Genomic DNA, 72089 nt, shown 5'->3' with positions numbered 1-72089 from the left:
CCGAAGCCTGGCAAGCAACCTGGAAACCCAGCGTCGTATCGTCCTATCTGCCTGTTGGATACAATGGAGAAGATGATGGAGAGAGTCATCTACAACAGACTCCTGCCCATCGTCGAAGCCAGCAATGGTTTGTCGGAACGCCAGTTTGGTTTCCGACGCGCCCACTCTACGGTGGACGCAATTGGCATGGTGGTAAACCTGGCAAAAGGTGCACTGATTTCTGGTGGCTGCTGTGCCGTGGTGGCGTTGGATGTCAAAAACGCATTCAAGTCGGCCAACTGGAATAGAATTAAACGGGGGTTGGCTGACATAGGTGTCCCCGGATACTTAGCGAATTTGGTGGAAAACTACCTCTCAGAGAGGACTCTCTGGTACGGGACGGATGAGGGCCCCAAAGAGTACATTGTCACAGCCGGCGTACCACAGGGATCGGTACTTCGTCCCCTGTTGTGGAATATCATGTATAATGGGGTGCTTGCTCTTCCCGTCCCAGAGGGGACTACGATTGTCGGCTTTGCTGTTGACCTAGCTGTGGTTGTTGCAGCAAAACACCCAGAAGATGTGGAGGTTTACGCAACGGAAACAGTGAGAGCTGTAAAGTCCTGACTAGAAAAGGCCGGGCTGACCTTGGCGGACGCGAAAACGGAAGCGGTCTTGATAACGAAACGCAGGAAAAATAATACTGTAAAAGTGGAGGTCTGTGGACATACGGTCGTATCAAAGCCGGCTATCAAATACCTGGGGGTAATAATTGACACCAAATTGAGTTTTAGGGAGCACCTAGAGTATGCATGCCAAAAGGCAGCCAGTGCCACCACGGCACTTGCAAAAATGTTGCCAAATATTGGTGGGCCGAAACATTGCCGGAGGTTGGTGCTAGCCGGAGTGGTGCGCTCCATCCTGCTCTACCTGCTCTACTACCCTTTGACTACCGATCCTGACAATATGATTAATAATATCCGTCACTATTCTATGGCCATTAGTTCGGGCATTCCGGGAGAGTAAGTTGCCTTGCATGACATAACCCGCAAAGGAGTTGTTATCCTTCCTCAGTGTGTTAGCTATCCAATACGCGTCCATTACATCTGCATGCACTACCGAAGCTCTTCTTTTAATATAGTCGTAACCCAGAGAATTTTGATTGAACCAGGCAGACTGAGTTGATGAAAGTTTGAACCCTCCGAATATTTATGGCGATCGAAATAGTCTCAACTTGCTGTTGGTGTTGAGATAGTTGCATTTTCAGATTTAAGCGAACCAGCGAAGACGGATTTAGGTAGTTTAGTTCATACGCGGGACAGCATAGAGAACTTCACCGATGAAAACTTATCGGTGACAAAATATTACAATTTCAACTCCAACTTCACCGAAGATGTAGAACGCAACATTTCCCTTAGGAGAGCTAGCGTGGACATACACTTCGCGTAGGTTCGAAATTTATAACGAGCAGGTGGTGTGGTTATCTAAACTCCGTGAACTGCTCGCAGCTAACAACAGTTCGTTCAGCTTTTTGTATTCGATACGCTCTCATATTTCCGCAGTCAGGTCTTATGAAAAATAGTTCGTTACAAAACCAGGCCTTATTTGTTCGAGCAAAGTGTTGCCAGGGCACACCTGGGCAACCAGATCACCCAGCCACCCCCATAATAATGTCACCTTTAGGCAACGCCACCTAAAAGTACTGTGCATAGTGAGTCGAATGAGTAATATAGCTAGAGAAAATTCAAGTCGAAAAAATCCAAAATAACTATGGTTTCAGCAGAGACCGTTATATTGACAAGCGAAATACATAGAAAGAAACAAGTAACAAGCAGCCTAAGGCCTACGGTAGCTATGCAAACATTGAATTCATGAATCTGGTATTGGCGATTAGTAATCGATTGCGAAAGGGTTTTTCGTTTAGTTCTGCGCAACCTAGCACCCTTAGTTATTTTTCTAGAATGGAAGACAAGTATGCCTGTAAGCAATTTTGTATTTTATTGATATGGGGTCGATTCTGTTGTATTTAACTGGAAGATTTTCACTGGAAAACCATAAGATAATTTAGCAAAATAGACGAAGGAAAAAATAAGGCTTATACGCACTACTAGCCCGTTGCCTAGGGCGTTAGCGGTCGTGGCTAACAGCAAGACCTGTTCGAAACGACTAGCTGCTATCCAATTGCGGAGATAGAGAGGTTAGACTTCAAGCAGTGCACGTTCAAATTAAAAATGTTTACCAGGAGTTTTTCCATCTTTTTAAGGTTTTGTGTAAAACAAAACCTTATTAAAATCGGATTACTGTCTGTCTGTTCGTCTGTCTGTCCGTCTGTCTGTCTCTCTTTTTTTGAGGAGGTGGAAATCTTCAAAAGACACTGGTCTGGACACACCTGCGTGTGGGATTTTTACCCATTAAGACTACCCCGGACTCCCTCCCTGGCGCGCGGAACCAGCGTAAGGTTTTACATCACGGGGCGGAGTCAGCTCACTCTAGTTTAGTCACCTTTATTTAATACGCGGCGTACGTGACCGCGCTTTTCTCCTCTTCTCTGCTTTTCGCAGTTTGTTTCGGATAGATGCGATCTTCCCAATTCTCCTGATGTGCACCAGATTTCCTGGTACCAGCTCCTCTCCTAGAGTCTCCTCTAGACAGTGGAAGAATACATGCTGCGGGTCATCTGGGACTCCATCGCAATTTGGACAGTCGGGTGAGGTCTCCAATTTAAACCTGTGCAAGTATTGGCGATATCCTCCGTACACCGTGAGAAACTGGGTAGATTGTAATAAATCTTACCGTATCGTCTCTCCGACCCTTTCCCGAGCGTTCCCACCGCTCTTGCCATCTATTTATGGATCTTACCCTCTTAATATTCTTCATCTGCGATAAGGGAGAAATTGACTTCGCATTGTATATTTTCACCATCTCATCTGCCAAGATGTCATTATTAGATATTATTAGTTGTTTCACTATGCTAAATCCTACCTGACCTCTCTTGATGATAGGTCCCGCTGCAGGCCGACCAAGAAAATGCATCCAATGTCGTTAAAACCAACATGATCGGATTAAGTAACAAGCCTTGGAAAAATGCTAGGGCGTCCACCTCAGTTGACGTGGCAAGCCGAGCCCCGGTCCTGTCGAGATATGGGCAAGGGTTCTCGATGCATGGATGGAGTCAGTACGTAAATAAGTTAGCCCGAGCAAAACAAGTACTTGTCTGCACGCTAAATATTGCCACCCTAACTTGACAAACCGAGAAACTCGCAAGAGGACTTCGGAAAAGGCGCTTTGATATCTACGTTCTGCAGGAAACCCGGTGGTCTGGTACCAAAAGCTGCGACTTAGAACGCAAACGTGGAAGAAATGGCTATAAACTTCGCTACTTTGATAGCCCACACACTCAATATGGTGTTGGCATTGACATCTCAGAGTATTTCCGTGATGCTATTGAAGAAGTCGAACGATTTGATAACCGGTTGATGAAACTTACCATTATATCAATTGATCGAACTATTCACTTCTTCACCGCATACGCACTACAGACAAGTCAGGGGTCTGGAGCTCGCAATAAGCGTGGCGAGTGTATAATCGATTTTGCGGATAGACAAGAAAGTCTCCGATTGTTCCCGTAATGACATGATGTCCACTGGAAGATTCCCGATTCATGTATCAAGAAGACTAACGTCGGGATTAGTAATAGAGCTTTGTATATATTAATTAGCACAGGGGCTAAGTGGTATAGAATTAGCACTCAGGCTAATAATCCGGCTTGACGGACCAAATGTTGATACCTAACAGGCGACCGTTACAGTCTGCACTGATTCGGTAGAGACAATGCCTTCAATGGCGGTAGAGGAAGGTTGCCTTTAAGAGGAATAATAAAAACGGGAAGTTTTCACTAATTAGTCCACACACTGCCCTTTCCTAATGCTGACTCATTCTATATATACCTAAGAATCAATTTCCTGATAGTCGATATTCCCACGATTTTAATGAATCGACTAGCCAGTGGCACATTTTAAAGTGCACAAACAGTGACATACTGTAAATTGCACAAAGAGTGACATACTTTAAACTCCACAATTTCAGAATAAGAAACACCTAGCTAATTCATATGTGGCGGGTGGCAGATGGTGTTCTATTTCATGTTTGTTCAGCAAAAGTGTAACATGGTCAGAAACGTATTGGGTTTCGTGGTAGTATCGAGTGACCTTTAGAACAAAAATGACTCATCAATTATGAGCGTGGTTATGAATAAATATAATTACAATGCAACATATGAATGAATGCATCATTAAGAACTAATTAAGTGCTAAGTCGATTGTCTCATCTTTCTACATTTTATAGTGTGAACAGTAAAACGCAAAGCGACTGTATTCTCAAAAGGCGTCGACATTTTATCAGCGTCACTGATTGCAAAGCCGCTTCCTATGAGACCATCGCACCTCAACATCGGCTGTTGATCGCCGTCCTGCAAATAAAGCCACCGATAAAAGAGCGTGAGGAACTCACTGGCTCGCTGCGCTTTAAATGAAGGCAATTTCGCGAGAAGAAAGAAGAAATGATTTCACTTAAGGGGGTCATCCCTTATGAAAGCCGTTTTTTTCGCTCGAGCACACCTTTCAAGCTTTTCATCAATATATTGGATGATGTATTTATTGGACGTGCCTAAAAAATATGAGGACACGAATCGAAGCCAAGGTTGTACAAGTGTTTTTTTTAAGAAATCTAAGGGTAGGTTAGGCATAGCCGTCAGTTAAGATTTTATGGCTAAAAATGACATTCTACTTTTTAAATGTGTTTTTCTCGAACCTGCATATTGAAAATCTGCTCCCACCATAACCGAAAACATGTATAATAAAATTATTTGAAAATTTCACGATTTATTCAGAACATATTTCTACGGTCCGTAAACTAGGATAATTGCGATTCATTCCGTAGTTTTCTTTTAAATCATTAAAGAAGCCTAAAAAAAACCGAAAATTCAAAAAAAAAAGTTTAACAAGGCACTGTAGTTAAGTCCGCACGTTAAAATGCTGTTTACATTTTTTCTTTAAGATGGTCGCAGCGCTCTCTAGCGTGGCAGCAGAAAAACACCTTTTTTGGGAGATGGTTGTATAAATTGCTCTGCATTTCAATAATGAACTATGCTATCGGGCTGGAAAAATTACTACGCACACACAAGATATTAATAAATATATGGTGAAAAATTCGTGTTGGTATCTTTATCCAGTTCTTCATACAAAAATTTCTAAAAGAAATCGAAAAAACCGGCCTTCACACGGGATGACCGCCTTAATTTTTACTACCGGGGAGTAGGTGCCTTTCTCCAAAGTGGAGTTGCTTTCAATATTTTGGGAGTAGATGCCTTGTCCCATACGTTAAGAATCGATTCACAATTTGCCAGAAATTTATCCAGCTTAAATTTTATTTAGTTGTCTGATATTGAATTGATTATTTTATCTACTGGATTCACGTATGGCATACAATGGACCAATTTGGTTTCAATTAACTGGACACAATCATGTAAAATTGGTATGAATAATGATTTCCCTCCGAAATAACTTGCAACATATGCTCCCTATATTAAAAATTTGTCTGCAATATAAATTCCCATAACCGATTTTAATGGAAGTGGATTTGCCAAAAAATCTTTCCAATTATTAATTTTTTTGCTGGATCACAAACGTCTTTCCAATTTTTTCCTGCCGGAAATTAGCCATTTGAATGGGCAAGAAAGGAGTACTGTAGCAGTAACTATTTGGTGCTCTTGTATTCGGAAAACTTGTATTGGATGTTTAGCTTGGAATTATATTTATTTATTTTATTTGCATTTCATTTTCAAAACTGTAAGCAGTAAAATTAGTTGAAATTGAATGTTTTATATGACACTATCATCCTCAAACACAGTCGGGAAGTTTTCAAGGAAGGATTCTAAACAATCTTGAAGTGTGGAAATATTTGCCCTGAAATTTTTCGGGTGTGAGACCCGCACATCAAAAGGGGAATACATAGTATACATCCTCGTGAATTTTATCCTGTAAAATATGTATTCTGGTAGGCAAAAGGAATTGTCGATATTGAATTACTTTCTAGTTTTTGATTCCTTCTAGACTGCGCGGTTTTTTGATGAAAACATTCGGTATAAATGGACACAATGAAATCAATTGGTATGATATCATTATTTTAATCTCATTGTTTATTTTGTAACTCGGTCGGAGTTTATTTTGTATCCATCTTGATAAAAATTCCCTCGTGACACCCAAGTCGATGTTATACATAGACTCGATTGCAATTTTGATATAATATTCGCATCAATTTTTCTGGTGTAGGTGTGGATACTTTGCTTCTACAAAGTCTTGATCCGAAATCAAAACTTTTCTTTTCATACACGGTAACATTACTTACTTTTTTGCCCCACTTGTAAACGTTTGGTACATCCATTGAATAAAGTTTGGCCTACAATTCTAGAAAGGAAGGTTTTGGCCGGAGCATCGCAAATAAACGCTTTTAGTTTAAATTTCACTACTTTATCGATTATTTGCAAACTACATATATTACGAAAGTTTTTTAATTTCTGTTATGCAATCAAGTAAATAATTAGCAATGCGTGCCGCCTTTTTACTGCTCAAGGACGCTTCTATCAGAAATACTTTTATATGAGGAATGTTTATGATTTTGTCTAACATGGGTGCCAGACAAAGTCTTGAATTTTTATATGAAGATAGACCTTCTTCTTTTTCTTCAGTCTTTATCCCGTTCAAAAACGGGGCCGCTTGACGTCATCGGTTGCGCTATTTTATTTTACCAAAAGCATGATCTCGTTGCAAATGTGAAGCGTACAAATCCCGGTCCAGCTTTTCAAACCACTGTTTCGGTCACATCCAGTAAGTAGCATTTTCCTACCTTGAGTTTAAGAGGAGGCCCTCATACATGCAAGAAGGGGTGTACATTTTTTTACCGAATATAATCCTGTGGGATATTAAATAAAAGGCACCGATTAGTGCTTTTTGAAGCCTGTGTTAGTTTTGACATTTGTAGGAAAGGCGGTCCCACTCTGAGAAACTACACAATTCTATACGGAGTCCAGGCTTCGAAATACTCACCATATCGATATCTACTCAAATTAAGTTAACAATAGTATATAACTGTGTTTAGGGAAGTTGACTAGAAACCCCTATTTAGTTTAGCTGTAGTATGAAGCATAATATTTCCAAGTTTAATCAAAATCATACTATTACTGATAAAGTTGCAGCAGCTCAAAGTAGTCTTTTCCGTGTGAATTTGCTGCAACCCAAGTACTGAATACAAATATCACACTAAAGTGAGTAGTTTGGCATGCTTAATAACATATACATTGTGAGTCAGTCCTGCTTTCAAGTTTACTTACATAAAAAAACAAACAAAAGCCTTTCCGGTTTCCAACTTGCTTCCGGTGCATTTCCAGAAGTGTAATTTACACATTTCCTGCTTGGGTTGAATTTTTAGCACCATTATCTCAACTTTTCATAAATCAGAACAGTTTACTTACTACTGAAATCTGCTCACGATTTGCTTCTTTTCCTGGTTTTTTTTCAGTACCCTTCTAAATGATTTTCAGCTCTTAAATACCGACTTATGCAATTATTTTTATGTTTTTTAAGGTCTTGTGTAAAACAAAACCTTATCGATTCAATGTTTGCCTGTCATTCCCGATTTACTCGAAAACGGCTGAAGCAATAATGTAGGACACCATGCTGCAAAAAATTGAATGCAATCTGGCTATTAGTAGCAAAGCTATGGAAGGTCAAAGTTTATTTAACGTTTTAGAGTGCAACAACTGTAAGACTGTATGACGTCATCATCATATAAAATTAACTTATATGAATGGTGGGATCCATGGAGATATAGTCCTTTTACTTTTGCAATTTTTTTAAGGTTTTCTCAGAAACGGCTACACCAATTAAAACGCAATTTGGTGAAAAGGTAGGATCTGTGAACGCCATTACATGTAGTTACATCTTCTACGTAGAGTTTAAGAGGGGGGCATCCTCATATATGCAAAAGAGGGTTGTACATTTTTTTCACCGAATATAGTAATGTTGAATATCAAATGAAAGGTCTTGGTTTGCACTTTCCGAGGCCAGTCTTAGTTTTAACAGTTGTTAGAAAAGCGGAGTGCGTACCATTATTGATAAAGTTACAGTAGCTTAAAGTTCTCTGTGTGAGTTTACTGCAACCCAAAAAAACTGAATACCATTGATTGCACTCGGCGTATATGATGTCATCATCCTATGAACTCATATGAACGACGGAGTTGGATATATCAGGGAATATTTTGAATTTTTAGCTATGAATGAATGGAAAAACGTGCATAGGAACTAACAGTAAAAATATATCAATATTTGTTTATGGAGGTGTTATAAGCGATTTTTCGAATTAATCCTCTTTGGTAAATAGACATCCTAAAAAGTATTTTGAAGATTATTACACAATGGAGACTTCTGATAATAAGCAGCTTTTGAACTTCGGCAGAGTTTATGCGAAAATAATTTTTTTGCAATTTCAGAACGAAACCAAATGTAAAGTCATTCCTGTGGATATTGAATTTCCTTTGATAGACAAAATGTCTTAATTATCAAAAAATTAAGAAACTTCTGCATTTACTTACATTACATACCTATACATGTTAGTAACGCTTAAATTTATGGAAAACCTTTTTTTACTATTATCACTACATACTATTATTCTCTATCAGTTTCCTATGGAAAGCCCTTTGCGAAAAAAATTAGCACGGTATTCTCCCAATTAGTAAACTCTTTCCCAAAAACTTATCTGGAGCGATGCTTCTTTGGTTTTGGTGCTAACGTTGCCACCATTTACTTCGTTACCGCCTTCTCGATCTTGTTGAAGGTAGATTGTAGTACATATTAGGTTATTCTCCCCATAGTGTCAACATCGTCAGTAGAGGCCAAAAGTTGGATGGACTTGAAGAGGATGGTGCCTCTTGCATTAAACATCTGCATCGCGGATCACTTTATCAAAGTCCAGATTAATGTATGATAGGGCATCCGATTTTGTAACACCGTTGTTAATATCGAATAGTGTTGACAGAGATGCTGCAGCTTTTATCTGGCCTCGCACATTGGACAGGTCAGCCTAGTTAGACTTTTCAACTTCGTCGGGATACCGAATTCTCTCACACCCGTTCACAGTTTTACCCTGGCTATCCTATATAGGTACATCGAAATTAAAGAAAGATGGTGCAACCGGCCATAATCCAACTGTTTTTCCATTGCTTACTCCAAAGCGGAAATCTGCTCTGTTTCTGAACTGCTTGGAGTGAAGCCCATTTGGTATGGGCCGATGGTCTTTTGGGCGTATGGGGCTATCCGACCCAGCAAAATAGCGGAGAGTATCTTGTAAATGGTACTCCACAACATGATGCCTCTTGGGATATCGTTTTTGAAGGTTTTTATTCAAATCGACTCAATGTCTGACTCTTCGACTGCTTGTCGGTCTATCACACTTGATTTACTCGGAAACGGTTGAACCGATTATTATAAAATTTGGCGAGCGTGTGTGATTTGTGTGTCCCTTTAGATGCCAGTGGCATCATTTTGCGTTGGGATTAAGTGGAAGCTCCCTATATATGCAAAAAAAAAGAAGTGTAAAGTTTCGTATTTCAAGTAAATTTATTGCTCCTTAAGATGTGTGTGACGTCATAGCCACATAAACTGAACTTATATAAACGGCGAGTTCCATGGAAATATTTTAGTTTTGTTTTCTTAGCTTTTCTTGGTTATTTGGATTGGAAAGTATATATACAATTTGTATGTGCTAATCAAATTTGCGGTAGTGTAAAATAAGATGGACATGTGTGTACGTTAGTACCAGCTCTATTTAATTTAGGTACATATCAATGCTTTATGACCACAAGGTAAAGTGCAGATATGCGGAGATGCATTAGATAAATCTAGATGGCCACATATATATATGCAGTAGTTTACGGTAACATGCAATATTTGTGTATTCTAATATATCTGTACACATTTATATCTTATAGTTTGGCAATATATCAAGGAATATTTTGCATTCTCATCTATGGAGGAGAGTTCCTCACTTAAGATGAACACAGAACATTTATAAGGGAGAGCCGAACTTCCGGTATGCCGACTTGTTTATGTGTGGGGCAGATGATGCCTCGTTGCCAGCCGTCAGGTATTGATTCGCTTCCAGAGACCTTCAGTAACACTTGGTCGCCTTCATATTTTGCCAGTACGGCTGTAATTCCATCATCTCCAGGCGACTTCTGATTTTTAAGCTGATGAATTGCGAGGGCCGTTCTTCCAAGGCTGGTTGTGGCAGAAGCTGTCTGTCGTCTTAGCTGGACATAGATATTTTGGTTGTTGGTAAAACGACCGCGTATGATGTTTGATCCCTGCACTTCTCAATTTAACAGACCTGTTGGCGTCTCTAGGCTTCTTTTTTCTTTGAATTCGGTCCTTCATTTGACGGAATTCTTGATAGGGCTCTGCACATGCTCGCATTCTTTGAGACTGCTGCGTTGCTCGGCATGCAACATTCCTCTGTTCCACTGTTGACTTCTATTCATTGTCAAACCTGCCGTTCTGATTTTTTTTTGCAAGGGTTTCACGTGGCTGTGAATGCCTGTTTTAGCTGCGATTATTGGGGAATCATCTCCCCCTTATAGGTGTTCCGGAGAACTTCGTTATGGTTGCCTTCAGTGGTCATTCTCACCAGGCTTGTAAAGAAAAGTCGGGGTGTTGTTGTTATTCGAGCCGGGAACATCATTTCCACGAGGTAATGATCCGACACTATATTGGACTATCTATATGTGTGATGTTTGTTTGTGGAGTGCTTTCCGTCCACGTTTTCGCCTTGGGACCTTTTTGATAAAATTCACGAAAAACGCTATAACTGTGAAACGGTCAAAGATAAAGTACCCATATCACGAACCGATTGTCTTCAAACAAGTGGTACTATCCACCATTGAAATCACCATCATAAACGGGACACCCTGTATAAACATATCTAACATAAACTCTTCACTGTTATAATTGTTATTTTAGTAGAACCATGGAATCTTTTTTTTTTTAATTTCTATTTTAAACCCCCTTTTGTTTTTCTTTGTTTTAAATCTTATCTCATTTTCTCCAGTTTGCCGCTTGAATATCACCCTAAATAAGGTTTGTAATGCGAAGTCAGCGTGAGAGTTTATTTCCTATATTTTAGGATCGTTAAGACCCCGTTGTTATGATATGAACTCTGATTGACTATTTATTATCACTACGAAGGTAGATTATTAATTGAATGGAAAATTAAATTTATTTAGAGAGTTAGTTGGTGGTGGTCTTATCTAAATCCTATTATTAGGTGCTGTAAACGGCTAATTGGAAATTAATCCTCAGGACTTTATAGTCTTTTCGTATCATCGAATTCTACAGTGTTCAGTATAAAAGCCCACATCCAACGGGTATTCTCGCTTTAGTGGCGCATATATTACCCTACGAATATGTTGAAGTTTGTTTTTGGAGTTGTCCTCTGCTTTGTTGCATGTGCATCAGCGGTTGACAAGGATATTGCTGAAGATGCTAGACTGACAACAGTGAGTGGCTTAAACAGCACTTAAATCAATTAAATCTGGTGATGCCGACGCGATACATACTTTATCCAAAATTTTTACAGCCAGAGTTAATAAAGAAATACGGATATCCGGCAGAAACACATCACGTGGAAACTGATGATGGGTACATCCTCGAAGTGCACCGTATCGCTCGACCTGGTGCTCAGCCCATTTACTTACAGCATGGAAACTTGGATAGTTCAGGAACCTGGGTTCTGATGGGCCCGAATCTTGGGTTAGGTAATTTGATTAGGATTGCATGCTTTTGTAAATAGACGTTTTGTGTATGTGGATATAGTGACAGTGGGGATATTAATTAGAATATCCGAATTTGATGATATAACCAAGACTGCGTGGTGGTTAATTCATGAATTTCGCATTACTTTATTCATCCTGATTTTATTTCAATTATAGGTGACTTGTACACACTGAACATTTAAAATTGTCTTTCAGCTTACTATCTTTGGGAAAGTGGTTACGACATATGGATGGGTAACAATCGAGGTAATCGTTATTCTAGAAAACATAAGACTCTCTCGGACAGTAGCAGCAGTTTCTGGGACTTTTCATGGCATGAAATCGCATTGTACGACTTAACAGCCACCATCGACTACATCTTAAATAACACGGGATTCAAGAAGACGCATTACATCGGACACTCACAGGTATATGCACTTTCAGTTTTAACAAATGTTAGCAGCATATCTTATGAGTTAACCAAATACAGGGAACAACTACTTTCTTCGTAATGGGCTCCGAGCGTCCAAAGTACAACGATAAGATTCTCTCTATGCAGGCTTTAGCTCCAGTTGCTTCTTTCATTGACATTAAAAGTCCCTATATTTTGTACATAGCCTGGAACTTGGAAACAGTTGATGTAAGGTCATTAAGAGATTTTGGTCTTGTCCATGTAGTTGAAATTAACATTTGCTTTTCAGTACTGGACTACCTTGTTTGGCGTCAACGAATTCTCGGCCAATGATGCAGTCAAGACTGAATCAATGCTCCTTCTGTGCAAGGACAACTCACTTTACCAAGCAGCTTGTGCTAATGATTTGTTCTTGATTGGAGGTTTTGACCCAGCTCAATTGAATTATGTAAGCTTATCAAGCGATTATTATAAACAGAATAATCTTACTTAAATTTTGATCAACTTAGACTATGCTTCCGGTAATTAATGGACACTCGCCGGCTGGCGCTTCCGTTAAGCAGATGCTCCATTTTGGTCAAATGGCTCGCTACAAAAACTTCTGCCAGTACAACTACGGGACCTTAAATTTCTGGAAGTATGGAAGCCTGGTTCCACCATGCTACGATCTGAAGAAAGTTACCGCTCCCGTCATCCTTCATCATGCTACTAACGATTGGTTGGCGCAACCTTATGATGTCAACAAGTTATATGACAATTTGGGTAACCCAAAGGGCAAATACCTTGTTCCATATCTGGCCTTCAATCATTTCGACTTTATTTGGGGTATCGATAGTCGCGAGCTCGTTCACAACAAAATTATTAGCGTTCTTCATCAAATGGAAGCGGAAGATAAGGCTTAATGTTAATTTGATTTGAACATCATGTTTGAGATATCAATAAAATCTGATTAATGTACGGCCATTCAATTTTATCAATTTTTTATTCGTAGTGACATATAAGGAGACATTTTATGTTCTTGGAATCAATTAAAAAGCTTCACGTGAATCTGCTAGTGGTCGCAGCTTTCTATAAATGAAGCAGTATTTTCAGATTAGGTTTATCTACATATGTATAAAGGGGAGATAAAGAAACTAAAATTGGAGTGAATATCTGACTAAGTTCCGAAAATAGAATGAACGGTGATTCAATGGGAAGAAAAATCTTATTAAAAACGTACACTCTCCGGATGTCTTTCCTTTGTTAATGGAGTGGGAATCTTCAAAAGACATATACCTGGACACCCTAGTGTGTGGAGTTTTTACCCACAAAACCAATTCAGTAAACAAGTCCGGTCTTGATTTCACCCCAAACTTTGTCATGTAATGATTTCTAATTTAGGTAGTGCGAGACTGGGTGGGGCGAAGCGGCTGTACATGGATACATCACTTATTTTCCCCTACTCATCCAGTCCGGTCTGCCACCTATTCGCGAATGCAATGGTTTCTCTCTGCTCAAGTAAATCCTGAGCGACTCTGCACTGATTGAGCTCCATTTCAGTAAACTTCATTTACCGCACCCAACCCCGACCTAAATTCCTGGAATTTATAATGTTTGATGTTGTTGGTTGGTTGGTTTTCGATGCTGACGTTGCCACCATATACTGTGTCTTGCCTTCGTTGATGTGCAGCCCAAGATCTCGCGCCGCCTGCTCGATCTGGATGAAGGCAGCTTGTACATCTCGGGTGGTTCTTCCCATGATGTCGATATCGTCAGCATGGGCCAGTAGTTGGGTGCACTTAAAGAGGATCGTACCTCTTGCATTTACCTCAGCATCACAGATAACTTTCTCGAGGGCCAGGTTAAAGAGGACGCATGATAAGGCATCCCCTCGTCGTAGACCGTTGTTGATGTCGAATGGTCTTGAAAGTGATCCTGCTGCTTTTATCTGGCCTCGCACCCTGGTCAGTGTCGACCTAGTAAGTTTTATCAATTTCGGTGGGCTACCGAATTCTCTCATGGCCGTGTACAGTTGTACCCTGGTTATGCTAGCATAGGCGGCCTTAAAGTCGATGAACAGATGGTGCAATTGTTGTCCATATTCCAACAGTTTTTCCATCGCTTGCCGCAGAGAGAAAATCTGATCTGTTGCTGATTTGCCTGGAGTGAAGCCTCTTTGGTATGGACCAATGATGTCCTGGGTGTATGGGGCTATCCGGCCTAGCAAGATAGTGGAGAATATCTTATAGATGGTACTCAGCAACGTAATACCTCTATAATTGCTGCACTGTGTGATATCTCCCGTTTTATGTATGAGACAGATAATGCCTCGTTGCCAATCGTCAGGCATTGATTCGCTGTCGCATACCTTGAGCACAAGTTGATAAACCGCTTGGTGTAACTGGTCACCTCCATATTTATTAATTCGGCTGTAATTCCATCGACCCCAGGCGACCTATGATTTTTTAGCTGATGCGAATGCACGGACTGTTTCTCCTAAATTTAATGTAATGTTTATGTATTTAGTTTGTCAGAAAATTCATTTCAGTATGACACTAATATTGAAAGTTTTAGAAAGCAACAAATTTGCACAAAAATGACAATTTCGACTTATTATTACTTTGTTCGTAATTGTCCGATTTCCACCAAGCTTGAAAGTGTCATGCTCTATAGTACAGACTTTATGACTTGAAAGCTTGAAGATTCTAGGACAAGATTAATGTTAGGGGTTTCCAGGCAGTTTCCAAAAAGTGCACTTATTATGAATTTGGTGATATACTATTATAAACTTCATTCGAACAGGTATCGGATGGAGAGTATTTTAAGACCTGGATGCCATATGCTTGGACCACCATATTATTTTTCAGATATTCTGGTTGAGTAATTTCTGGGAACAGGTCCTTGAAGTAACTCAACCTTTTTGGACCTTCACATTCCTCCCCTTACAACTTCCTCCCTTTTACAGCCAATGTCAAAACTAGTATAGGGCTGCGAAAGTTCAAATTGAGACCTTTCATTCCATACCCCACATGACTATACTCAGTGAAAAAAAATTACACCTACATGTATTGGGACCCACCCCTCAAATTCAACGCGGACTATGTTTTACCCTGCATGTAATGAGATTGATAGGTCCCATCTTTCTACCAAATTTTATATCAATAGGAGCAACAGTTTCTGAAATGTGTGTGTGTGATAGACAGATAGAAGGACGGACGGACAGAAACCGATTTTAGAAAGGTTTTGTTTAACACACAACCTTAAAAATGAACAAAAAATTATTGGCGCAAAAAGAACAAGTCGCCAACCGAAATTTCGGCGCTTCAGGTATTGAAACTAGGTTTTCGTTATTTCGTGTGAAAGTATATTTGAGTGCCGAGCTATGCCATTAGTACGTAACTAATGTAAATGTATATTAAGCATGTCAAAGTACTTACTTTAGTGTGATATTGATAGTATTTAAACGGAGAAGACAATTTTGACCTACTGTAATTTTATCAATAATAATATAGTTTTGATAGAACGTGGAGATATGATACTCCATTTCATAGTCTATATTATTGCAAAATTTTTAAAAACCCCCTTTGCATGTATGGGAACCCCCTGAAGCACAACGTGGAGAGATGTAATTTGTTGTATATATGGGGTTTCCCATATCCTCCATCCAAGCTTTGTGTCAATCGGTATAGCCCAGAAAAATGCGTCTGACAGAACCGATTTTGATAAGATTCTATTTTACGCTTTAGCGTATGTCTGAGGTGACGTTTTGTAACAAATTAAGGCGCAGAATATTAAACAATACAACCTTTTTATGTTCTAGTCAGGAAATACCAATTAATTTACGATGGTTTCTTTGGAACGGCAAGTTAACTGATTCCCCAAACCATGTTTGACAACTGCAAATAGGTCGCTAGATTTAAGCTTTGTATTCGCTTACCTGTAGGCACTCTGTTTTGTACTCAACCCAAGTAGTTGTGTTTCCTTTTGAAAGACCAACGAACTGAATATCAAAATTCGAAGATTTTATAGCACGCTCTTTTACAAAGGTAGGTTGCTTTCCTGGTTATTTTGATGAGTGATTTTGTTCCGGTTGGGTGACTATGAAACTTCGCTATCCACAACACTGTGCTCTAAAGTGAAGCTATCCGCCCGTGTATGTCGTGACATCTTTCTCAAATGCGCTTTTGAATGCAGTTTTCTGTGAATTGTGAATGAAGTTGCGTATTTATCGAGCTGTCAGTTTCCACAGGAGGTAGTTCCACTTTATATACAACTTAATGGGGTATTTTGTACCCTCATATTTGTGTCCATTTTACGTTGAGACGGAAGGCAGAGTAATGCTCCCAGCCTAATTTTCGTTCATTTTGTCATTCACGAAACGGTAATATATATTAATTTCATTTCAGTTTATGATGAAAAGTAACTTACTGGTAAAAAGGTTCTGAAAAATCAGAAAAAGTACTGAGGTACTCACGAACTTTCAAAAGTACAAATTGACTACTTTTGGTACTAAAAGGCTAAGTGGTGATTGGGGCAGGGAGGCGAGCGTCTAGTCGATTTTACGAACACTCTCAACTTGGGACTTGGTAATATATGGTTCACCAAAGGAATCATCTTTCTGCATTTTATAGTGGCAACGGCAAAACGCAAATCGACTCTCCCATTTCACCATCTTCACTGACTGCAAAGCCGTTTCCTATGAGGTTGTTGCACCTCAACATCGACCATTGATTGCCGTTTTAGGAGTCAAGTTTCTGCATTACTAACCATTATAAATATAAAAGAAACGTAGAATTTAGTTACGAACGCTCGAAGTCGCATTTCTGTTTTACAATACTTTGCATACAGATCGACAAACCGCGCCAGAGAGATGGTGAGAATATTTCGAGTCGATTTCAGCAGAAGAATTTTTTCTTCCTCCACTTCCTCCTCCGACATTTGAAGCATTTCCACCTGCATTCTTGACAACCGTATTCGCGAAATCCTTGAAATAACCGCGAACCAAGCCAGATTTGTCAAGAACTGCAGAATTACTGACGTAGTACGCCCTGCGCGGTTACTCATGAAGATGCACAGGTGAGCAGCATCGCCCTCTTTTCATTGCGTTTCTGAGCAACGAGAAGGTGTTGACCGTGTGCCATGCAGACTTATCTAGTATACGCCTATTACAAGAGGAGCTTATCTTCTGAATTAAATTGCTCCACTGCGATCTGGAAAGTAAAGTTCGAAGTGTATCGGTTACCGTGTCGTGTCTCCGTCGGTGTTGATCGAGGTAGCGCCCTCTCGCCACTATTGTTTGTCCTTTCGCCACTATTGTTTATCCTCGTTATGGACACTTTCACACGGAACATCTAAAGTCCAAGGCGTTTCATAGCAAAATGGCTTAACACAGCCTGATCACATCCAAAATGAGCATGTCCTCAATCTAAACAGGTTTGCGCCGATCATGGAGAATTGCTGAGCGAAGCATCTTCGATGGGTATGTAATGTAATTGGGGCTAACGAAAACTCACTTGCTAAGATTGTTCTGAACATCAAAGTCGATGGCAAATCGCTAAAAGGCCGACCGAAGCAACGATGGTTTGTTGCGATGTCTGGTGACTTGAGAGCCTCCCGACTCCACCCAGATCAGATATTTGGCCTTTCGTTTGGATGCAGAGCAACGATATTACAGTTAGTTGTCATTTGGCTCCGCTATAAACCTTGTGGTTTCGACTTTTCCGTGGGACTTCTTTGTTCCCCCCCTATTATGAAGTACCCTAATGGCTCTCACCATGTTTTTGATGGCTTAGTGCATGCTGTGTTTAGCCTTGATAAACTCAGACAGGTCAAATATACTACGACTACTCCAAGGTGCATGGGGCATCAGGGTTCCGTCCTCTTTTAGCCTTGGCCGAATTATACCTCTTAAGCATTCCTTCATCCTTATTATTATTCTGTTAAAGGAAAGTCGCACCGCGTCCTTAAAGAACTATTGTGCCCCTTTTACTGGTTATAGGGCACCTATTAATTATAGTATCTCAAGCAAGCGTATAACCTCCAGGAACTTTAGTATCTTCGGGCTGCAACCCCATTTTTTCCTACTATGGACCTACAAGTCATCAGAGCCATCGTGGTTTTCCGATATGTGTCTTCCAGAGTAATTTTTGGTCTAACCTGATTTCCAAATATTTGACCTCTGTTTCTCGTTTCACCTCCATGTCATGTAATCTTATGGCTTTTAGGTGATCAAGCTTATGTTGCCTAGTGAATGGTACTACGGCGATTTTGGCTGGATTGATCCGCAGTCCCACCTTCCTGCACCAGGCAGTAATAACCCTTAGTCCAGTTTGGATTCTATCACATATGATATCTTCACAATTGCCCCTACAAATTAAAACAATGTCGTCCGCGTAACCCTGGACTTGTATTCTAGTATTTGTTAGCACGTCCAGGAGTTCGTCCACTACCATACAACACAGAAGCGGCGATAGTACCCCGCCCTGTGGCCAACCTTGAGTAGTACTCACAACAATAGAATTTGTACTTGCCAGTATTTGTATTTGCCTGGTTTCTAGCATTTTGCCCATCCAGAATGCCAGGGTGTTTCCCACTCCCTTGCGGCTCAGGGCATCTTGTATCTCTGTGTGCGATGTTTTATCGAATGCTCCTTCCATATCCAAAAGCGCACACAGTGCTATTTCTTTTGCTTCTATAGCATCCTGTAGTACATCTGTCACCTGATACAGATAGATTTCAGTTGACCGTCCTGCCCGGTAAGCGTGCTGACCGTGATGAAGGGGATTACGCTTTAGAATGTTAGTTCTAATATAGTTGTCTATGACCTTCTCCACCGTTTTGAGTAGGAACGTGAAAAAGGATCTTTTTTACCCGCTTTCGGAAAAAAGGTCACTTTTGCCCGTCTCCATACCCTTGGTATGTATCCCATTGTTGTGCTCACCCTTAGAATCCTCAGAAGAAACTCTAAGATGATCTCTAAGTCTCTCTGGATTAGTGCTAGGGAAAATGTCATCTACTTCGGATGGTTTCAGTGGTCTAAAAGTTCCAACTGCCCACCTTAGCCCAGGTTCTGAGCATACCTCTTTTGCTAGTTTCCAGTAATCCTTTATTCCCATCTTATTCGTTTTTGGTGTGTCAGGGAGAATGTTGTCGCCTGCCGCCGTGGGGTAGGATCCCGGAAAATGAGTTCTGAGAACCAGGCTTACCCTGTTCTCCTCATTCTCGGTAAATGTCCCATCTTCCTTCTTCAAACAGACAGAGGATATTCCCCCGTCTTTAGCTATAGCCTTGTAAAGCCTGCTTCCGTGATCTGTTCGATCCCGTCACAGAATTCACTAAAGATATTCCGTTTTGCTTCCCTGATCGCGTTGCTATACGCAGTCGGTGCATTTTTGTACCTCTGCCAGTCCCTGGTTTGTTTTGCTCAGTTTTCGTGCCTCTATTCTCATTCTGACCAGGTTCCCGTTCCACTATGGTACATCCCTTGATGACTTAATTGTCTCAGCCGGGCAGCTGGCCTCATAAACGTAAATGATGACTGTGTTGAGGTTTTTCACCACTCTCTCGAGTTCCAGTTTGCCTCTGATGGCCTTCGAGACTTCTTTGGGGGCTGCGTTATGCTTTTCATCCGGTGTCTCCTCCGAGGCGTCTTTCCTCGGCTTTTCCCTGTGCACATGCACGGGTATGTTGTCAAATCTACAGTTGAAATGCAACTCCGACGTTTGATTGCTTCCAAGGATCGGTCATCTACCCCGATCGTGAGAAGTTTATCCTGTCCCTCCACCTTGCCTCTGAAGACTCTCCATAGTCATTCTGAGCGATTAGGAGGCCAATGAGATTTTCTGTTTCTATTGTCGCGACTTTTAGGAGAAAAACAGTCCCCATGTGTGCTCGTGGTATATCATCCCCAGCACATGTTGGCAGTTCCGCTCCTTTCCAGCCGGGCAATTTAGGTCCGAATCCAATCTGCCGTGTCCTCCGTCATGCAGTCCACCAGTATAAGACCTGATCGAAAGCATATCCCGGTGAATACAAGTTTCGAAGTCTATCCCTTGCACATCTGCCTAACGACAAGGTCTTCGATGGTTTTCTGCTCCTCACGAGTGAGTTTTTGCCCGGGAAACGTTTTTGTTTTAAAAAGGGAGATACCACACAGTGCAACAATTAGAGAGGTTGCTGAATACCATCTATAAGATATTCTCCACTATCTTGCTAGGCCGCATAGCCTCATACGCCCAGAACATCATTGGCCCATACCAAAGAGGCTTCACTCCAGGCAAATCAGCAGCAGACCAGATTTTCTGTCTGCGGCAAGCGATGGAAAAACTGTTGGAATATGGACAACAGTCGCACCATTTGTTCATCGACTTTAAAGCCGCCTAGCATAGCCAGGGTAAAACTGTACACGGCCATGAGAGAATTCGGTATCCCGACGAAATTAATAAGACTGACTAGGCTGACCCTGACCAATGTGCGAGGCCAGATAAAAGCAGCAGGATCACTCTCAAGACCATTCGACATCAACAACGGTCTACGACGAGGATATGCCTTATCATGCGTCCTCTTTAACCTGGCTTTCGAGTAAGTTATCTGTGATGCTGAGGTAAATGCAAGAGGTACGATCCTCTTTAAGTCCACCCAACTACTGGCCTACGCTGACGATATCGGCATCATGGGAAGAACCACCCGAGATGTACAAACTGCCTTCATCCAGATCGAGCAGGCGGCGCGAGATCTTAGGCTGCACATCAATGAAGGCAGGACAAAATATATGGTGGCAACGTCAGCACCGAAAACGAACCAGCCAACAACATCAAACTGCACTGGTCAAACACTAAGAATAAGGATAAGAGAATACAACTTTGAGACCGTTGATAATTTTTCCTATCTAGGGTAGGAAATCACAACCGATAACAGCTACGATGATGAAATCCGCGCACGGTTGTTGTCAGCCAACAGAGCCTATTTCACCTTACAAAAACTGTTCCGCTCCAAACGTCTCACCATACGGTCAAAGCTCTTACTGTACAAGACTATGATCTTGCCAGTCCTCATGTATTCCTCGGAAACTTGGATTGTTAACAAGAAAAATTGCGAACTATTGGCCCCGTTCGAGAGAAGAATCCTCCGAAGAGTTTTTGGCCCTCTACACGAGGATGGACGATTCCGTAGCCTACACAATGACGAAATCTATGAGCGACACTATGACCTTCAGGTTGTGGATAAAATCCGGCTCAATAGGTTATGGTGGGCGGGTCACTTAATCCGTATGGATGAGGATGATCCCACCCTGAAAGTCTATAAGGGCAATATCTATGGTAGAAAAAGAAGACGAGGCAGACCCTGCCTAAGATGGAGCGATGGCGGAGGCCAGGACGCCAGACAGCTTTTAGGGATATCAAATTGGTGGACCTCAGCGGAAAACCGGGATATCATGAGTTCCTTATTAAGGCAGGCCTAGACCGGATACCGGTTGTTGCGCCGTTGATGATGATGATGAATGGTGGGCTTCCTGAGTCCTGTCTTAACCCCTTAGCTGCCCGGGTTTTCTCCCCTCTTGGGATCAGGTTTGGATTCTTTGGTAGCTTTTCCTTCATGCGGGCTAGTCTTTGCACTCCACGCTTTCTCGGCTCCGGTAGAGATGGCTTAGGTCTATCCTGAGTCTGCTTAAGAGCCTCTTCTGGTTTCAGACCTTGCGTGAGATGGCGCAGGTGCTAAATGGTACCTGTCTCCTTCCTGACGTCTGATATATTTATTTCAGATGTGCTTTTGCTGGTCCTTGCTTTTTGAATAGTGGCGTTTGTTGGTTGGCTCTCAGTATTTCGGAAATGTGCGGGGTCTCGCTTTATTGATTTTAGTTTTTTTACTTTTTTTTTGTTGGTACTCATTTGATTCCCACGTGTAGGGTTAGGAGCTCCGCCGCGTCGTAACCCCTACACCACGGTAAGGTCTAACTTACTCACTGAGGTCACCAGGTATCAGTGAGGCTCCGTTCGAATACAGTCAGTTATCCGATGGGCACGGTTTGCATGACACCCTGGATCCTTCTCCCTTATATGTATTACTATTACCGCACTTTCCGAAGAAGGTTTCAATTTTGCCATCAATAGCAATGCGCGGGATTGAGGGGATGCTAGAAAAAGGCTAAATAAATTAAATTAGATTATCGTCCTCAGAAACTACCACTAACTAAGCCTCATGATATTTGTTGAAATCAACACAACAATTTATTACCATGTTTTGGAAAAGTGGTCAAAGTGATTTTTTGATATTCGGAGTCGTTCAGAAATTACAGTGTTAAACAGATAAAATGTCACATGCCAGGTTTATGTCGATCGCGGTAATAAAACGCGGATTGATCGGTCCAAATGACGTTTGAATGACTTTGCTAAAATCATAAGAAGTAAAGCCAAGGCTTTACATGTCTTTCTTCAAGAAACCTAAAGTGTATGGACTAGGTATAGTAGATTAACGGTCAGTTAAGATTTTATGGTTGAAAATCGCATTCTACTTTTTAACTGCGTTTTCTCGAAACTACATATTGAAAATCGGCTGTCACCATGGCCTAAAACCTGTCCAACAAAATTCTGGAAAAGTTTTACGACTTATTCAGAACATATTTCTACGGTCCGCAAACTAAGATTATTGCGATTCATTCAGTAGTTTTTTTATTCATTAAAGAAGCCTTGAAAAAACTCCAAAATTTAAGTTAAAAATTTAACAAGGGACCAACAATTTAGCTTTCAATATTTTTTAATAATCGTAGTTTGCAGACAGTGGTTATGTCTGCACATTACAATGCCGTTTACATTTTGTTTAAAGATGATCACAGCACCCTCCAGCGTGGCAGCAGGAAACACCTTTTTTTGGAGATGGGTGTATAAGTTGCTTTGTATTTCAATTACGCACGAAGTCATCGTACTGGAACTACGCATGCTTAAGACATTAATAAATATATGGTGAAAAATTCGTATTTGTACCTTTATCCAGTTCGTCACAAAAAAAATTCTAAAAAAGCGAAAAAAAACGACCTTCAGACGGGATGACCCCCTTAAGGTTATTTTTTGTCGCTGTTTCGCCATGCTTTGCAAGACTCAGCCATAGGCCTGGTTATTATATCCCAGATATGGTGCTGTCATGGTGTGGAACGCAAATGGTGCGGAATTGTTGTTGCAGTTGGAGGTTCGTTTGAGAAAACTCAGTTGGTGCCGCGGGATTTTTGGATTGGACGGCAGTTTGGAGAGCGCAACCAGGTAGAGTGGTATACGAATAGAACAGCAAATTCTACCGGAGGCTCTTTTAAGGTTTTTCGTTAAATCGCTTTGATTTACTCGAAAACAACTATACCTATATAGTCATATAATTTATATTTTAGAAATTTACCGGAAATTCCCCTTAATTATGTCCTAGAAATAAGAAATTTGGCATGGTTATAAACAATAATATAAAACAAATCGTGCTATTATTAACAAACATATTGTTTTTCAAGGATTGCGGGGTTCTAAGTCCGTATCCACTTGATGTTGGACGGGACCATGACTAGACTAGACTTTCGTAGCACAAAGTCGCGTTCAAATCTCACTGATAGCAAAGGGATTTGTACCGTGACTGGTATCCGACACCACTTGAGTCTCGGTGAATGACTAGCTGAGTGAAATCGGGAGCCTATAATCCTGTAGAGTACCGGTCCTGAATGAAGTCCTCCAGCCCCCTTAAACAGGTGTAGCAGGTTTCGTTTCCAGATCAAAAGAGCATCCCCGGTGGTACATCGCACCCTATAAAATATCTAATTCTCATTCAATAATTTCAATAAAGTATGGACAGCCCCATAATTTAAATAAATAAATAAGAGCAAAAACAATCTCAAAACAATAAGTTCTAAACTTAAAAGTATCGACAATAAATGTTTTCGATTAGACACAAATACAAAAACTCCTATCACAAATAAAATTATAGGAATAACTCAATAAATGAATATTAACATTAGTTTTAATAGTTCAATAAAAACGTTGGTCTTGTCAACCAAAAATAAGACTGTGTCTTTTAAAACTTCAGAAAAAAAAATTCTTTATCATTAATCCCCAAAATTAATATTTTATACCAAATAGCCATCATTTCAAGAATAATTTTTATGCAGATAAAGCACCCAATAGCCATAGGGTTAATATTACTCATTCAATCATTTTTTACATGTTTAATTACTGTTCTCATATTCAACTCATTTTGATATTCTTATATTTTGTTCTTAGTTTTTTTAGGAGGTTTATTAATTTTATTTATTATTTTATTTATTTATTTATGTAACATCTTTAGTGTCAAATGAAATATTCACTTTTTCTATAAAGATTTCCCTCTTCGCCGTATCAAGTATCTCATTAATTTTTTTTATTATGTTATTTACTGATAACAATTTAGTTTCCTCTATTTTTCCCATAGATAATTTATACAAATTCAACACCCCTTTAATTTAACGCCCGCCAATAGACTTTCACTAATCAACCTTTATAATTTCCCTACAAGCATCATTACTATTTTATTAATAAATTATTTACTACTTACTCTAATTGCAGTAGTAAAAATTACTAATATTTTTCATGGACCTCTCCGACCTATTTTCTCTAACTAATGAACAAACCTATACGAGTAAAACACCCCCTTTTTAAAATTGCTAATAATGCATTAGTTGATTTTTCTGCTCCTGCCAATATTTCATTTTGATGAAATTTTGGGTCACTTCTAGGGTTACGCCTTATCATTCAAATTGTTACAGGACTTTTTCTTGCTATACACTACACTGCAAACATCGACATAGCATTTAATAGAGTTACTCACATTTGCCGTTACCGCAGTCAATAGAGGACCTGGAGATGAAGCATCAACTAATGATCTTCACAACCACCTGAAGAACGTTGTCATGGATACGGCCACAAATATACTTGGCCCCAGCCGCAAAAGGAGTCGGAACGGCTGGTTTGACGATGAATGTAAGCTAGCAACGGAACGGAAGAATGCCGCATACCGAGTAATGTTGCATTCTCAAAGAACGCGGGCACGCGCAGAGACTTATCATGAACTCCGTCGAGCGGAGAAGCGACTTCACAGACGGAAAAAGGAAGCCTGGGAGAACCAACAAGTCTGCGAACTAGAAAAGTACAGGGAGCAACCGCACCAGGCGCGGAAGTTTTACCAACAAGTCAGCAGGATGAAGCCTTATACACCTCGATGCTCATCCTGCCGAGACAAAGAGGGAAATCTGATTTCCGACAGAATGGGCATATTAGAGCGATGGGTTGAGTACTTTGATGAGCTACTGAACAACCAGAACATCGGCGAGTTGGAGGTCCCGCCAACTGAAGACGACGGACAAATACTGCCACCACCAAGTTTAGGAGAAACAGTCCGTGCAATTCATCGGCTAAAAAATCATAAGTCGCCAGGAGCCGATGGAATTACAGCCGAATTGGTTAAATATGGAGGCGACCAGTTACACCAAGTGGTTCATCAACTTGTGCTCAAGGTATGGGACAGCGAATCAATGCCTGACGATTGGCAGCGAGGCATAATCTGTCTCATACATAAAAAGGGAGATATCACACAGTGCAGCAATTATAGAGGTATCACGTTGCTGAGTACCATCTATAAGATATTCTCCACTATCTTGCTAGGCCGGATAGCCCCATACGCCCAGAACATCATTGGCCCATACCAAAGAGGCTTCACTCCAGGCAAATCAGCAACAGATCAGATTTTCTCTCTGCGGCAGGCGATGGAAAAACTGTTGGAATATGGACAACAGTTGCACCATCTGTTCATCGACTTTAAAGCCGCCTATGATAGCATAGCCAGGGTAAAACTGTACACGACCATGAGAGAATTCGGTATCCCGACGAAATTAATAAGACTGACTAGGCTGACCCTGACCAATGTGCGAGGCCAGATAAAAGCAGCAGGATCACTCTCAAGACCATTCGACATCAACAACGGTCTACGACAAGGGGATGCGCTATCATGCGTCCTCTTTAACCTGGCCCTCGAGAAGGTGATCCGTGATGCTGAGGTAAATGCAAGAGGTACGATCCTCTTCAAGTCCACCCAACTACTGGCCTATGCTGACGATATCGACATCATGGGAAGAACCACCCGAGACGTTCAAACTGCCTTCATCCAGATCGAGCAGGCGGCGCGAGATCTTGGGCTGCACATCAATGAAGGCAAGACAAAATACATGGTGGCAACGTCAGCACCGAAGACGAATCAACCAACAACATCAAACCGCACTGGTCAAACACAAGCACGAACAAGAATAAGGATAGGGGAATACAACTTTGAGACCGTTGAGAATTTCTCCTATCTAGGGTCGAAAATCACAACCGATAACAACTACGATGATGAAATCCGCGCACGGTTGTTGTCAGCCAACAGAGCCTATTTCAGCTTACAGAAACTGTTCCGCTCGAAACGTCTCACCATAGGGTCAAAGCTCTTACTGTACAAGACTATGATCTTGCCAGTCCTCATGTATTCCTCGGAAACTTGGGTTCTTAGCAAGAAAAATTGCGAACTCTTGGCCGCGTTCGAGAGAAGAATCCTCCGAAGAATTTTTGGCCCCCTACATGAGGATGGACGATTCCGGAGCCTACACAATGACGAAATCTATGAGCGATACCATGACCGTCCGGTTGTGGATAAAATCCGGCTCAATAGGTTACGGTGGGCGGGTCACTTAATCCGTATGGATGAAGATGATCCCACCCGGAAAGTCTATAAGGGCAATATCTATGGTAGGAAAAGAAGACGAGGCAGACCCTGCCTAAGATGGAGCGATGGCGTGGGCCAGGACGCCAGACAGCTTTTAGGGATATCGAATTGGTGGACCTCGGCGCAAAACCGGGATGTCTGGAGTTCCTTATTAAGGCAGGCCTAGACCGGATACCGGTTGTTGCGCCGTTGATGATGATGATGACTCACATTTGCCGAGACGTAAATTATGGTTGATTATTACGAACCCTGCATGCTAACGGAGCTTCTTTTTTTTCTGCATTTACCTGCATGTAGGACGAGGTATATACTATAATTAATTTTTATGTATGCACATATGAATAATAGGAGTTGTAATTTCATTTCTAGTAATAGGAACTGCCTTTATAGATTATGTCCTCCCATGAGGACAAATATCATTCTGAGGAGCAACAGTTATTACTAATCTCTTATTAGCCATCCCCTACCTGGGGACTATAATAATAAATAATAATTCTAACATTGGTCAAATTCCATTCCACCCTTGTTTTACATTCAAGGATATCGTAGGGTTCATTGTATTAATAATAGCTCTTGTTTTGTTAACCTTAATTAATCCATACCTTTTAGGAGACCCAGATAATTTTATTCCCGCAAACCCCCTTGTTACACCTGTCCATATTCAACCTGAATGATACTTTCTGTTTGCTTATGAAATTTTACGGTCTATTCCTAACAAATTTGGAGGTGTGATTACCCTAGTTATGTCAATTGCAGTCCTTATAATTTTAAAATTTTATCATCTCAGAAAGTTTCAGGGAATCCAATTTTATCCTATTAATCAAGTCTTATTTTGATTTATAACGACCTGTCGAAGACCCATATATTCTTACAGAACAAATTTTAACCGTATTATATTTTTCCTATTACTTTATTTACCTATTCATTACCAAATGATGAGACAACCTTCTAGACTAGTTAATGAGCTTGAATTAAGCTTATGTTTTGAAAACATAGGATAGAAATATAATTTTCTATTAACTTTACTAAAATTTATTCAAATAATTAATCCTAATATAAACAAAAAAATTAAATAATTTAATGATAAAGGTAAAAAAATTTTTCAGGCCAAATATATTAATTTATCATACCGAAACCGAGGTAAAGTCCCTCGAACCCAAATAAATAACAAGTCGGGAAACCGGGAGCTGGACGCTTCAGGTATGAAAGGTTTTGTTTGCTTCTTCTGTGAGTATATTTAAGTGTAGAACTATTCCATTTGTACATGGCCGTTATGTATTTGCATTTAACATGTCTGACTACCCACTTCAATGTGATATTGATATTTAGTTGCAGTAAATTTACAAGGGAAAATCAACTTTGAGCTACTGTAACTTTGTTAGTAATAGTATGATTTTTATCAAACTTGGGGAGAATATGCTTCATATTATATTTTATACTAATACCAACTTTTATAACTCTGGGATAAACCTAAGGGGGGTCTGACTCAATTCCCTCAAAAATATGGTAATATACTATTATTAACTTAACTTGAATATATATCGATATGGAGAGTATTTTGAGGCCTGGGCACCATATAGCGGCAGCTTCATGATTTTCAGTTGGGTAGTTTCTGAGAATGGGTCCGTTAAAGAAATCCTCACTTTCCCCACTCCCCGCCTTTTCCACAAATCTCAAAACTAAGATCGGTTACGAAAAGTACTGATCGAGACCTTTCATTTGATATCCCACATGACTACATTTGGTGAAAAAACATTTTACGACCCCCTTTTATATGTATGGGGACACCCCTAAATTCAACCTAGAAGGATATCATTCACTGCCTGTCTGGGGGTCCAAAGTTCCCACCCTCTCACCAAATTTCGTGTCAATCGCTATAGCCGTTTCTGAGAAAAGTGATTGTGACAGACAGACAGACAGACATGGAACGGATTTTAATAAGGTTATGTTTTGCAAACAAAATAATGATAAGTTTGAACTTCTATAACTTTGACAATAATAGTTGGATTTTCATGGAACTTGGCATGTGTATGCACGAGACTGTCCGCCGGTGCAAAATTTAGTACACCTAGAATGAACTTAAGGGGAGTTTTTTAGTCATTTTCTAAAAGTTGATATAATAATATTAGTAAATTTGTTCGAGCAGACACCGGAATGGGACATCTCGTGAAGATTAGATTTCACATAAGTGTTTTACACAAAACCTTAAAAAGGGCTGCAGATAAATAGATTCTTCATAAATGCGACTTTATTATTTCACGCGAATGTCAATTATTCCGGGTAATTATGACGTCAGCATTTGATTTGCATAGCTTTGGAAGCAGTAAATTCGCGCGAAATTGATAAGTTTGAACTCAGGGTGCGGCAGCATAACTTCCTTTTTTCAAAACTCAATAAAAACTATTGTATGCAGCGGAAAATATTTATTTATTTTTTATAAGGTAGGTACATGTTTTTATTTACTTTGTTTTAAAGATCAAATCTGTTAGATGACATACCCCATTCACCATACATTGCGTAAACCGATTTCTGGCGTTTGTCATGACTCAGGTGTTATGTTGGCAATTTCTTCTTGGATGTTGGTCTTCAAATCTTGTAGAGTTCTTGGACGGTTCACATAAACACCGGATTTCAAACAACCCCATAGAAAAAAATCACAAGGGGACAGATCGGGAGAGCGTGCCGGCCATTACAAATCGCCTCTAATTGAGATAAGGCGCTCTGGAAAGTGTTCCCTCAAAACAGCCATCGATGCTCTTAAAGTATGTGCTGTTGCAAAGTCTTGTTCGAGCCAAGTGTCCCCCAAATCCAAATTTTCTATCCGTGGGAAAAAAAAATTCTGTAGCATGTTTACATACCGGTCCGAATTCACTGTCACTGTAACCTCATTTTCCCCAAAAAACCAGGGACCAATAATTCCAGCTGAGGAAATTGCACACCACATTGTGACTTTGGGTGAATGCAAAGGCTTTTGATGCAATTCTCGAGGGTTGGTGTCACCCCAGTAGCGTATGTTTTGTTTGTTAATCGACCCACATAAATGAAAATGGGCTTCATCGCTAAAAAAACAATAGCACCCTCGGGAACGACATCAAGAACAAGCTCACATGCGTTCATCCGAGAATTGAATTCACGTTCTGAAAGTTCCTGCACTATCGCCATCTTATAGGGATGAAAATGAAGATCATCACGAAGAATTCTTCTCACAGAAGGATCGGATAGTCCAAGGGCAGATGCGTGTTTGCACGCAGAACACCGTGGCGATCGCAACATTGACGCTCTCACTGCTTCAATGTTCTCAGGTGATCTAACGGGCAGAGGGACTCCAGTTCTTCCTTTTGTCGCACTTGCAGTTTGTCTGAATGTAGTGACCCATGTAACAATTGATTTGCGGTCTGGGACGGGAGCCAACGGGGCTAAATTAAAGCGATTCCGAAATGCACGCTGTGTTGCAATAACCGAACATCCGCTTGAAAAGTAAACCTCAACGGCAAAGGTATGCTCCTCATTATTCCAACACATGATGGCGATTGAACCATGTCGGGACAAAACTTTACAGTATCCCCTCTTGAACGAGACCACTAGCGCTCCGCCATGACATCAACTAACTGAGTGGCGCGCATTTTAAAAAAGGAAGTTTGCTGCCGTACCCTGTACTATAACTTTGGCGTTAATGGCCAGATTTCTGCGAAATTGAGTACGTATATAGGAAATATTGGCTTCTATGCTGGTACAAAATTCGGAAGTCCTAAGGGGTTTCAATAAATTTCTAAAAAGTAGCAATATACTATTAGTAAGTTTATTTGAGCAGATATCGGAATGGGACATATTATGAGGCCTAGATTTCATCTAGGCGAACACCTTGTTTTTTTTTCGGATTTTGAGGTTATGTAGTTTCCGAAAATGAGTCCTGTCTCACTTCAAGTGCGTACGTTTTGACTCCTTACTCACGCACTTTGTAAGTTATGGCAAAACTAATGTCAGTTTCGGAAAGTACAGATCGAGACCTTTCATTTGAAACATAACTACATAACTATATGCATGTATGGGGAGCCCCCCTTTAAACTCCACCTAAATTTATGCCACTCGCTGTATGCGTGTGGTTCCATAGTTCCCATCTGTCCACCAAATTTCGTTCAGATCGGTTTGGCCGTTTTGGAGAAAAATGAGCGTGACAGACAGACAGACATACAGACATCGAATCGATTTTAATAAGGTTTTGTTTTACACAAAACCTTAAAAAGCATTTTTATAAATAAAATTCTTGAATACTCTGCTAAAAAAATTAGTGCAAATCCGCCTCTTCTATACTCCACATTAAATCCCGATGCTAACTCTGATTCTCCGTCAGCAAAATCAAACGGAGTCCGATTTGTCTCTGCTAGTCTAAAAACAAACCAGATCAACCCTAACGGAAAAGATAGATTGACAAATCAAATGTATTTTTGATATAAAAAAAAATCAATAAAATTATAACTCTCGATTAAATAAACAAAAGATAATAAAATTAAAATTAAACTAACTTCGTATAGAATTGTTTGAGCAACAGACCGCAACCCCCCCAATAAAGCATAGTTTGAATTTAGTGACCATCCAGCAATTATTACAGTATAAGTACAACATAAAAAAATGAGATTCCTATATTAAACGAGTACAAATTTACTAAATAGGGTATATATATTCATAGCGAAAGTGATAAAAGAAAAGAAAAACAGGTGAAAAATAATAAGAAATATAATCAAAAACTAAAGGGTAAGTCTGCTCCTTTGTAAATAACTTAACTGCATCATTAAAAAGGCTGGGGGATTCCCATAAGTCCAACCTTGTTGGACCCCTTCTGAATCTGAATGTATCCCAACACTTTTCGTTCTAAAAGAGTTAAAAAGCAACTCTAACCAAAACACAAATAATTAATAACAAACTTCCAATAAAAGATAGTAACAATTTCATAATATTCATTTACTATTTGTAATATTTAATTACATTCATAAATTCTAAATTTATTGCACTAATCTGCCAAAATAGTTGTAATTAATAAATTTCATAAATTAAAAAATTATATTTTAAATATTTGGTCCTTTCATACTAAAATATTTTAATTTTCTAAAGATAGAAACCAACCTGGCTTACACCGGTTTGAACTCAGATCATGTAAGAATTTAAAAGTCGAACAGACTTTAGAGTTGAACTACTACACTCAACACTATCTCTTAATCCAACATTGAGGTCGCAATCCTTTTTATTGATATGAACTCTCTAAAAAGTTACTCTGTTATCTCTAAGGTAATTTAAATTACTAATCATTATTAATGGATCAATTATTCATTAATTTATGTTAAATTTATATAAAAGTTTATCAAATCTTATTTTCACCCCAATAAAATAATTTTTTGTATAAAATTTTAAATATCCTTTATAAACTTAATACATCAATTATCAAGATCTATAGGGTCTTCTCGTCAATTATATTTTAGCTTTTTGACTAAAAAATAGAATTCTAAAATTTAAATTGAAACATTCACATTCAATTAAAAGACTAATGATTATGCTACCTTTGCACAGTTAATATACTGCGGCCATTCAAAACAATCAGTGGGCAGGCTAGACTTTAAACTAAATTCAAAAAGACATGTTTTTGTTAAACAGGGGAATATTCATTAATTTGCCGAGTTCTTTAACTTAATCTTTCCACTCAATTTACTCATGCAGCAGTTTATACTAATTTTATCATTATTTCTTAATTTTTAAAATTAAAATTAATATTTAAATAAATACTATAATAACTAAATAATATATTACTAAAATAAATTATAACAAATTTATTAACGATTGCTATTTCTAAACATACATTTATTATAAATTATTAATTTATTTTAAAGCTTTAATTCACAGCTTATCCCATGAATTACTTTTAATAATTTACAGAAAATTTAACAATTAAATTTCTGCCCATATTAGTAAATTAAATTTATTTCTTTAAAAACTAGATACCTTTAAAGCCGAATAACTTTTCATTTCTAACAGTTTATTATGAATAATTTTTTTACATTAACACAAATAAACTAAAATGTTAGATATTGCCTTCTATTTGTAGTTAAGTCTAAAATTGATAGACCAGTAGCTTATTCCAAACAAGTTTGGATCTATCTATGGTCTATCAATTTTACACAAATAAACTATTAACTCCTTTAAAATCGAGAAATCCATAATAAATAGATTTTAATAGATAAGCCCTGATACGCAAGGTACAATAAATTAAATTTTCTTTTAAAGTAAAAATTTTTCAACATTCAACATTTTTTTCTATAGACTATACTTAAACGCTAACCTGTTATAATTATTTTTAATACTTAAAACTAAATAAAAACAAAATTAATAAGTAAATACTACCTCAATTTATATTGATTTGCACAATAATCTTTTCAATGTAAAAGAAATGCTTTACTTAATAAGCTTTAAATTGTCATTCTAGAATCACTTCCCAGTAATTCTACTATGTTACGACTTATCTTATTTTATATTATTAATAAAGTAATAAGAGCGACGGGCGATGTGTACATATTTTAGAGCCAAAGTCAAATTAACTATATTTATAATTTTACTTTCAAATCCACCTTCAGTAGAATTTTTCAATTCTGCCTCTGTTTAAATATAAATTTATTGTAACCCATTTCTTCCTTAAACATAAAATGCACCTTGACCTGATATACTTGTTAAAAAAATTAAGATAATTAATCCTCTTATAAGATAATCTATAACGGCGGTATACAAATTGAAAAACAAGCTTAAGTGAAGTCCTCGTGGATTAGCGATTATAGAACAGGTTCCTCTCAATAAATTAATATACCGTCAATTTTTTTAAGTTTCAGGAACATAACTATTACTACTCAGATATTTTTAACTTACATTCTAAATAATAGGGTATCTAATCCTAGTTTATTATTAAAATTTACTAACTTCATTATCCTAAAATTTAACTTAACCTACATTTCAAATTTCACCTAATAAATATAGCATAAATTAACCTAACTAACAAATTAATTATTACCAATAAGATTTATTTACATTTTATGTATAACCGTGGTTGCTGGCACAAATTTTACCAATATTAAATAATATTACTATTTCTTAATTTCTTAAATAAATAATATCAATTACTGCGACTAAAATAAAATTAATAATTTTTAACCAATTTACATGTAAAATAAACTATAAACAAATCTTTAAGCCAAAATAAAACTTTACTAAATTAATTTAGTAAAATTTAATTTTAATCCATTCAATGCAATTCACTCATTGATAATAATATAAAAATAATTTTTTTAACAATATAAATCCTTAGTGTAAATAATTCTAGTTTAAAAATAGCCCCTAACCCCCTTAAACCTAATTTATTAAAACAATGGTATTTTTTTTTTAAATTAATTATTATTTTACACTATAAATTTCTATTTTAAATAAAAATTAATTTTATTATTTATTAATTTTAATTTAATTTCTGTGTTTTTATTTAGATTATCAAATTTTTCTTGTTATATAATATATTATATAATATATTATAATAAAATATTAATATTATATTAATACTATAAAAATAGTTAATTGATAGTAAATACTATATAACATTTAAATTTTTATTATACAATATGTAAACATATTGTTTTTCCCTAAAATACATATATATAATATATTATAATAAAATGTTAATATTATATTAATACTATAAAAATAGTTAATTGATAGTAAATACTATATAACATTTAAATTTTTATTATACAATATGTAAACATATTGTTTTTCCCTAAAATATTTCGGGGTTATAAAAATAATTATTAGTTAATAGGTTCCATGATTAAGTTAAAATATATTGTTTGTTGAAATAAAAGTTTTTTTATAGATTAATATATTTATATTATAATAGACATCTTAATGTAAATTGGCACTTTTTTTTTGGCAATTTTAATTATCATACGGTTCCACTTTTTATTACACAGATAGATTTAGTTTTATTTATAGAACGTACCAAATAAAATTATTTAATAATAATCAGAGTAAAATAATGTTTTTTTTAAAAAATTTTTTTTTATGTAAATGTAATGAATTGCCTAATTAAAGGGTTACCTTGATAGGGTAAATAAAATAATTTATAATTATATTCATTATGTTTATATTTAACAGAATTAAACTGTTCCTAAAAGTATCAAAAACTTTTGTGCCTCGTACACTAAAATGTATCTTGCACCCCATTTTACCAAAAATCTAAAAATACTGGGTTCATACCCCATTTATAAAGGTTTTAATCCTTTTCTTTTCAATTTTTAATAATTCCACCAAAATTCTTTTTTTATTTACTCTTATTAGAGGAATATTAATTCCAATCTCGTCGTCATCATGACTCAGAGCTTGAATAGAACTAGAAATTAATTTGCTTTCATTTATCCCCCTAATGAATAGAACAGATAATTTACTATCCTCAGAAACAGCCCTTAAGTACTTTTTGGCACAAGCAATTGCCTCCTCTATCCTTTTAATCGCAGTAATTATTAGTATATTAAAAACTAATATATTTCCCCAATTAGTGCTAAACTATAACAACCTTATTAAAAATGAATTTTGTTTTGGGATGAGCTTGTCCTTAGCCCACCATCTACTTGATGGCGGGCTGCACATATTTGAGAAGCAACTTACTTCTGCTATTCAGTGCGCGGACTACTCTTTCGTGGACGAGTGCCCAGTACTTTTAAAAAATCAAGTAGATGGTGGGCTTAGAACAAGCTCATCCCAAAACAAAATTCATTTTAATTAGCTCTAACCAGTTGTAGGTTCAAACAAATGCGATTTCGGTCGTTGTAATTCATACCCTTGGTGGGTTTTGAATTGGGGCTTTAGGAGATCTTAACCAAACGCCACTCCGAAAGCTTATAGCGTTTTCGTCAATTAATCACCTAGGATGAATACTAGCGGCTATGATGGATTCTATCAAACTCTGATTAATTTATTTCCTTTTCTATGTATTCTTATCCACAGCAATCATTTTTATATTCAACTTATTTAAAATTTTCCACCTGAACCAAATTTATTCTCTATCAATTCAGTCAACAATTTTAAAATTTTGTTTATTTATTAATCTTCTGTCACTAGGTGGGCTACCACCCTTTCTAGGATTTTCCCCAAATGAATAAGTAGTTAACGACTTTCAGCCATAAATTATATATCTATAACCTTTCTTTTAATTATACCCTCTCTTATTACCTTATTTTTTATTTACGTCTTTGTTATCCAGCTTTCCTTCTAGGAAAAAACGAACATTGTTGAATGAAAAATTTTTCCCATTGATTTTCTCGTTACTTCCAACTATAAGACTCCCTATAATTTCCCTCCTAATTTTTATTTTCTAATAAGGCTTTAAGTTAAATAAACTAATAGCTTTCGAAGCTGTAAACATAAGTATAAATCTTTTAAGCCTTAGTCATTTTATTACTCCTTTAGAATTGCAGTCTAATATCATTATTGACTATAAAGCCCTGATCAAAGAGAATTTTTCTCATAAATAGATTTACAATCTATCGCCTATCATTCAGTCATTTAATCGCGACAATGACTTTTTTCAACAAATCATAAAGATATTGGAACATTATATTTTATCTTTGGAGCCTGAGCTGGTATAGTAGGAACTTCTCTAAGAATTCTTATTCGACCCAAATTAGGCCACCCCGAAGCTTTAATTGGAGACGACCAAATTTATAACGTAATTGTTACTGCCCATGCTTTTGTAATAATTTTCTTTATAGTTATGCCAATTATAATTGATGGATTTGGTAACTGACTTGTTCCTTCAATGTTAGGAGCCCCTGACATGGCTTTCCCCACGAATAAATAACATAAGTTTTTGACTACCCTCTCCTTCTCTTACTCTTCTATTAGCCTCTTCTATGGTGGACGCCGGAGCAGGAACTGATTGAACTCTATACCCCCCTTTAGCTGCTGGTATTGCCCATAGAGGAGCTTCAGTTTATCTAGCTATTTTTCCCTTCATTTAGCCGGGACTTCTTCAATTCTAGGAGTTGTAATGTTATTACCACAGTAATTAATATACGATCTACAGGATCGGATACCTTTATTTGTTTGATCAGTCGTAATTACAGCAGTATTACTTCTTCTCTCACTCCCTGTTCTTGCCGGGGCTATTACTACATTATTAACAGACCGAAACCTAAATACCTCTTTCTTCGATACCCCGGGAGGAGGAGACCCTATTCTTTATCAACATTAATTTTGATTCTTTGGACACCCGGAAGTTTATATTTTAATTTTACCCGGATTTGGAATAATTTCTCATATTATTAGTCAAGAATGTGGTAAAAAGGAAACATTTGGATTCCTTGGGATAATTTATGCCATACTAGCCATTGGTTTATGTTTACCGTAGGAATAGACGTTGATACACGAGCATATTTCACTTCAGCTACAATAATTATTGCCGTTCCTACAGGAATTAAAAGTTTCAGTTGACTGGCCACTCTTCATGGTACACAAATGTCATATTCACCCGCAATTATTTGAGCTCTTGGATTCGTATTCCTATTCACTGTAGGAGGGTTGACAGGGGTAGTTCTTGCTAATGCATCAATTGATATTATTCTACATGACACATATTATGTTATAGCCCATTTCCACTATGTTTTTTTCTATAGGAGCAGTATTCGCCATTTGTAGGAGGATTCGTACACTGATACCCTCTATTTACAGGATTAACTTTAAACCCTAAATGATTAAAAAGTCAATTTCTTATTATATTTGTCGGAGTAAATTTAACTTTCTTCCCGCAACAATTTCTTCGATTAGCAGGAATACCACGGCGATACTCTGATTACCCCGATGCTTACACAGTCTGAAATATTGTGTCTACAATCGGATCTACAATTTCACTTTTAGCCATTCTATTTTTCCTTTACATTATTTGAGAAAGTATAATTGCTCAACGAACTGTAATCTACCCTGTTCAGCTTTCTTCTTCAACTGAATGATACCAAAATACTCCACCTGCTGAACACAGCTATTCAGAGCTTCCTTGATTAACTAATTATTCTATTTATTCTAATATGGCAGATTAGTGCAATGGATTTAAGGTCCATATATAAAGATTTTTCTTTTATTAGAAACAATGCCAACATGAGCTAATTTAAGTCTTCAAGACAGAGCCTCTCCCCTTATAGAACAGCTTACCTTTTTCCATGATCATGTACTTTTAATGTTAATCATAGTTACCATTTTAATAGGTTACTTAATATTTATGTTATTCTTTAACTCTTACACCAATCGGTTTCTTTTCCACGGTCAAACTATTGAATTAATTTGAACTATTCTGCCGGCTATTACTTTATTATTTATTGTCATGCCCTCCCTTCGGTTGCTTTATTTACTAGACGAAATTAATGAACCTGTATTAATATTAAAGTCTATTGGTCATCAATGATTTTGAAGTTATGAATATTCAGACTTTCTAGATATTGAATTCAACTCTTATATAGTACCAACAAATGATTTATCAACAGACGGGTTCGGCTTACTAGATGTTGACAATCGTATTGTTCTCCAATCAATTCTCAAATTCGTATTCTTGTGACAGCTGCTGAGGTAATTCATTCATGAACGATTCCAGCTCTTGGTGTCAAGGTAGATGGAACTCCAGGTCGACTAAATCAAACAAACTTCATAATTAACCGACCTGGTCTTTTCTTTGGCCAATGTTCAGAAATCCGTGGAGCTAACCATAGCTTTATACCTATTGTTATCGAAAGAGTTCCAACTATTTTTCATTCATCTTTAAATTAATTTTATTAGATGACTGAAAGCAAGTAATGGTCTCTTAAACCACTTTATAGTAGAGTAGCACCTACTTCTAATGAAAAAAATTAGTTAAAGTTATAACATTAGTGTGTCAAACTAAAATTATTAAATAATTAATATTTTTTGATTCCTCAAATAGCCCCCATTAGATAATAATAATAATAATCGTTGGCGCAACAATCCATATTGGATCAAGTGGATGAAGTGTGTTAGAGCACTTCATTCAAGACCTTAACGGTACACTACAGTATACTATAGGAGGCAATGTGGTCAGCATTGCGCTCGCCCGAGATTATTACCCTGATTTGACTCAGGTACTCATTCACAGCTGAGTCGACTGGTATCCGACGTCAAATCACGATACAAATTCCACTGCCACCACTGAGATGTGAACCGCGACCTTCCGTACGACAGCCTTGTGCTCTAACCACTCGGCTATCCGGACTACCGGATTAGATGATTACTATTATTTATCATTTTTTCTTTAACATTTATTTTATTTAATGTTTTAAATTACTATAATTTTTTTAACAATATACCTAAAACCCCTCAAGTTCAATCAACAGATACTTCTTCGACATCAGCCCTTAACTGAAAATGATAACTAACTTATTTTCTTTATTTGACCCCTCTTCAAGAATTTTTAATTTATCGTTAAATTGACTAAGTACATTTATTGGCCTACTCATAATTCCATCCGCATACTGAATTATGCCATCTCGACATAACATTATCTGAAATAATATTTTACTGACCCTTCCTAATGAGTTTAAAACCCTCTTAATGGACTCAAATCATAATGGAAGAACATTTATCTTTGTGTCTCTGTTTTCAATAATCTTATTTAATAACTTCTTAGGTCTATTTCCCTATATTTTTACTAGAACAAGCCATTTAACTCTTATGCTTGCTCTTGCCCTACCTCTTTCAGTAAGATTTATATTATACGGCTGAATTAATCATACTCAGCATATATTTGCACACCTAGTACCTCAAGGAACTCCAGCTGTTCTTATTATACTTATGGTCTGTATTGAAACTATTAGAAATATAATTCGCCCAGGCACTTCGGCTGTACGATTAGCAGCTAATATAATTGCTAGTCATCTTCTATTAACCCTTCTAGGAAACACTGACCCTTCTATGTCTATAAGTTTAGTTACCCTTCTTTTAATTGGGCAAATTGCTCTTTTAATTCTTGAATCTGTAGTTGCAATTATTCAATCTTACGTATTTGCTGTCTTAAGAACTTTACACTCTAGAGAAGTAGTTTAAAATGTCAACACACTCAAATCATCCGTTCCACTTAGTCGACTATAAAGCTTGACCTTTAACAGGTGCCATCGGAGTTATAAATTAAAATAAAATTCACTTTGAGTCCGTTTGGGAAGGATCGTATGACCATTCTATTTAAATTCCAAATTTAGACTAAAGACTACTTACACTATTTCTTACAAAGTAACCTATCTTGTAAACATTATCCTATCTTTATCATGTGTCGCGCACATGTCCATATTGCATTTTACATTGCGCAGGTCAAAGTGTCTTCATTAATGAAGACACATTTCTTACGAAATAGGGTACAAGCAATATAAATAACATTATGCTTGTACCATTTTTATTATCAGGCCCGTTCACACATGTTACAAAACAAGATGCGTTCTTCGAACAAGGTCCTGTTATTATCTTAAGATAAGAATATGTCTACAACTATGGTACAGGCAATATAAAATACATTATGCCTGCACCCAATAATATTTATTCTATATGTATACCCTAAATATTCATATTGTGCTATTACTACCCCTCCCCTTAAGCTGATTCGTCCCGAATCTGTTTGTGATCGGCGATGTAGCGTACGATACGTTCGATTTCATTTTCGACGTCGAAATTCATAGGTCGGTTAGGTCGTCTGATCGTCGGCTTACCACGGCATTTTCTACGCATTACTATGATACCAGCCGGAATCACTGTTGCCACGACGAGGACAAATGCATACCATGCATACTCATTGTTGTTGACTTTGTCGGCATCAAATTGTCGGATCTTCTCCAAATTGCGGAGATGTACCTTATGCAGGTACGGCAATGTCAGCTGTGTCGAATGTGCTGACACATTAAGCTGGAACTGCTTTGAAATTTGCGGAACCACTGATGACACCTTACCTGTAACTTTGTACAGTGTGTCGTTGACGAGAATATCCTCTTCAAACTGTACGAGGAATGTACCCGTAACAGTCACCGAGTGATTTTTCCCTACTATTGTGGCTGTTGCATCATTAATGATCAATGTATCATCATCAACCCTTTCGATTGGTGAGATGTGATATGAAGTGACCGTTTTACACGTTGCGACGTTTCCATTGAAGATCATTGCAAGGCATTTATCAAAACAATCGTGCTTGCAGACTGCTTTGCCCTTACCTTCCTTACAATTAACCAGTGGCAGTGTGTTTTTTTTTTTGCACTCGGCAACATACCTATTACTTAAATCTAATATGGTATTGTTATGAATTACAGGGTACACAACTATGAGAGAACAAATAGTTATTATATTTGGTACTTTAACTAAATATTTAAACACATTATTACTAATATATATTTTAACAGTAGAAGATGAAGTCAATTCACTTATAGTAATGGGGATTTCTTCCTGTTTTACGATTGAGAGGACCCCTTGGTCTGTTAAAATGACAGGATTTACAATGTTTAATTGAACAAGGGTAACCGAGTAGACAGCGTTCGTTAATAAGGATATTACTCTTTGATTTCTAATGGTAATAATTTGAAATAACTCAGGAAATCTTGGTTCGCTGATATCATAATACTCTTTTTTTATTAAATTTATGCGCTTAGAGACGACAATAATCTAGACATTTCATTCGCATCTGCGTCCAGTGATTCCTTCTGTTCCGATATTGAAAACATTTCAATTCAGTTAAATTTATATTATGGATAAGGTATATATAATCTTCGTACAGTCCCACGTCCCCTTTTCGTAATGATATATAATTAGATGAACTATAGTCAAAGATTTTACCGGCGACGGTGGTGACCAATGTTAATCTGGATAGAGAAACATTAACGAATATTATCTTTGTGCACCTCTTTACCATCTACTAGTACCGCAGTACCTAAATCTTTCTGCACATTTTTCCTATCATACTTATTCGAAAGCTTATTCCCACAACGTTTATTCCTTTTGACAAATATTTCTTGCCCCTTTTTAAATTTTCTATTGACCCTTTTTTTGTTGTGATAATTATTTTGAGCTTTTTGGGCATTTAACAAAAGTTTTTCCGTATTAAGTTTATTTGAATCAGAGATGTTCCAAAGTAAGTCAATAGGTCTTGCTTTTGTTACAGAGTGTATAGAATTGTTATACTTTATTAACGCTAATTGGATAATTTCACTAAGATCTGTTAGTTGCATATCCTTTTTTATCGCTCTCGATATTTCTGCTAGAGTTGAATGGAATCTCTCGACTTGTCCATTGCTTGTACTGTGCATAGCTGGAACTTTATGGTGAGACATACCAAAGTGGTCCCTAATAAGGGATTGTATAACATTTGAACAGAGTGATGGCTCATTATCCGTAACTAATGTTTTCGGATTTTTGAAGAAACCAATTATTTTCGTAAGAGGAATTTTAATATCTACAATTGAACGTGAATCAATTTGTTCCACTAGAGCATATTTTGAAAATTTGTCTATGCACGTAAGGAAGTAGTTATTCTGAGTACTGTAAATATCCATATGCAGGATTTCACCAGGATATTTGGGTAATGGCGTACACTTCATAATTTGCCTTTTCGGATGTCTTTGGTATTTAGACTCTACGCAAATTTTACAATTACTAACGAATTTTTTTATTTCCTTACGAAGTCCAGGAAAAAAGTATGTATCCAGAATTTGGTCATAGTTCTCCTTCGCTGAACGATGCGCTCTATTGTGTTCCATTGCAATAGTTTCCAGCTGATCATTTTCATTTATTAAATCCATCACAATCTTTTCGGTATGCTTAAAACGAACCGAGGGAAACAGATTGATAATATCATTCTGTATTTTTCCAAGAATTTCCAAAGAACAGTGGACTCCATTAACTACCTTCGCGTCAACTATCTCCTTTAACTTTGAATATAGACTTTCGGTGTTCGAAAAACCAATTTCGTGACGTAGGTACCCATTAAACAATCTAATTGTTGTTACTTTTAGATCCTTGCCCACCGAAAGAATAATCTGACTTTTAAAGCAGTTTATAGGCGTTGACACTGTCCTAATGACCTGAGATAGGGATACCTCACTGTTATAGCAATTTCCGCTAGATTCGCCATTTCCAGTAAGATTCTGAATATACTGGCAAGATAGCGCGTCTGCGACAACATTTTGAGACCCAGGCTTATAATGAAAAGTCGGTGTGAATTCTTCGATAAAGCTTTTCCAACGCTTTAGCTTGGTGTTAGGATTTCGATCAGATATCGCGAATGTTAGTGGTTGATGATCGGTATAAATGTGAAGATTGTTTACTCCATAGAGATAATTTCTAAGAGACTGCAATGCCCATACTATGGCAAGCATTTCTCTCTCATTGGTCGCATAGTTTTGCTCAGTGGCACTAAGCGTTCGTGATACGAAAGTAATCGGATGTTTGTCCTGAGATAACACAGCACCAATTGCTACCGATGAGGCATCAGTTGTGAGCTCGAATGGTCTGCTGAAATCCGGAAAACGTAAAGTAACGTCCTCTGATACTAAAATCTGCTTTAACTTGTTGAAGGCATCTTGAGCATCCTTCAACAATGTAATTTTCTTTTTCTCTGACTTTTTTGCACTAACATTACTATTTTCTCCTCGCAATAATTGAGTCAAAGGTTTTGCAATTTTTGCATAATCACGTATAAACCGTCGATAGTAACCCGATAATCCTAAGAAGGATCTAAGGCCCTTAATAGTAGTTGGCTCTTTGAAATTAAGAATAGCACTTACTTTGCTATCTGCAGTTTTTAAACCATTTTCAGATACAACGAAACCCAAGAACTCGAGTTGCGTTTTGAAAAAATTACATTTTCCCAATGAAATGCGCATATTCGCATCTCGAAGCTTTTTTATTACTATTTCGATATCTTTTAAATGACTCTGAATATCGGAAGAAAAAATTATAACGTCATCAATGTAGACGTGGCAACGGACTCCTATGTCGTCCCTTAATACATCATCGATCGCTCTCTGAAAGATACTCGGAGCATTTTTCAGACCAAATGGCATTCGACAATATTCGTATTTGCCATTATTAACGGAAAACGCCGTTTTCTTACGATCTTTTTCTGACAACAAGATTTGATGAAAACCTGACTTTAAATCTAAAGTAGAATAATACTTGGATTTTCCTAAATTCGACAATATAACTGAAGTATCTGGAATAGGATATTTATCCGAAACAGTTTTCGCATTTAGTTTTCGAAAGTCAATTACCAGACGTAGTTTAGGATTTCCCATTTCATCTACACCCTTTTTATTAACTACCCAAATTGGGTTATTATAAGGAGAAGAACTCTTTCTGATTATACCATCACGTAGCATAGTTTCAACCTCAGAATTTACAAATTTAGTTGCCGTCATCTGGTATGGGTAACTCCTTGAATATATTGCTTCGTCAGTGGTAGTTTTAATCGTAGCCACAATGTTAGTATTATAAGGCAATGCTTCATTTGGATCAGCAAATGCTTTTTGATTTTCCGTAACGATTTTCTTAAACCCGTCTACACCTTCCTCAGGAATAGAATTGTAATCTAAATCCTGTAGGAGATTTATTTGTGTGCTATTAGAAGGAAAAACCTCTTGAATTCCACCTATATAATAAAGTTTACTACCAGTGACATCAATCATTGCATTGATTTCCTTTAGAAATCTGTAACCTATAATTCCATCCATATCATTTATTTCAGACAATACATAAAAATCAGAAGTACGTCCCATAATGCTTATCTGACATTTCGCGGTGATACGTGTTTCCCCATGAATGGAATGTACATCAAATTCATCGTTTTTTAATTTAGATACACCAACTAGAAATGGAAGATTTTTCACATAGTTTCTTTCGGCACCTGTGTCCAAAAGAAGTTTAATTTTCTCACCGTTTAACAAAGTGTGTTGAACGTATGGAAGACATGCTTTTGATTGTAAAATGTCTACAACAGAACTATCCTTTAATTTCTCTACCCGGAATGTGTTCAATTGATGTCTTTTTGAAAAATTATTGTTTGATGATTTCGAACGAAAATTATTATTTTTTCCCGAATTTTGTCTAAATCGAGACGTTGATGGATCTACATCCATTGATTCAGGTGGAGATTGAGCTTCATCTCGGGTAGTTTTGTTAACCACTTTATAATGTGGACTTTTACCCAAATTACTCGTATGTTCCCTATCAGAGTTCGAATTAGCAAAAGCAGCGGCGAAATTATAGCGTTGTCTGTTAGACTCTAGTTCCTGTGCGAGAGCCAAGGCAGATGGTAAATCCTTTGGTTGACTCGCAAAGAGAGTATCACCGATAGGTCTTTTAATACCAGAAATAAAAATACGCAATGCGTCGTCTCTATACTTTTCATTCAAGGATTTCAAAACTACGCTTTCATCGCCATATTGCATAATAGCTTTATTGGTTATTAAAGTCAATTGTTTTTCTACCATATCATAAAATTGTGGAATAGAAAAACGACCTTGTCTAAGAGTAGACAATTCCTGCCCGAGTAAATACAGTGGTCTCTTATCGGAATACGTATGGTCCAATCTAGCCAATATAGCGTCAAAATTCAGTGGTGTACTGAACGACGATAAAACCATATCAGCAGAACCAGTTATTTTGTTGCGGATAATAGCAACAGCTTGATAATATATGTCAGAACCAACATATGGTTGATACGGCTTTATTGCAGCTTTGGCTGACTGTCGCCATGATGGATACTTATCCATAACACCGCTAAACTCGTGCATTGATTTTGGTAAGTCAAGCCTCATATTACCACCAACAACCCTACTTGTGATGGCAATTTCCTCATACCTCTGTACAGAAGGACCTGGTGTCTTCAGTTGCTGCAAAGAAGACTGAAATTCTTCCCTTAATTGCGAAACAACCACATTAATATCACTCTGTTTTTCAACAGGTGGTGCTGACGCTCGCAGTTCCTGTATGGTAGAATGAAATTCCTGCCTTAACTGAGAAACAACACTGTGAATGTCACTCCCTTGAGTTGACGGACCTGGCTGAGATTTCAATTCCGCAATTGCGTCTTGAAATTCCTTCCTAAGCTGAACAGCTAATGAAAGGTTAACCCTTTCAATCATATTCGAAATAGCTTCGGCAGATAAAGACATTTCTATTACTTTTTTTCTAAGAGATTTAAAAAATTTAAACTGTCGATTCGGTTAACCCTGTAATCGGCCCTTTTTAAGCTTAAATTTCTCAATTTAATATATTAGGATGTTTTTAAATTAATTGTACATACATAATACTCGTACAGATATTCATATCTGTTTGCAAGTTAGACACACGCCACCAGTTGATTCGATACGCTTTGATTAGATATCTCGTTCACCCAGTCACAGTCACTTGTTGCAATATGTAGGTACGTCTGAAAACTCCGCTGCCAGCCGCTTCACTCGATTATTGTTTCGTTTTAAATTCGCACGATCGTGAACATTTATATAACTAAATTTTCACACACTTTTTTACGAAATTAATACCGACTCCTTATACAAGGATTAAAGATTGTGGTTCAAACCACGTTGGGCGCCAATTAAAATAAAATTCACTTTGAGTCCGTTTGGGAAGGATCGTATGACCATTCTATTTAAATTCCAAATTTAGACTAAAGACTACTTACACTATTTCTTACAAAGTAACCTATCTTGTAAACATTATCCTATCTTTATCATGTGTCGCGCACATGTCCATATTGCATTTTACAATGCGCAGGTCAAAGTGTCTTCATTAATGAAGACACATTTCTTACGAAATAGGGTACAAGCAATATAAATAACATTATGCTTGTACCATTTTTATTATCAGGCCCGTTCACACATGTTACAAAACAAGATGCGTTCTTCGAACAAGGTCCTGTTATTATCTTAAGATAAGAATATGTCTACAACTATGGTACAGGCAATATAAAATACATTATGCCTGCACCCAATAATATTTATTCTATATGTATACCCTAAATATTCATATTGTGCTATTACTTATAGCTACAGTATCAGGACTAGTTAAATGATTCCGCCACTATGGCATTTCTCTTTTCCTTTTAGGTAACATTATTATCATTTTAACAATATGACAATGATGACGAGACATCTCACGAGAAGGAACTTTTCACGGCCTCCATACTTATCCTGTCACTATTGAATTAGGATGAGGAATAATTGTATTTATTGTTTCTGAAGTATTCTTCTTTGTTTCATTCTTTTGAACATTCTTTCATAGCAGCTTATCCATTACAGTAGAATTAGGAATAACTTGACACCCTGTAGGAATTATTCCTTTTAATCCATTCCAAATCCCCCTTCTAAATACAGCTATTCTTTTAGCCTCGGGTGTTACAGTTACATGAGCTCACCATAGTTTAATAGAAGGTAACCACTCTCAAGCTACTCAAGGCCTATTTTTTACAGTTCTCCTAGGAATTTATTTCACTATTTTTCAAGCTTATGAATACATTGAAGTCCCATTTACTATTGCAGACGCAGTCTACGGTTCAACATTTTTTATGGCTACAGGATTTCATGGTATTCATGTTCATTTCGGATTTGAAGCCGCCGCTTGATATTTACACTATTTATTTACTGATGAGGTGGATAAAATTTATTTATATAGTATAAAAGTATATATGACTTCCAATCATAAGGTCTAGATTATTTTAGTATAAATAATTCTTTCAATATTACTTATAATATTCATCATTTTAGTTATATCTTCAGTAGTAATAATTTTCGCATCCATTCTTTCTAAAAAAACTATTGTTGACCGAGAAAAATCTTCCCCATTTGAATGTGGATTTGACCATAAAAGTTCTTCTCGTTTACCCTTTTCCCTTCGATTTTTTCTTATTGCTATTATTTTTTTAATTTTTGACGTAGAAATTGCCTTAATTTTACCAGTTATCCCCATTATTTATACGTCAAACATAATTGTTTGATCCTACAGAGTCGCATTCTTCATTATTATTTTATTATTTGGACTTTATCATGAATGGAATCAAGGAGCTCTTGAATGATCTTCCTAATTTAGAGTTAGGGTTGTAGTTAATTATAACATTTGATTTTCATTCAAAAAGTACTATGTTTTAGTCTTCCTTGAATATGAAGCGATTTATTGCAATTAGTTTTGACCTAATCTTAGATAATTTTTATCCTTATTCTTTAATTGAAGCCAAAGCAGAGGCCTATCATTGTTAATGATATCATTGAAACTATTTTTCCAATTAAGGAAATATGATGAACAAGATAAAGCTGCTAACTTTTTTTTTAATGGATAAATTCGATTAATATTTCTTCTCAATTCTATTTATATAGTTTATTAAAAACATTACGTTTTCATAGTAAAAATAAAGGTTAATTCTTTTATAAATCACTAAAAATTATTATTAAATTATTTAAGAGTTAAATAACCTCAATAACAGCTTCAATGTTATACTCTAAATATAAGATACTTAAATTATTTTATGTAGTACTTAAAACTATAAACATAACTATTTATAAAGTAAAAGTTAACAAATAAAATTTTAAATGATTGCCCTGCATGATCTGATAATAATTTGAATACTTTCTTAATAAATAATAAATTATTTGTCCACCCGCATATTCAGATCACCCCTGATCTATCCCCCTAAATCTTGCTATTCCTTACTTTAAAGGATAAACAATAATCCCGTAAGTTGAAATATAGGGCTTAAATCATATTGACCCAGAAAATGAAGAAACACTATATATTATTAAAGACTTGTTGTTAAAATAAATTGAGACATTAGAAATTATATACCCTCTAATAGCCCCCACAATACAAACAAAAAAAATCAACAACTTTAAAAACAAAGGCAAAACAATGGCACTAAGAACAGGAAAAATTAATCAATTTAATATTCTCCCCCCTACAATTCCATTATTCCCCGTAACATAGTTCATCCTTCATCTCTTAAATAAGGTATAGAACTACAATTTAAATGCCCAGTTAAACTATAAAAAACCAATCGAAATGAATAACATACTGTAAGCCCTGTAGAAAAAAGAAATAAAACAAAAATTAAGTAATTAGTGTAGGATATTAAAACCAATAAAACCCCGCTAAAAAGGGCATTCCACAAAGAGCTAAATTAGCCACATTAAGACATCTCACAGTTAGGGGTACATGGGTTGCTAAATTTCCTATACTCCGGATATCTTGAGAATTGTTTATATTGTGGATAATAGCCCCAGCACACATGAATAAAAGGGCCTTAAATAATGCATGAGTCAGCAGATGAAAAAAAGCCAACTTAGGAAACCCCATAGATAAAATTCTAATTATTAAGCCTAATTGTCTTAAAGTAGAGAGGGCAATAATCTTTCTTAAGTCAAATTCAAAATTAGCCCCAGCCCCGATATAAACATTGTAAGTCCCCCAATTAATAGTAGTACAGTTGCTATTCACGTTCCATCAATTAATATATTAAACCGAATCAATAAATAGACCCCGGCAGTTACTAAAGTTGAAGAATGCACTAAAGCCGATACAGGAGTAGGAGCTGCCATTGCAGCTGACAATCAAGAAGAAAATGGAATTTAAGCTCTTTTTGTTATTGCAGCCAAAATAACTAATCCCCAATAATTATTATTTCATAATCCATCTTTATTAATTCAAGATAAAAAATATAATTCCATCTTTCATAATTTAATATTCAAGCAATAGCTAATAATAAAGCCACATCTCCAATTCGGTTAGATAACGCAGTCAACATTTACATTTTGACAATAAATGACAAGACAATATGAAACCAATCCTAGCCCATCTCATCCTAATAAAATTATAATTAGATTTGGTCTAATAATCTCTTAATATTTGTGTTATCAATAATACTGATAACACAAATATTAAGATAAGGATAATAAACCGATTAATATTAAAGCCTCTAATTATATACTCTCGTCTGTAATAAATTACTAATGAATAAATTAACAAAACAAAAGATATAAATAACTGTCTCATTCAATCCCACAAAAAAGTTATTTCAATTCTTGACGAGTTTAAATTTACCACTTCTCATTCAATAAAAGTCACTCTATCAAATAAGAGACAATTTAAACTCAAATAAAAACATAACATACTAATTATAAAATGATTATAAAATGATAAAACTAATAAATCAAATTGAAATATATTTGACGATTTAAAATAAATAAAACTCATATCATTGACACCACAAATCAATATTTTAATTAAACTATTTAAATTAAAGTCATAAAAAACAAGATTCACCTTTCATAATTAATAAATATAAGGGAAATTAGTGCAAAAATAAAATTAGGAACTCCCGAATTTTCTCGTTTCTTCTTCTATAGGCCCCTGAATAAACCTTCCTGTGCTGAGTATATGAATAAAGATATAGGTTCATACGCAGCTCTAAAAAACGAAATTAATCTCAGTGACAGTATTCTTGCCCACGATCACCCAACAATTCTGTTAAACTGTAAACTAATTTCACCTAGTAAATTTAAGGTAGGAGGAGCTGCCATGTTTGCAGAACTCAGAAGGAATCACCATCAAGCTAAACTAGGTATAAAATTTAATAAGCCCCGATTAATAAATATTCTACGACTACCCAACCGTTCATAAGATATATTCGCGATTCTAAATAAGTAGTAAGGGATGTACCCTCAGCATAAGCTCTGTGTGTTAGAGGGAGATAGCATGCTAGAGCTTTAAAGCTTTCATGCTATCTCGCTCACTCCGTCTCTTTCGCACTATGAGCTTTTTGGGTGTGCGCCTTGGGTAAGGGGTGTGAGCCTGTGCTGTGGGCTTTGGGCTGTGAGCTTTTAGTGGGGGCTCTGGGTGTGAGCCTGTGCTGTGGGCTTTGGGCTGTGAGCTTTTAGTGGGGCTCTGGGTGTGAGCCTGTGCTGTGGGCTTTGGGCTGTGAGCTTCTAGTGGGGGCTCTGGGTGTGTGCCGGTGCTGTGGGCTTTGGACTGTGAGCTTTTAGTGGGGCTCTGGGTGTGTGCCTTGGGTGAGTGTGCCTTTGGAACCTTTGGGTTTGCGACTTGGGAACGGGGTGTTGCTGTGTGTGTGGGGGCCTGTGCTTTGTCTTGGGGATATTAAGCTCTATTGCTGTTTCTCTTGTTTTGCTGTGTGTCTCGGATATGTTTTGCTGTGTTTCTGAGGTAGCGATCTTTTTCAAGTGTTCTTGGGGAGTGTCAAGTGGTTTGTGTGCCTTTATGGGGTATCGATCTTTTTGGTGTGCTTTTTGTGGGTTATTAAGCTGGTTTGGTGTGTATATGAGATAGCGATGTTTTCCGAGTGCTTTTTGGGGAGTGTCAAGTTGCTTGTGTGCCTTTATGGGGGGTATCGATCTTTTTGGTGTGCTTTTTGTGGGTTATTAAGCTGGTTTGGTGTGTATATGAGATAGCGATGTTTTCCGAGTGCTTTTTGGGGAGTGTCAAGTTGCTTGTGTGCCTTTATGGGGGGTATCGATCTTTTTGGTGTGCTTTTTGATTTATTAAGCTGTTTTGATGTATTTGCCTGGGTATCGGTCTTTGCGGTGAGTGTCTTGGTTGAAGTGGGGTCTGTGGGGTTCACGGCGGGCGGCTAAGGTGTGGGCTTTAGGTGGTAGGCTTCGCCGCGGGCTTGAGGCGGCTGGCTGGCCGATGCAGATTTTGCGGTTATCATTGCTGACTTGGGAGTTGGGATTAAGTTTAAATGAAAAAGTTCGTTAAAGTTCAAATATTTATTTTATTAAATTTATTTAGACATACATCATTCAATATTCTTTAAATTAACAATATGTGTACACTTATTTATATATATTTTCTACTGTGCATCTAAAATGTGTGCAATTCGCAGTGTTTGATGAAGCCATTACAATTTCGGTGTATATAATAGGCAAAACCTAGGGCTATAACTACTGCCGCTATAGGCTTCATTAGGTTGAAAATATGGTTGTGACTCTTCGAAGACGATGATTTAACACTCGGTCGTTTAAATGATCCGCACACATCTTCTCCGTTAACATAAACACATGTTGGTGAAAGACGCAGATGTTCAGCTTCAATGTCTGAGGGAGTGTTGAATGCGTTGACTTCTAACGCACAGAAATAGCACTTAACATAGTCTTTTAAATTTGTGTAAAAAAATCCACTTTTTGCAAATTTTTGCGCCTTTCTATCCTCAATGTTCAAATTGCTGAAAGTTTTCAGACGATCGTATTCACGTTTTAAGTTTAACATTTTGACTGTGAATTTCCACTTTAAATGACGTCTTTTATATTAATCCAGGAGTTGTGGTCGGATGTGAAACCAAGCCACTTGACAAGAACACGATCCCCCCTCCTTTTTAAGATCTTTTCCACGAGATATACATCTGGTTGCTTTGTTTGTAGTAATTCCAGTTCATAGAACCCTCCTTTTATTAAATTTCCTTGGTAATCTTTAAGAGTATAAGTACGCGGTTCTGTATTTTTTATCTGATCTACCCTGAATATTTCTGTGGACCAATTTGGAGTGTAGCCCTTTTCAACGACATGTTTGTGCTTGCTAATTCTTACATAATCGCCTTTTTTTAATTTCGGTTTCGAGGTTACGTTAACCTTTCTATACACGGTTGATAATAACTTGATTTCGTTTGATGGGCCAACATCTACCGGCTTCATTTTAATGGTACGATGTTTGGTCATATTGTATTTCTTTATTAATCTGCCGAGCAAACTGATCCAATGGTAGTTCCCGTTCATACTGAATTCTTTCCACATAAAATGTTTTAACGTACGGTTAAATCTTTCTACAATTGACGCTTTCAAGGAACTGTAGGTAGAGTAGTGATTGATCTCGAATTTCTTCATCAATTGTTTAAACGTTTTATTAAAAAATTCTTTGCCATCATCTGTCTGCAAATTTCTTGGTACACGTTTTTGGTTTAGAATTGTCTCCATAGCTCTTGCCACTTCGCCCCCGCTTTTATTTTTGATTGGCGCTGCCCAGGCAAATTTCGAAAATGTGTCGATGACTGTAAGGAGAAATTTGAATCCTTGGTTGTCACTCAAAAATGCACTCATATCAACCAAATCTGCCTGCCATAAGTCATCTATACCTTTGATAACGACACCTCGACGTCTAAAATTTCTGCGAGCCGGTTTATGTAACTCGTTGATAACCTGTCTCCTACTCATTTTCATAATAAATGCGTATAAATATCGGCTCGGATTTTATTTTTATATTGGTTGTACGTACCAGTGGCTTTGTACACGAGATAAGAACTATGTTAAAGTTTATTCATCCATTTACAATGATGCTTGCCGGTCCTTCAGGATGCGGGAAGACAACATTTATAGAAAATCTTCTAAACAACACATCTCTAATACAGCCTCAAATTAAGAAAATTCTTTGGTGTAATGCGGAGAAACATGCCCTACCTTCAAACTTATCATTTGCAAACATTGAATACTTGGATACTATTCCAGATGAATTTACCAACATCCAAAATGAGCCGACACTAATTGTATTAGACGACATGATGTTGAATGCTTTTTCAAGGCAGGTGTGTGAGCTTTTCACAAAAGGATCCCATCATCGTAACTTTTCAGTAGTTTTAGTCACACAAAATGTGTTTCACCAAGGCAAATTCTGTCGCGACATATCGCTTAATTGCAAATACCTAGTAGTTTTCAAAAACCCGCGGGACAAAAGTCAGTTTCTCCATCTTGCTAAACAGATTTATCCAGAGAATAGTAGAGAGCTAGTGAAAATATATAAAGATATCACACAGAGGCCGTACAGTTATTTACTGGTGGATTTAACCCAAGGTATAAACGAAATCCTTAGATTTCGGACCGATATTTTTAAAAAAAGTTTCCTTACATGCTATTGTTCACCAGACGGTATAAGGAATAATCATGGTGTCGAAAGTGAGACGATTAAAGGACAACAAGCATATATTGTGCGTTCTCAAGAATGCTAAATCCTGTTTAAGAAATGCAATAATCAAGACGGCTGATCCAGAAGTGATAAAAGCGATATGTGAAATAACACTAAACACCCTCAATGGTAACCACCTTCCAAGCAGAAAAGTATTTAACCAACTCTGCAAGTATAAAAAGAATATGCGAAAGTTGGCTGAAGCAAAACGCTCTGTTCGAAAACAACGGAAAGTGCTTATACAGCGGGGTGGTTTTGTTCCCATATTATTAGATAGTCTACTTTCAAGTCCTATAGGAGCAGTTATTTAAAAGCAAATATGCAGAGAAACAATGTTCTTAACAAAATGCTTCTATTATCACCCGAGGTATACGAAAACCTCAAAGACGTTATTGAAGAATCGAACAATCAGACTTTGTTTGATAAGGCGATGAGTAAAATACTGAAGAATAAAAACCTTCCTGATATGAATAAGTGGTATAGCTATAGAAATGAGCTAATAAAATTTTTAAACACCAAACGGCGAGGTAGACATGTTCCAGAGCTAAAAGGCGATTTTCCAGCAGCTAGTAAAGGTTTGAGCAAAAAGGAAAGTCTTCGAGACAATCAGACGCAGACAAGATTGATTTTTAAAGAAGATTTATCAACTCAGACATCACCAGAAAGGGAACCGTTCTTGACGGGAGAGAAATACTTTGAGGCAGAGGCTGAAGAAATAACGCCACCCAGAAAATCCCTTTCACCTGCAGCTAAACGACGTTTATCAGCAAGTAGTATTGCCAAAAATCTTCAGCAACCGAAAATACAGAAAACTAGTACAAGTAGATCAGGCACGGATGATTATAGGATAATAACAGCTGATGATGGTATAACTCAATACACAGTTCCTATAGACATGAGTCCCGGTGAAGTTGTCAAAGCTATGGAGAAGTTAGAGGAGAGAGAAGAGGAAGGGTATAAAAGGAAGCAAACAGGTGCTGTCAAAAAGACTACATTAAAACCTTCACGTCTAGATCCTGGTCAATATGAAATATCTTTTCCAGTGAAAAAAACTGCAAGGCAAAGTGAACGTTTGAAAGGTAGAAAGGAGCGAGTCGCTAGTGTACCGGATTTCGATTGGGAAAGGATATAAAGTGATAAAGATGCCCGTCGATATCGAAAGCGATGACTTTTATATTTCCCTCCTAAGTAATAGTTCGTTGCTCTTTTACCCTGATAACACACACGCACGTTTTCGAAATATATTACCAAGATTGTGTAAACTAAACGATACCTGGTGTGTAGGAATCACAGAAGTAGCATTGCCAGTGCAAAAGGTGAGCACAAAAAGATTTCCCGGCGAGTCAATTGAGGAAAGTGGTAAGAAGAGAACAAAACGTGCTTTACCAGAAATAACTAAAGCTGATCCCATAGCTTTGCGAATTGTACTGGACTTTGATGACTTTCATGGTTCACTTAACTGGACGCAAAAGCAGCTCAAAGAGATAAGCAATAAAGATGGATCAATTGATTTTACAGCGTTTCTTTACTCTTTTCTAACCAGAATAGATCCTCCTGATCCAAGTAATCGGGGGGTCACCAGAGTAAAAGAGAAAATGTGGAAACGTGTAGAGGCTGATTTAATAGATAAAGTCATAGCTGAAGCTTCTTACGAGGCTCTTCCGACTGAATTTACACTAAACATAAAACAATCCGACACTGCTGTAGAGAAAGTTATTTTGAAAGGCTATACATATCCCTCTATTGAACACTTCATTGATGTGATTATAGGTCAAATCCCAAGGAAACGAAGAATGTATGACAGTTTAGAATCCATTATTGTTTTAGGTGCAACTTTGCCGCCACCGTCCACTGAATCTCTTAGCAAGCTTCCAACTACTGGCAGTGCAATATTATTAGAGAAGGTTAAAACAATGGAAAGCGATATTCATCGTATAATGGAAAGGCTCCCAGATGAAAAAACCGCATCATCTGAAAAGATTCATGAAGAATACACCTCAATAATGAATAAAATTAGCAGTCTTAATGAATTAATTGGTGAAGTTAGTGGAAAGCTTGACAAGAAAACCTCTGATTCTGGTAGAGGCTTTAGCAAAGAACTTTCAATGATACTAGATGAAATTCGATATTTGGATAAAAAAGTTGGGGGGATATCGAAGAGTACTTCAGAAAAGTCGCCTACTGTATCTAGCAAATATAGTAATGGAGGAATGGCTTTTATCTCCAGTGACATTGTAAGACCGACAATGGTGGGTGATAGATTCGTACGATGCCTACGTGTAATACCACTGGAAGAGTGTGGGAAATTGTTAAGATTTGAACATATAGAATATCATCCAATCGAAAAAACTTTTATTGAAAGTATTTCTGTGGAAGTAACTAAACAGCAAGGCGAATTGATTGAATTCCGTGCAAGCGAGGCTCCATCATACCTCATGTTGCATTTCAAACGTCGATAAAGTATAAATATACTGTCTGGATGTCAACCAGCTATACTCTGATTAGAAGACTTAAGGAGTTTGAATTGTCACAGACATGGATTCCTATTTCACACGTTATTACCTAATCCAAAGCGGCGGGAATTCCTCAATTCAGAATTTATATCGATCACCAGATATTAGTCAGCATGGTGGAGGTGTTGGGAGTTTCTTTAGAGGTTTAGTGCGACACGCAAGCCCGCTGGTCTCGGCAGGAGCTACAACCTTAAAACAACAAGCAGTAAAAACTGGTAAGGCAATACTATCAGAAGTAGGAAGTAAGCCGATTAAGACCATTCTAAAGAGGCAGGCTAAAACTGCTGCCCGGAAGCTAACCCAGAAAGGTATAAATAAACTCTTCAGAGGTTTACATAATGTTGTTATCAATAATCATTCATCTCGAAAAAGACCCAATCCCTTTGAGACGAAGAAATCAAGATCGATTTCGAAGTTTAAACGTAGGAGGTATTCTAAAGGAAGAAAAGCTGTTAAAAAATCTCCGTCTTCAAAGCAAGGCAAACCACGCGAAAAGCAGATACGTAAACGTGTGATAGACATTTTTGATAAGTAGAAATGTCGTACAAAGAGTGCATGAAGTCTGAACTAGATCTTTTCTCAAGTTCGCCAATTCAAAGTAATATTTTAAAAACAGAGGAAGTAGCATACAAGCCCATAGCTTCATTAGATAACTCTACCGTTTTAGAATTTGTGTCGTTAGGTCATGGCGATACATACCGCGATCTGTCTAGCATATATCTTCGACTAAAAGTACAACTTATTAAAGCAAAAGATGGGAAAGAGGAATTGTACGATAGAGGTGCTCCACCAATTGGCGTTGTCAATAATGTTCTGCATTCGTTGTTCAGACAATGTACAATACAGTTAAATGGTAGGCCAATAGCGCAAACTGACCACAATTACCAATACAGAGCGTATATTGAAAATTTGCCAAATTATGGCAAGAATACCGCCGAAACCCACTTGGAGTCTGTCGGATGGTATCTCGATGAGAATGAGATGGACATAGTTGAAAGTGGCAAGCCATCTGATTCAAACCAAGGATATAGTAAAAGATCCAAATTGCTTGCACACAGCAATGTGGTGGAGTTTATGGGAAAAGTTCATGGAGATATCTTAAATCAAGATAAGTTGCTAATCAACGGGGTAGATTTGCGTGTCATTTTTTCGCTAGAAAAACCCGAATTTTACTTGCATTGTAAAGACGACGTTCAGCCATCACTAATCAAAATTATAGAGGCGACAATGTACATGAACCATGTAACTGTCAATCCGAACATCTTACTTGCGCATGAAAGTGTTCTCCAAAGATCTAATGCAATATATCCATATAAACGTGTAGAAGTGAAGACATATACTCTACCTGCAAACACATTTTCACTTTCACTCGATAATGTGGTCATTGGACAATTACCTAACTTGCTAGTGTTTGGTATGGTAGACAATGAGGCATATACAGGAAAACGGTCGAAAAATTCATACAACTTTAAACACAATAATCTGACAAGGTTCAATTTATCAGTCAATGGAGTACAAGTACCGAACCAACCTCTAGAGTTTGACTTTTCAAATGAAACTCCCATCAGTACGCGAGGATATCTGAGCTTGTTCAAGGGTACTGGAATACATTATTCCGACAAGGATCATCAAATATCAAAAAAATTCTTCGATAATGGAGCGTTCTTGTTGGCGTTTGATCTCACTCCGGACAATTCTTACAATTCAACATGTGGAAGTCTACTCAACCAGGGCACGATTAGGATCGAGGGGCGATTCAAAGACGCTCTAAAGAAAAGCGTCACCTGCGTTGTTTACGCAGAGTATGATAGCAGTATCGAGATAGACAAGGCTCGGAATGTTTTCACAAGCTATTAAAATCTATATATAGTGCCGACATTCCGACAATCTTCCACATTTATTAAAAAGTCGAAATGAGCTGTTTAGTGAATGTTGACTATCTCCCTGGAGGTGATTTAGCTTTCTTTAAAAAGGTGTCGTTCGCTGGTATTACTGCGGATAATAAGCTGTTCACCAGAGAGATCACCTTTAGATATCCTACTACAACAAGCAATCTAGCAGGTGTGGAACAATTGGGAAGATGCGGCAACTTGGAGCTGAGACGGTTGGATGAAGACGTTATAAAAACATTGGCGAAATTTACTACGGTATTTGTTCAAGATGATGGTGCAAAGGAATTTATAAAGCACTATGTAACATCGCACTCGAAAATTATTAATATTGAAGCTTGCAACTTTTCTGAACAGGAATGAACACGATTGAGCTAAACAGAACACTCAGACCGAACAAAATACCATCAAGATTCTTCAAAGGCGTTTTTCCATGTAATTAGTTACCGAAGCGAATTAAAAGACCGGCATGGGTGATAGCTAATACAGATTCTTCTCACAAAAGTGGAACTCATTGTTGCTTTCTTCATTCCGAAAAGAGGACCTGCGGGGTACTTTGATTCATTTGGAGGTTACCCAGTAAATAATTTTTTTCAAAAGTTTCTCATGACTAATTCGTCCGTATTTATAAATAATAAGAAACGATTACAAAGTGCGTTTGCATCCACCTGTGGGTATTACTGTTGTATGTATCTTTACTGGTGTTGTAAGGGACGAAGTCTTAGAAATTTTCTAAACCAATTTTCATCATATGATTTCACTTGGAATGACACTAAGGTTGTTACTTTATACAGAAAAGTGTATTTAAAGAATCATGTGCATATATAACAGGAGGAAATTGATGTACTCATCGAGATGAAAACTAAGTATAAAAACCCGGAACGACGTGTTTTACATCCAGTTTCGCAACTACATTTGTTCACGATGAAGCCTGACACCAAGAAGTTAAGAAGTGAGAAAAAAACGACCAAAACGGTGAAAGAAAGAAAATCTGCAGTGCCGGGAGAACAAGTGTTGTTAAATTACACCTATTACTTGGACGGATGCCAGAATCGAAAAATTGTGCTCGGTTTCGATCCTTCAAACTTTGGAGCCAAAATCATTTTTCATCTTCATGGACGGTTCCCAGTATCGACAAATTATTCAGGATGGTGTGCAGTTTTCGACCATATAAACAAACTTAAAGAGGAAACAGGAGACTTTTTACCGGAAAATCAGTTTGGGCTTTCAAAAAAAAGCAAAATTGCAGTGGGTCAGGGCAGTATTCAATTGCAGACACTTGAACTTTTGAAGCTATATGAGATAATGCGGCTCTTTAATATTGTTCTGTACCACAACAACAGTGCATCAGAGAGCGTGAAAGAATACTAAAATGGATACGTCACAAAGTGCCGAGAGAAAAACACCATCAAACTGCCAGACAAAGATTTCTTTATACCATCGAGAGCATCTTACGTTCATGTTACTTATTCCAGACTATTTTATGAAATTCGAATATTTTGTAGCGCTAATGTACTGTATAATACTTTGTGTTTATAAAGAAATAAAAGAGCAAATTAAAATAAAAGGCAATATTTTTTGTTTTATTCAATGATTTTATTTTTCAGCAGATACATATTCACAGTATTTTCTAAAGCACATCTAACATTTGGCGATTTCCCATGTAGCATACAATTTCTTTTATACTTTTTTAAAAGACCGAGTTTGGGAATATCTGCCCGAATAATTTCAACGTCTTTAAGGTATTTTTTCAAAACTTTTGCTTTCTCTTCTCCTTTTACATATATTACTGAATCTTCTAGGGTTGATAAAATTGCAGGTAAATGATTATAATCAATGACGCCATTCGACCACGTTAATCCATTTATGAATTTATAATTATAATCTGATTGCCATGCACTTTTTGCGTTAGGTTCTTCCTTCGGGAACGGAGTTTTGAAATGATACAAAACTGGGTTAATGAAGTCAGTGTTCGATGTAACTAGTTCTTTTACACACATTTGCTTATTGTTACCAACTACAAACTGGACATCAACAATAACCGACTTTTCATTAGATTCCATAACGTATTGCATTATCTTTTCCGAATCTGCCATCAGAATACTGAAAAATAAAAGAAGCATCCCTATTTATATTTATTATTTTTCTCTTTTCATTCTTGTAATTTAATTCTCTTAAAGCCGTATGTTCTTTCATCTTCACTTATGGCTTTGGATTTATTCTTCCCTTCCCTAAATGGAAAATTGACGATGTTTGCATCAATCTCTATAATATCATCTGAAAGAAATGTTAAATTCGACTGATTAATACTTGCTATTAATGAGAGAATGTGTTCGCCACTTAGCTCGCTTACAGGTCTTAAACTTGATCATATAGGTTACACATGCGGCGAGTTTGGCAATGAAATATGCATGGACATTTTACTACCCTCCATTGAGTTTTTCACGATTTCATTAACGACTTCGTTAAAGATATTTCTAAGACCTTGCAAAATATTTGCTTCAAGACCATTAAACTCATTCAGTCGAAAAACCCCCATCACATTAAATTTCTTGAAATTTGTCACTTTTGTTTGAAATTATTTCGATTTTTTCTTTTAATCCTGAACCGACTTGATAATTTTGATTATTGCTATTACTACGCGCATTCGTAACAGTAGTAGCAACACATATCGATGAAGTGGAAGCTGCTAGTCTATTTGTATTATTGCTTATAGTTGAACAATCTGACAATTTTACACACTCATCTATAATTTTAAAAAATTTATGAAAAACTACGTCATCCTGATTTATTTTAAACTCCTTGGAACATTCAAGAAGAATCTTGAAAAATGAATTTTTTTTTTCCACTGTTATTTTTTTTTTTTTGAAAGAGCTGAAAAGCTCATTATCATTTAAATAACTTAGCTAATAAGCCAACGGTACTGTTGCTCTAATTTATTATTGGTTGAATCTGAAATAAATTTAGAAAACCTGTTAATAATCATTAAACAAATTTTACGAAAGACTCTTACCCCACTGCTACCTTCCTGATCGTTTCAAAATTTATGCGGATTTCTCACTTGAAGTTTCCACTATTTACACGTATTCTTTAGGGAGTCAAAAAAAATAAAAGATCAAACTATACTGGATAAATCAAATCATAATGTTCACAAGCAACAAATCTTCATTATCGAAATCTCTTGGTTCCGTGCATTTTTTTATGCGATGTATTGCAATAAATCAACAGTCAAATGAAATTGTAAGGAGTTTACATTCGCAGATGCTGGGTAATTAATTTCAGGGAACATAAAAATATCATAAATATCATAATGCACCGGATAAATCAAGGCATATGCATGCGTATTTTTGTTCACAAGTACACAAGCACAAGCACAAGCACATCTTCATGATCGCAGTATCTTAGTCCATTGCATTTTTTTATGCATAATTTCACATAGGATAAATCAAGGCGGAGGCATATGCAATTCCCTTGTTGGCAAGCAACATATGCGTATCTTCATGATCGCAATGGTTCCATACATTTTTAAGGTTTTGTGTGAAACAAAACCTTATTAGAATCGATTCGATGTCTGTCTGTCCGTCTGTCTGTCTGTCTGCCTGTCCGTCTGCCTGTCTGTCTGTCTGTCACAGCCGATTTATTCGGAAACGGCTAAACCGATTGTCATGAAAATTGGTAGGAGTATGTGATCTATCGTTCCCTTTACATGCAGCAACTGACGCCATTTTCACATACATGTGAAAGGAGGGTGCAAAATTTTTTTTTATAAAATATAGCCATGTGGGGTATCAAATGAAAGGTCTCAATCAGTATTTTTCGAAACTGGTTCAATATTTGATACTGGGTGACATATAGGGGAGTGAGGGCTCAAAATATGACCCCCAAAAAGTGTAACAGGTCTCGTTCTCAGAACCAATCCAACCGACAAATCTGAAAAAAATGTCAACAGTGCATCTCTACGAAATCTAGGCCTCAAAATATATCCGGTTCCGATATCTGCAGAAATAAAGTTAATAATAGTATATTTCCAAATTTTAGAAATTTACCCGGCACTCCCCTTATGTTCATCCCAGAAGTACAAAATTTGGCATGCCTATAATGAAGAATATAATGCACAATTTGATCAAGTTTGAAGAAAATTCAACTACTATTAACAAAGTTATAGGGGTTAAAAGTTTACACTTTTTTGTGAATTTCGTGGACTCTAGAACCTGATGACGTCATCATCACATATCAATTCCTCAATACCACAACGAAGTAAGTTCGTATGAATTGGGTGGAAAAGAATTATTTTGTTTTAGTTCTTTAATCATTTGTATATGAATCTAAATTATTCTAACAAGACATGTGTGTATGTAGGCATATAGTATATGCGTGCTAATGAACTTTGCGGGTAGAGCCTAATTCAAATATAATAGATATAAGAAGTAAATCGGAAATATGGGTACGATCAATTTATATACGTGCCTATATGTGTACAGTATACGGAAATAGGCAGTTTGTTTGTTTAAGGTGAGCGTAACATCTATGGCTGTAATATGTACGTATGTCTCGTAGTTTGCTGTATACGGGGAGAAAAATGTGCGTTGAAATTTCTTAGATAAGATGAACACAAAACCTTTATAACCGAAGCACGAGCTTCCGGTATTCCGACTTGTTCTTTTTTCACGAACATGCGAAATGTATAATATAAACCATAAGACAAGTATATTATTCCCAAGCATTTGGTTGCATATAATTATGAAATTGCGGATGTCGGGTTATTGCTTTCAGAAAATATAAAAATATCAAAAAAAATTTCACTGGATAACGCAAAGAACCAAGGCATAAGCATAAGCACTGTTTTTTTTTTTGACGAGCAACCTGTCCGCATGATCGTAATATCTTAGGCCCATGTATTTTGTTTATGTTTTTATTCATTTTGAAAATCATGCAAAGTGTTGCAATAAATCATAAGACAAATATCTGCGGAATTTTGTTCGTAGGCATATGGTTGCATATGTTAGTATTATGGATTTGTAGGAAGTTTACATTTGCAGATGCTGTGTAATTAATTTCAGAGAACATAAAAACATCACAAAACTGTCCTGGATAAATTACAAGGCAAGTATCATGATGATGATGATTTTTTATAAGCTATGTAGATATCGTCATGATCGCTATATGATGTTCTCATGTAGCGAATACATGTATAAAAGGAATATCTTCTAGAAGTCATTATCATTTGCAATGCTGCATTATACCAAGATGGTAAGTTTAATTAACATCGCTTTAATTGATTCAATGCGCTTTTAGCGCAAGAAAGCTGAGCGCCAACTTTATGTCTGGGTTACTATTATATACTTTTCTTTTTGACTTTTATGAAACACAAAAAATCTGCCTCCAAAACTAAAAAAATCTATTTCTGAAGTAAAATTCTATGTGCTTTTAGCGCAAGAAAACTCAGCGCCAACTTTATGTATGGGTCGCTAATATTTCTTCCATTTTAATTGTAAATTGGTTTTAAAATAAAATTCGTTGCGCTCTTAGCGCAAGAGAACCGAGCGCCAACTTCAAGTTTGGGTCGCTAGTAGAATTTTCTTGATTTACTTAAGAAAATATTTTACAATAGTTTATTATTTGTTTCCTTAGAATACCATCGAAATCCTGAACAATGTCAGCGAAACATTACCCCAGACCTATGTGCCAATATCCAGTTTATAGGTGGGTAAAAAATATCTCATCAGCAAATTCAAGCTTGTTAAAACTAAATTTGGACAGCGTTTGACAGTCCATTTTAGTAATAATAATTTTGTTTTCTTACCCCCTCGCTTCTCCGAAAGGATTCGTAGTCAGAAGCAGGTCGATGAGCTGAGCGCTATACAGGAACACTATTTCGTTTCCGAAGGAGTGGATGTGCAGGAACAAAATTATTTCAAAATAAAATTTGTTCAAAATAATAACTACTCAGCTTATGCACTGTAATTTAAATTAATATTCAAAATGTCGAATAATATTGTGAAATAGTTTTACAAGAATTTTAAATAACATCACCAGCCGATTTGTAATGAATTTAATAATTTGTATATGAAATGTTTACGTTACACTGTGAAATAAATTTCTAGAGTCATTGTTTGATATCGAGAAAGATAAATAAATAACTGTACACATATTGTTAATTCTAAAGAATATTGAATAATGTATTTGTAAATAAATATAATAAAATAAATATTTGAACTTTATCAACGAACTTTTTCATTTAAACTTAATCCCATTACCTAAGTCAGCAATGATAACCGCAAAATCTGCATCGGCCAAGCCCGCCGCGAAGCCTACCACCTAAAGCCCGCACCATAGCCGCCCGCCGTGATCCTCACAAACCCCACTTCAACCAAGCCACTCACCGCAAAGACCGATATCCAGGCAAATACATCAAAACAGCTTAATAAACCCCAAAAAGCACACCAAAAAGATAGATACCCCCTACCCAAACAACTTAACACTCCCCAAAAAGCACTCAGAAAACATTGCTATCTCATATACACACCAAACCAGCTTAATAACCCACAAAAAGCACACCAAAAAGATCGATACCCCCCCCCCCCCCCCCCGATAAAGGCACCAAATAAAACTTGGCACTCCCCAAAAACCCTTGAAAAAGATCGCTATCCCAGAAACACACCAAAAACAGCTTGATATCGCCCAAGACGCGCATTGAAGCTTCATATCCCAGAAACACACCAAAGCATAACTCGGTATTATCCAAGACACACAGGAGAAGTACTTATCATCAATACAGCTTACTATCCCCAAGACACAAACCACCCACCCCCACCACGACCCCCGACAAAAGCACAGGCCTCCCACAAAAAGCAACACCACGTACCCAAGGCTCCAAAGGCACCCCTCACCCAAGGCACACACCCAAAACCCCACCAAAGGCACATAGCCCGAAGCCCCAACAAGGGCACACACCTAAAGCCCCCAGCAAAGGCACACCCTTACCCAAGGCGCACACCTCTTCCCCAAGGCGCGCACCCGAAAGCTCGCAGTACGGAAGAGACGGAGCAAGCTTAAAAGCTCTATCATGCTATCTCACTCTAACACACAGGACTTATTGGGAGAGTATCCCACTTACTACTGGCGAATGCTGCTTCATCCGAGACAGTCCTGAAGGTAGAACATACCCTCAGAGCTGTCCTCCTGCAGACTGCATTCAGTTTGTTAGTATTAACTGACATCCGTAAACGCCTCGCTCCAAACTGGGGTCGCATAGGGTATGATTGAGGGCACCACCCTGGCTATAAGCAACCTAGAGGTATGCCGTAGCCTTCCAACGTTCGGCATCATCCTTGCCAGGGCCATACTAGCAGTGGATGATTTATCACGAACATACTGTAAGTGTTGTTTATAGCTGAGCTTCCTGTCTATCACCACCCCCAAGTATTTGATGGTCGGCTTGGAAGTGATGATATGATTCCCGATTCTAACACAGGCGTAATTTCTCTTCCGGCGCTTCGTGATGAGGACCGCTTCTGTTTTCTCCTCCGCAAGCGTCAGACCAGAGCTCTCTAACCAGCATTTGACAGCACTGATTGCTTCGCTTGAGTATAACTCAGCATCTTCGAGATGCTTTGCGACAACAACCAGCGCTATCTCGTCAGCGTAACCCACCACTGTGGCTTCCTCTGGAAGGGGAAGATTAAGTACATCGTTGTACATGATGTTCCGCATTAGCGGAATATGGAATCCAAAACGGAGCCCTTCAGTTAAGTAACTATCGACGATAGCAGCGAGATAGGCGGGAATACCAACCTTCGCTAGGAATTTGCGTATTAGGCCGAATTGAATGCATTTTTCACGTCCAGGGTTACTACCACGCAATATTTGCTGGTACTACCCTTTCCGTGGATTGCATCTTCGACCAAGCCAGTAACCAATTTGATGGCATCAGTGGTTGATCTGGCTTTTCGAAACCCATACTGCCGATTTGAAAGGCCGCCTTGGCTCCCAACAACCGGAAGTAATCGATTATAGATTACCCACTCTAACATTTTCCCCACCCTGTCCAAAAGACATATGGGTCGGTATGACGATGGTTCGCCTGGAGGTTTACCAGGCTTAGGCAAAAGTACCAACTTCTGTCGCTTCTATGCCGCTGGAAATATTCCCTCGGACGTGCACGCTACGAACAACTCAGCGAACATGTCCGGCCTGGATTTCACTGCTAGCTTAAGGGCCTTATTCGGTACTCCGTCCAGGCCCGGCGCTTTATTGTCTCCTATTCTACCGCAGATCTCCAGCAGCTTGTCTCTGGTGACTGGCGGGATTGCAGTCACATTCAGAGGTGGTTGAACATTCTTTCTTTATGGAAGCCACCCTTATTTAGGGGGTATGTGCAGAGACGGTGGACTATTGAATTGTAGGCAGCCATTCTTTGTATTGCGGTATGAGCCGAAGTTGCTGGTATCGTTCTTTTGGTTGCCGTTGGTTTCCTGTATATCTCGAATTCGAGTTTTCCGCTATTGTTTGTTACTCGTAGGTCCAAAAATGGTAGAAATCCATGTTCTTCCTTTTCTATTGTGAATTGGATCTTCAGGTGTATCCTATTGATATCTGTTAACGTGTTGTCGGTCTTGTCATTTTCCACTATGGCAAATTTATCATCGTCATATCTGAACCAAATCCTCAGCATTATCCCCTTTTCTTCAATGATGGATTCCACGTATGCCATAAACATTTCCGTCACCAGTGGTGACATTGGGTTGCCCATGGAGACTCCTGCTGTGGTTGTATAGAATTTCCCACGAAATGTGAAATAATTTTCATCCATACATAGTGATGCCAATTTAGTGTATTTTCTCACTTTGGCCCTCCAATTTATTGTGTTGTTCAATTTATTCCAGACGAGGAGCCAACACGGTGCGTTCTTCGGATGCGATGCACGTCATCGAGGACGGTCATTCTGTGACGAGGCTAGATCTGGAGCTGGTACGACAAGCGAATAAGCCACACACCTTGGACGCATGGAAGAGTTTGGAAATATTGCGAAAGGATGCGGGAAAATTGATGAACACAGATGGAGGGAGAGTAAGTAGCTCTCGAAATACGTATTTACTTACTATTAAAATATATTGTAGTAGGAGAAAGCTACCTAGTTTTATTTTTACTGTGTATCTGCACCCTGACTTTACGAATCTAGGATGAGCTATTATTTGATATTATTTCAATAGATATCGCTCCAGAGAGTCTTTTGGGGCCTGCTATAATTTTCATCAGACTCTTCGGTTGGGTAGTTTTTGACAACGGGCTCTCAAAGTGATTGACCCTTTTAGACCTTACACTCCTCCCCTTTGAAACTAAGATTTGCTTCGAAAAGTGATAATCAGGACCCGCCATGGCTTATTCAGTGAAAACAAGTCGGGAAACCGGAAGCTGGGCGCTTCAGGTGTGAAAGGTTTTGTTTGTTTCTATATTTGAGTGTAGAACTATCCCATTTGTACGTAGCCCGTTAAGAATATGCATAAAGCATACCAGAATTAGTACTTCGGGTTGTTAATTTACACGGTAAGGCAACTTTGAGCTACTGTAACTTTGTTACTAATAGTATGATTTTAAACAAACTTGGAGATAATATGCTTCATATCATATTTTATACTGCTACCAACTTTTATAACTCTGACATAAACTTAAGGGGGGTTTTACTCAATTTTCCCAAAAATCCGGTAATATACTATTATTAACTTAATTTGAACAGATATCGATATGGAGAGTATTTTGAGGTCTGGGTACCGTATAGAGGCAGCTTCATGAATTTTTCAGATTTTTCGGTTGGGTAGTTTCTGAGAATGGCTCCGTTAAAGAAATCATCAATTTGCACCCCTCCCACTCCCCGCCTTTTTCACAAATCTCAAAACGAAGACCGGCTTCGAAAAGTACTAATCAAGACCTTTCATTTGATACCCCACATGACTATATTTGGTGAAAAAAATTTTTACAACCCTCTTTTACATGTGTGAGGACCCACCCTAAATTTTGACGTAGAAGGATATTACTCACTGCAGAAAAAATCTGGAAAAAATCTCAAAATACGTCCCATATCGATCCTTTTTTTTCAAAAAGGTCAATGGTATACTACTTGTGAAATCAATTGGAAATCCTTTTTAAGTTCACCGAATTGCAGTAGTAAAGGTTAAAATATAAAGGATGATACTACGCACTGTACCTGCTAAAATTATATAATAATAGGTGAAAGTTGCCTCCTTTGTAAATATTATACTAAAGTGAATAGACTGGCATACTAAATGCATGAATATTGTGAGCTGCTATAACTTCACTCCAACACGTAAAAAATACACAAAACCTTTCTTCGCTGAAGCCTCGAGCTTGTTATTTTTATAAATCGAATACTATTTAAATTTTAATTGAGCCAACACCCGGTTGGTTTTTGGTCAGGTAGTTGTCGTTGACGTTTGCCCCTTCTCTTTATTCAGGCTTCTGCCTAATTTGGATATTCGATCGATTACACCGCGTCTGGAAAGTGTGACTACTATGTGGATTATACTGCATAGAGTGCATGCTACGGTAGGGCGCGTAGCAGTTGGATTCCCAGTTTGAACACAAAAATTTTTAGATGCATATATAATTGGCACAACAATCCATATTGGATCAGGGCCTTGAAGTGTGTTAGAGCACTTCATTCAAGACCGTAACGGTACACTAGGAGACAATGTGGTCAGCATTGCGCTCGCCCGAGATTATTACCCTGATTTGACTCAGGTACTCATTCACAGCTGAGTCGACTGGTATCCGACGTCAAATCACGATACAAATCCCACTGTCGCCAGCGAGATTTGAACCGCGACCTTCCGTACGACAGCCTTGTGCTCTAACCACTCAGCTATCCGAACACATGCATATAGTGTGACAGATGCATATAGTGTGGTGTAAATAAGATTTTAGAAGATGCGAAAGCACGTGATTATGAAGTAAAGCCGATTAACTAACGCAAAGTGATAGTTCCCACGAGCTGGTTTGCACAGAAATCTTTCAAGATGATAAGGATGCGTAATAAGGCACAAAGTGATCCTAAAGAAAAGGTGCAGTCTTCCCAACGAACAGTAAAGGGACACCGGCACAATCCATGACGTCAGAAGACGGAAGCTTTCCCAACCATCGGGTTTCCCCGCAAAATCATCATAACGAAAATCACCGAACTGAGGCACGCAGGACATATCACATATATAAATGCTTAAAGCAGGTGAAGAAGCAGCGTTGCTAGGGGATACTGCGGCGGTCGAAATGAAGAAGGATTCGCTTGCCATCGAGTGCTACGAAATAGGAGGATGTGCAGAGATACACAGAGAGCGTCGATAAGTCTTTCTATACAAAAAACGTATTGCTTGGGTGATCTGTCGGCTACGTGAATGGAGTCCAGTAAATGAATCTTAAATGCGACTAGTTTAACCCCATAGGGAAGTCTTGCACTAGCTCGCACAAACCAATCTGTGCCACAAATGTGGCGAACAAGATCATTTTGCCACGGACTGCAGAGGCAGTTAATTTCCAGTGTTCAGAAAGGCGTTAGTAACTAAGTTCAAATGTGTAACTAAATCTGCATCACCGTTGAGCGGCCCTAGACGCTGTTCTTCTAAACCGTGTTCGAAAACAATGTCGATATAGCCATATGCATATTGGAGTATAGACAGCAGACAAAAACAGTAAGGCGGCAATATGGAGAATATAGACGAACTGTAGAGGGCGGATATACAAGTGCCGAGATTGGAGCCATATACATATATCTATAGCTGCAACCCAGCATCGAACCTCGCATTAGAGGTGTCCACATCATTGCTGGAGGATCTATCATTTGATTCAAGCAGGTACAATCCCAAAATAAAAACCGGTCACCTCAATGCATAGCCAGAAGAATAAATGCAAAGGGACGACTATTGCAATCGGTAGTGGACCACATTTTCGTCACTGCTAATCAACGATCTCTGGTGATATGTCAGGGTAGAGTACCCGCAGAGCGATCATCAGGCTATCATCTTTCAAACCTCGTATAGGAATAATATGGAGCCAACAAACAGAACTGCGATGAGTTCGGTAAGCAGCAAACCTGATGGCGACATCTCCCAGGGGGTGCTTCTCGAAGACACGTTGCTATCGGAAAGCATACAAGAAGAAGTTCCACCGACAGTAACATTGCGGCAAGCGTGCGATGCCTCTAGAAGCAAAGAAAAGTTCGAATTTCTGGTGGAATTCAGAAATCCAGGTTTGTCGGCAAAATTGTCTCAAAATTGTGAAACGCTCCCAGTGCAAAAGAAACCCACCTGAATTCGAAAAGCTGCGCGAGGAGTGTAAAAACCTGAGGAAAAAATTACAACAGCAAAATTGAGCTTTTTAAACAGATGTGTACTAAAGCCAACTTTGAAACGCTTCCCACCGATTACCTGTTCTAAATTGTTGCAGAATATAATGAACACTCTCTTCCCAGAGGCTGAGAATCCTACGAGATTTCCTGCAGTACATGTAAACCGCGAAGAAGTTCCTGTAGTTTTAGATGATAGATACAGTAAAGAAACTCATTGAAAAGAGGACCCCAGCGAGAATCGAATCCCAAATATCGCCGTGAAAGTGGCAGCCAGAACAGCGCCAGGTAATGTTTGCTCAAAGTTTTACGGCGTGTACTAGAAAAATAGAATTTCCCGAGCAATGCAAGCCAGAAAATATTATACCCTTTCCGAAAGGAGGCAAGCCATTGGGTCATCCTTCCTCCCAGAGACCGATATATATATACTTATGTTGTTTGTTCCCGCTAGTGAAAAAAAAAACAACAGAGTTAGAGAAATAACCTTTATTCGCTCCTTATGCTTTCAAAGTTTTTCTAGAACTAACTTATCTTTAGAACAATTCTTGCTTAAATACTATTTCTAACAAAGGGCACAAACTGCTGATCTTGCGGTCTTGCCTTACGTGATTTTTCCCAGTAACTATATTCTTTCAATGACTCATTGCTGAATATGCATTTTATTTTATTTAATGTTATTTGATATTGCAACGACTTCTTGTTTATGCTTCAAGTGTTGGATATTCAGTCTTATCTTATTATGAGTCATTGATGTTTATTTTATAGGGTAAGCGTTACATGTAACCCCTCCCTCCTTTGAATGGACTTCGTCCTCGAAAGATACAGATTCTACATCTTTATTGGATTTTATTGGCTGATTTTTACTTTTATGTATTATGTTTCTGATGTTGATTTGTTTTTTGTTTAATTTACAGTAGCAATAGAATGTAAGTATAATCATTATTATGATTATAAAAATTACAATTGTAGTTGAAATTACTGTTTTCTTTCCTGTATATTGGATTTCTGTTATTTTTTCTATTTGAAATTCATTAATTTGTTCCCAAGTGGGTTGATGATAATATTTTGATGTATCTATAATGGTTGGTATGATGATTCTAGATTTGTATTCAGGTATATGGTTATGAAAAGTTATTTTATTTGTATTTATTGAACAATTATCAAAATTAAATAGGAAATTACCGGAATCTTTTTGTTTCCTCTCGTCACAATTACTATGCCAAATCAATTTCCTTGTACTGTGATTATAAGTCCTGTTTCTATTTCTGTAATATCCTTCTGTTCTTCTAATTTTGGTACATGTTTCGTTTGAATGGAAACATAATCTAGTTTGTTTTAAATCCTTTAC

At 37.5% G+C, this 72089-nt stretch overlaps 2 protein-coding genes, 1 long non-coding RNA gene and 5 pseudogenes across 3 annotated transcripts; 5 read left to right on the top strand and 3 right to left on the bottom strand.

Annotated features, from left to right (window-relative positions):
• Nucleotides 1–11423: 11423 nt before the first annotated feature.
• On the top strand, nt 11424–13219 carry LOC119646860 (lipase 1-like). The gene is made up of 6 exons (XM_038047483.1): nt 11424–11584; nt 11665–11842; nt 12056–12267; nt 12330–12479; nt 12541–12699; nt 12761–13219. Exons 1-6 carry the CDS (start codon nt 11492–11494, stop codon nt 13151–13153), a joined length of 1185 nt encoding a protein of 394 aa, XP_037903411.1. The 5' UTR covers nt 11424–11491; the 3' UTR covers nt 13154–13219.
• A 10980-nt stretch (nt 13220–24199) lies between these two features.
• LOC119661606 lies at nt 24200–24855 on the top strand (annotated as a pseudogene).
• Nucleotides 24855–27923, top strand: LOC119661590 (annotated as a pseudogene).
• Nucleotides 27924–32569: 4646 nt separating this feature from the next.
• On the bottom strand, nt 32570–33223 carry LOC119661328. Its single transcript, XR_005250576.1, has 2 exons — nt 33165–33223; nt 32570–33049 (listed from the first exon to the last, which is right to left on the bottom strand). It is a non-coding gene; the product is annotated as an uncharacterized LOC119661328 (long non-coding RNA).
• Nucleotides 33224–35331: 2108 nt separating this feature from the next.
• Nucleotides 35332–36169, top strand: LOC119661583 (annotated as a pseudogene).
• A 425-nt stretch (nt 36170–36594) lies between these two features.
• On the top strand, nt 36595–38062 carry LOC119661573 (annotated as a pseudogene).
• A 6161-nt stretch (nt 38063–44223) lies between these two features.
• LOC119661565 lies at nt 44224–46210 on the bottom strand. Its single transcript, XM_038070963.1, has 3 exons — nt 45153–46210; nt 44309–45077; nt 44224–44250 (listed from the first exon to the last, which is right to left on the bottom strand). Exons 1-3 carry the CDS (start codon nt 46208–46210, stop codon nt 44224–44226), a joined length of 1854 nt encoding a protein of 617 aa, XP_037926891.1.
• A 2376-nt stretch (nt 46211–48586) lies between these two features.
• Nucleotides 48587–49621, bottom strand: LOC119661557 (annotated as a pseudogene).
• Nucleotides 49622–72089: the final 22468 nt, after the last annotated feature.

Source organism: Hermetia illucens, chromosome 1, assembly GCF_905115235.1.
Source record: "Hermetia illucens chromosome 1, iHerIll2.2.curated.20191125, whole genome shotgun sequence".
Lineage (NCBI taxonomy): Eukaryota > Metazoa > Arthropoda > Insecta > Diptera > Stratiomyidae > Hermetia > Hermetia illucens.
The sequence above is the reverse complement of the archived record's forward strand: the minus strand, read 5'-3'. Positions and strand labels throughout refer to the sequence as shown.

Excerpts from the sequence above, each read along its gene's own strand:
- LOC119646860 (XM_038047483.1), top strand. The coding sequence starts at position 11,492 with ATGTTGAAGTTTGTTTTTGGAGTTGTCCTCTGCTTTGTTGCATGTGCA. Across the intron at positions 11,585-11,664 it reads AAGATGCTAGACTGACAACA|CCAGAGTTAATAAAGAAATA; the intron begins GTGAGTGGCTTA and ends AAATTTTTACAG. Across the intron at positions 11,843-12,055 it reads GGGCCCGAATCTTGGGTTAG|CTTACTATCTTTGGGAAAGT; the intron begins GTAATTTGATTA and ends ATTGTCTTTCAG.
- LOC119661565 (XM_038070963.1), bottom strand. The coding sequence starts at position 46,210 with ATGTCTTTATCTGCCGAAGCTATTTCGAATATGATTGAAAGGGTTAAC. Across the intron at positions 45,078-45,152 it reads ATGGATGTAGATCCATCAAC|ACATCAATTGAACACATTCC; the intron begins GTCTCGATTTAG and ends TTTTTCAAAAAG. Across the intron at positions 44,251-44,308 it reads GAAATCCTAAACTACGTCTG|ATACTTCAGTTATATTGTCG; the intron begins GTAATTGACTTT and ends ATCCTATTCCAG.